Source organism: Mastigoproctus giganteus, chromosome 12 (assembly GCF_048544385.1).
Source record: "Mastigoproctus giganteus isolate SK-2022 chromosome 12, ASM4854438v1, whole genome shotgun sequence".
Classification (NCBI taxonomy): domain Eukaryota; kingdom Metazoa; phylum Arthropoda; class Arachnida; order Uropygi; family Thelyphonidae; genus Mastigoproctus; species Mastigoproctus giganteus.
Genome location: NC_143586.1, coordinates 31251260 through 31323348, shown reverse-complemented (window position 1 = coordinate 31323348; position 72089 = coordinate 31251260). Strand labels below are relative to the sequence as shown.

At 35.8% G+C, this 72089-nt stretch overlaps 1 protein-coding gene and 1 pseudogene across 3 annotated transcripts; one reads left to right on the top strand and one right to left on the bottom strand.

The window, feature by feature from the left end:
• The first annotated feature begins 18903 nt into the window (after positions 1-18903).
• Positions 18904-57540, top strand: LOC150076851 (rRNA-processing protein FCF1 homolog). Of its 2 annotated transcripts, none has more exons than XM_090386241.1 (8): positions 18904-19010; positions 25687-25751; positions 31160-31231; positions 35382-35530; positions 39648-39720; positions 44918-45005; positions 45894-45988; positions 57435-57540. In XM_090386241.1, the coding sequence occupies exons 1-8, from the start codon at positions 19008-19010 to the stop codon at positions 57481-57483; spliced, it is 594 nt and encodes a 197-aa protein (XP_090242367.1). In that variant the 5' UTR covers positions 18904-19007; the 3' UTR covers positions 57484-57540. The 2 variants fall into 2 exon arrangements, with proteins under 2 accessions (XP_090242367.1, XP_090242368.1); XM_090386242.1 differs by having other exon boundaries at positions 18965-19010; positions 31160-31235.
• A 5775-nt stretch (positions 57541-63315) lies between these two features.
• LOC150076850 (potassium channel subfamily K member 6 pseudogene) lies at positions 63316-66027 on the bottom strand (annotated as a pseudogene). Its single transcript, XR_016547670.1, has 2 exons — positions 65886-66027; positions 63316-63580 (listed from the first exon to the last, which is right to left on the bottom strand). The product of XR_016547670.1 is annotated as a potassium channel subfamily K member 6 pseudogene (transcript).
• Positions 66028-72089: the final 6062 nt, after the last annotated feature.

Genomic DNA, 72089 nt, shown 5'->3' with positions numbered 1-72089 from the left:
AGATTATAGGGTATATTCCATCAACTCCAGGAGCTTTACTGGTCTGTAGGCTCGAAAGTTTTTTCATTAAATAATCTTGCGAAATTTCAATATCATTAATTACATTTTTTTTAACTTCGCTCCCACAATTTCCCATTGCCACAAAAGGCTTTTCATTTGTAAATATCGATGCAAAATAACTGTTGAGTTCATCTGCAACGGCAGCTGGTGTATTTATTACTATCCCCTTTCCCTTACGTAAAGGTCCGATCTGGTTTGTCCTGCTCTTCTTGGCATTTATATATGTGAAGAATTCTTTATCCCCCCTCTTTGCTCTGTTTGCTAGTGATTTCTCATAAACTGCTTTGCCTGTCGAACCATTTCTGTGGCTCTGTTACACATCACCTTGTAGCTGTTATAGGCTTCAGTTCTTTTTATTGTTCTGTAACCTTTCCATGCCACCTTTTTCTGCTCAAGTAATGCGGCAACTTCACTAGTCATCCAACTTGGAACCCTCCTCGTGTTGTATTTTTTTAATGGTATATACGCATTCAAGGCATCTGTGATTAATGTTTTAAAAGCGTACCACAGTTCAATTGTATTCATTCTCTGCGCGATATCTACCCAGTTAATAGAGGCCATGTAGTACCTTAAGGCATCGTAATTTCCTTTTCTGAAATTAAAACCCATTCCTTTGCCTTTTACTTCTGCTACCTCTCTCGTCATCATCCACCGTAGAACTCCGTGATCACTTCCTGCTACTGGTTCCTCTACTGTCAGCCCTGTTATGTCATCTGATTTACTATGTTTCTGATTAATCTGATTTGTTATGTTTTACTAAACAAGAGCTTCAAACAGCTTTAAATAAAATCAGTGTCCAAAAATGTCCTGGACCTGACTTGCTGGAGAATACTGTCATTAAGAAATTCGGAGAAACTTATCCTAACATCCTGTTAAATCTCTTCAACCAAATGTCTTCTCCGTGGTACTTTCCTCCATCTCTGGAAGAATGCACTAGTCAAACTACTAAGAAAACCCAACAAGCCCCCATCAGACCCCAGAGCCTTCCGTCGCATTTCTCTCCCACCAAATTTGGGAAAACTCTATGAACGACTACTCGCTCGAAGAATCTATGATCTTTTCCAAGCTCAAGATATCTTTTCACCTCACCAGTATGGATTCGTCAAGGGCAAGTCTTGTGAAGATGCACTTCTTGCGTTAAAAACTTACATCTAGAATTCCATATCAAAATATGAAATGGCCATCTTCATAGACTTCGAAGGTGCTTTTGACTCCCTCTGGTGGGAGAGTGCCCTCGCAAGCCTTCGAAACATCTCATGCTCCTCTCAGTTGTACCAAGCTATCCAAGCCTACTTTGATCACAGATCTATACTGGTTACTTTAAAAACCTGCAGCATAACACGAGCTGTCAATAGAGGATGTCCTCGGGGCTCTGTTCTGGGGCTGCTCTAATGGAAAATTACACTAAATATGTGGCTAACCAGACAGTTCGATTTTGCTACTCCATTGACATATACTGATGACTTTGTCATTGTCTTCTCAGGCAACAAATTCAAGAAAGAGCTTCTCCGGTCTTAAAGGATCTCATTAAATGGGCAACTGTCAACAAACTTAAAATATCTCCATCCAAAACCAGGCTCATGATCTTTAAAGGTGAACTAAATATCCATCGTCCTTCTATCTTGAAAATAGCTAACAAGCAAATACCATATGTCAAGCACTTATAATAAAATCTTGGTGCGATCATTGATGATAAGCACAATTTTACTCTCCACGTAAACCACTTAATAGATAAAATTAAGAAATTTACTGTGGCTATTGTTCGGATTACGAGAACCGACTGGGGACGCAGAGTTCTTCTCTTATATTACAAGGCAGTATTCATACCTATTGCAACCTACTCTGCTCCGGTTTGGTATGACAGAATTAAGAATGTCAAACTGAAATCAAAACTACTCTCCTTGCAATGATCCGTGATTCTTAGAATGCTCTGTGACTGCAGAACTGTCTCAACTGATGCCCTGCAGGTCATAGCTGGAGTATTACCTCTGGACGTGCACATTTTACATCGTGCCCTCTGCTACTTTCAAAAACATCAGACCTCCATGGAATTCTAGGAATACAGAATGATGTCCATGTAGACACCAAAGCTGAAAAAAACCCGGATTTGGTCTACTTTAACAAAAATTTGAAAGATCGTTCGAATACATATAAATTTATACCAGATGTCTCCTTTACTGCCAACAAGAAAAATTCCCTATGGTTCTCTCCAAACCTCTACACATCATTTGTCATAACCATATCTTTTAACTCCAAACTCTTTCAGTTCAGAATAAGCAATACCGATTCTTGCCTTTGTCTCCAACTGGAAGACTGGAACCACCTGCTTTATCACTGCCCTCTTTATGCTGACCTACGGAAATCCCTACAAGACTGTATAAACACCTTCTCACCTGGCAACGAAAAACATCTAGTAGAATCTGCCTCACACCTTAGAATCAGCCTGAGCAGTGTCTTGCAAAGATAAAATATTGTCACCTTGAATAGCTCTTAGAAGATCACATAGATCCAGTTTTTTTTTTATTATTATTATTATTTTTATTTTATTATTTTTTACTTTTATCCCCTCAGGCCTAGGCAACCCGAGGATTGCTGGCACCAACTGGTATTGCACTGCGTCCAGTGGGTGCGGGATTTGTCCAACTTAGACAATTCACTTTTATTTATTTTTTATCTATTTTTTTTTTCTTTTAAATTTATTTATATATTTTTTTCTTATTTCTTTTTTTTTTTTCTTTTATTTTATTTTATTTATTTATTTTTTAATATATTTTATTTTTACTTTTGTGTAATTTTTTTTCTTTTCTATTTTCTTCAGTTATCTTATTTTATTTTATATAATTTTATTTCACCGTCATTTTCTTTATTTATTTATTTTATTAAATAGCAGTTTCTTTTTTTTACTTTGTATCTATATATATATTTTTTTTATTTTACTTTTTTTAATACTGTTTTATTTATATTCTTTTTTTATTTAATTTTTTTTTATTTATTTATTTTTCCTACTCTTCTCTATAAATTTTTTTTTTTTAATTATGATTTTATTTATTAATTTTTTTCTCTGTGCTAGTATCCTAAGTTTGGATAGCTGTGGGTACGGGATTTGCTGGCACCCACTAGTATAGCACTATCTCCAGTGGGTGCGGGACTTCGCCCTCTTCAGGGCAGATAAAGATTTTAATGGTCTATCTCCACTTGGCTAAGGACATATCTAGTTGTGGCCCACCTCCTTGTGGTGTAGACGGGCATCGGGCAGGCTTTCAGGAAATTGCCAAGATCGCCCGGTAAAGCTAACAGTACTGCATTGAAACTACATTTACTCTATGAATTTCTTTTTTGCATACAGATTTTATGGTAAAAAGAAATAATTGCTGAATTTCTATTTGTCCGATTTTAATGAAATTTCGAATGGACTTACAAATATCAAAAGGCTCAAATAAAACAATGAAAATCCATCAACTGGACATCCCTCTATTACATGCGGACGGAAGGACGCAGGGACGGACATGGCGAGGACAATCTGCACATATACACATATATATGAGAACACCCCTAAAAAGCAATATGCGTTCATCTTTGCCTGTTTTTAGGCGTGTTAATATATATGAATAATGCGCCTGCCCGACCGACCGTTCTTCTCCCAGTGGATGGATTTTCATGAAAAAACCATTTGAAATTTCATTAAAACCGGCTGATAGAAATTGAGAAGTTATTTCTATTTCTTTTTTTCATACATTTCGTATGACTACACATATACTATGATGATCGATCATCATAGTATATTTTTCTTCCAGCAAAACTGACAAATCGATCACAGATCGATTTTTCTCTGTTTTGCTAGAAGAAAAACCCCAGTTTCTTGGGGGAAAAAACCTTGCTATCTACCTGAGACCGACTAACTAAGGCACGGAGTGAAAAAACCCATTAAAGTTCCTCACGTCAACTGCCGCCGTCTGGTAGTGGGCACCGTGCACGATAATAATTGGATTTGTGTTACTTGCGTCACATGCAAAGCCTTGTTGTTGATACCACAGCATTAGCCGTCGACGATGATCAGCGGTAAGGAGAGAACATCTTTTAGATCGTCTGCTTACAGCTCAAGATTGAGAAGATTTAATACAAAGTATATAAAATGGCCAATGATGGGCAGCCTGACTCACCTCCCAGTGGTGGTGGCGGGCAACGTAGGGTCCCATTAGGGGTCCTGCGGCCAAGAAGCCAGAGAAAAAAACAGAACCCAACAGAATACTATATATTGTGTTGAGTTCCGTTTTTTGTTCAACATGCCACACACATTTCTGGCATTTACAGAGTAATGTAAACTTCACAAGCGTAGAGATGGTGCAGTTGTGGGAGACCACAGTTGGCACCTTACCCTAAACACTATGCCACTATGAATCGGAATCAGTTAAACATAACTTCCGTGATGAAATTTTAGATTCATTTAATCAGCTTAATGCCGAAGATCAAGCCTTCTATATCCAAACTGCCTTACTACGAGCAACTGAATGCTCAACTAAGAGAATAGCTCCAAAGTAATCATCTGTTCCCAGGTGGAATCCCCAGCTAACGGTTTTAAGACGTGTTCAAAGGGCAAGGAAACTGTATTAAAGACGAGGCTCTTGGCCTCCCAATGAAGTATAAAGACTCAGAAATGAATACCGAACCATAAAACATCAGTATAATCTCTAAATCTGAAAGCAAAAAATCGCTGCTTGGCAGTCTTTCGCCTCCACTGTAGACAACTCGAACCCGTGGGGACTACTCTATACACTTAGCAGAGATAAAGTGCCAACCAATGATATTTACAACTCCATAGGATGATCAGTCAACAGATCCTCCCACTCAATCCATAATAAGAACCCTCAATCTTCAATACTCATCCACTGTGGATACTGACCTGTTTAATGAACAAGAGCTTCAAACAGCTTTAAATAAAACCAATGTCCCAAAATGTCTTGGACCTGACTTGCTGGCGGCGCCTCCGTAGTCAGGTGGGCAGGAGCAGCAGTGGGTAGTAGCACACGCTTCTTGATTAGACCAGGGTTCTAGCCCGTGACCACTAAATTCGGAGAATGCGGAAAGGTCAGGGAATGGCCATCGCATATCTCTGGCCTTAGTTGTAATGCTCCTAAAAACCAAATAATGACAACAACAACAACAACAACTGACTTGCTGTAAAGTACTGTCATTAAGAAGTTCGGAGAAACTTATCTAAAAATTCTGTTAAATCTTTTCAACGAATGTCTTCTCTGTGGTACTTTTCCCCCGTCTCTGGAAGAATGCACTAGTCAAACTACTATGAAAAACCAATAAGCTCTCATCAGACCCCAGAGCCTTCCACTCCATTTTCACTTTACCAGTTTGGAGTCGTTAAGGGCAAGTTCTGTGAAGGTGCATTTCTTGCGTTAAAAAATTATATCCAGAGTTCCACATCAAAATATGAAATGGCCATCGTCATAGACTTCGAAGGTGCTTTTGACTCCCTCTGGTGGGAGAGTGCCCTCGCAAGCCTTCGGAACATCTCATGCTCCTTTCAGTGTACCAAGCTATCCGAGCCTACTTTGATCACAGATCTGTACAGGTTACTTCAAAAACGTGCAGCATAACATGAGCTGTCAATAGAGGATGTCCTCAGGGCTCTGTTCTTGGGCCGCTCTTCTGGAACGTTACACTAAATACATGGCTAACCAGACATTTTGATTTTGCCACTCCAATTGCATATGCTGATGACCTTGTCATTAGCTTCTCAGGCTACTCCAGGCAACAAATTCAAGAAAGAGCTTCTCTGGTCTTAAAGGTTCTCATTAAATGGGCAACTGCCAACAAACTTAAAATTTCTCCATCCAAAATCCGCCTCATGATCTTTAAAGGTCAAATAATAAATATCCATCGTCCTCCTATCTTGAAATTAGCTGACAAACAAATACCATATGTCAAGCACTTAAAACATCTTGGTTTGATCATTGATGATAGGCTCGATTTTTCTCTCCACGTAAACCACCTAATAGATAAAATCAAGAAATCTACTATGGTTATTGTTCGGATTACAAGAACTGACTGGGCTCTTGGATGCAGAGTTCTTCTCTTATATTACAAGGCAGTATTCATACCTGTTGCAACCTATGTTGCTCCAGTTTGGTATGACAGAATTAAGAACGTCAAACTGAAATTAAAACTACTCTCCTTGCAAAGATCCTGATTCTTACAATTCTTCTTGCCTACATGACTGTCTCAATTGATGCCCAGCAGGTCATAGCTGGAGTATTACCTCTGGACTTGCAAATTCTACATCGTGCCTTCTGCTACTTTCAAAAACATCAGACCTCCATGGAATTCTATGGAATAGAGAATGATGTCCTTGCAGACACCAAAGCGGAAAAAAAAAACCCCAATTTGGTCGGCTTTAATAAAAATTTGGCAAGGTCGTTGGGATACAACCGCTAAAGCTAGAACTACATATAAATTTATACCAGATGTCTCCTTTATTGCCAACAAGAAAAATTCCCTATGGTTCTCTACAAATCTCTACACATCACTTATTATACAGGGTGTTTCAGTTAAACGTTTCAGAACTTCTAAGAGGGGTAGGATACATCCTGACAACTCGAAATCATATAGCAATGTGGGGTCGGAAATGCTTTACTGAAGCGGTGTTGTACACAGAAGCACCATAAAGAAAAGAGACCGTAAGTGAGAAATCGTTTTAATAATACATGAAAAGAAGCAAAAGGTACATGGATTAAAGTAAGTGTTCGAAGTTTCCTCCACGGGCTACAATGCACGCCTCACATCTCCGACGCATGGACATCCGAACATTCTGGAATACTCCAGGCGAATTTCGAATTTCTTCGGCAGCTACTGCGATTCTTGCAACCAGCTCCTCAGCATTGTCAACAGGGGTGTCATAAACTAGCGATTTCATATGACCACAGAAATAAAAATCAAGACATGATAGGTCGGGTGACCGAGCAGGCCAACGCACGGGACCACCACGTCCGATCCACTGTTGAACAAATGTGACATCCAGGTAGTTACGAACATCTCCGCTATAATGGGCAGGGGCTCCATCGTGTTGGAACCACATTGTCTGTTGCATCGATGCAGAAATCTGTTCATCTCTCAAAAGTTGTGGCAATACTTCCTGCAGAAAGATCAAGTAGATAGGTCCGGTTAGACAACACGGTAATAGGTAAGGTCCGATGAGGTGATCTCCCATAATACCGGCCCATACATTGACCGAAAATCGAATCTGTGCTGCACGACGTCGTATTGCATGCGGGTTCTCGACCGCCCAGATATGGTCGTTATGCGTGTTGAAAATTCCTTCCCTTTTGAAGGATGCCTCATCGGAAAACAACACTTCAGCAGGAAAAAGGGGATTTGTAGCACATTTTCCAAGGTACCACTGTGCGAAAGCAATACGAGGTGCATAATCCTCCGGTTGCTGTGTCTGGACACGCTGCACGTGAAACGGATGGATGTCTTGTTCTCGGAGAATCCTCCAGACGGTGCAATGGGAAACCCCGACTGCGTTTGCTAGACTTCGTGTACTCGTTCTTGGATTCCCCTGTACATGCTGCAGCACATTCTGTTCGACGGCTGGAGTCCGTGCTGTTCTTACCCTGTCCCTGTCAGCTCTTTCAAATGAACCTCTCTCAGCTAACCTCTGGTGCAGTCTTGCAAAGAAATTATGATTGGGAATACGCCTCGTCGGATATCGTTCCGCGTACAAACGCTGTGCGGCTGGCCCACTACAATTTGCAGCCCCGTACGCCAAATGCATATCGGCTAACTCTGCGTTCGTGTAATCATCCATCCTACTAACTTGGCGTCTTTTTTTTTTTTTTTTTTATTATTATTATTTTTATTTTATATTTTTTTTACTTTTATCCCCTCAGGCCTTGCCAACCCGAGGATTGCTGGCAGCCACTGGTATTGCACTGCCTCCAGTGGGTGCGGGATTTGTCCAACGTAGACAATTCACTTTTATTTTTTTTCTTTTAAATTTATTTATATATTTTTTTTTTCTTTTTTCTTTTTTTTTCTCTTCTTTTTTTATTTTCTTTATTTTTTTTAATATATTTTATTTTTACTTTTGTGTAATTTTTTTCTATTTTTTTTATAAGTTATCTTATTTTATTTTATATAATTTTACTTTACCATCATTTTATTTATTTATTTATTTTATTAAATAGCAGTTTCCTTTTTTTTTCTTTCTATCTATATATATTTTTTATTTTATTTTACTTTTTTTAATACTGTTTTATTTATATTCATTTTTTTAAATTTAATTGTTAGTTAATTTATTTATTTTTCCTATTCTTCTCTATAAATGTTTATCTTAGTTGGTCCTTGAGGTTGTCACAGTCATTCTCTCAGATAGGCCAGACAAGCTGTACTAGCTACCTGGGAGTCTAAAACGCTGATGGAACTGATATTCGGGTGACACTCAAGTCGAGTGGACCCAATTTCGGCGAGGTCCGGACGGTCTGTGACAGCCAAATGCTCTGCTTGCACCTTCACGATGGTGGGACTGTTAGTAATCCTGGGTATAACCTCCATGCCCAAGTACATGGTGGGTGACCACCCAGGTGTGAACCAACGTAAGCAGGGGTCGAGGTGTGGCGCCCGCACCACATAGAGGAACGCCGCCCCTCTAGGTTACCAGTCAGTACTAGGTGGTAGATGACTCTCATCAACCGGTGAAATACCACCACTTTGCTTATTGGAGGCTTGAAGTGATGGAACCCATGTTTAGTCTCTAGAGCTAAGTTCCGGTAAACCCTTCCCTATCTCTTCCATCATGCAGTATGATTGATGACTTTTGAGGTTATGATGAACGTCATGGCGAGATCCAATATTCCTTACATTTCGAGGGTACAGCTCTAAAACGGTGTTCGCAGGCCTGTCGCTAGTTAGTACACCGGACCGAACCTATTGGTAACTCTCTAGGAGGCTTCCGGATCAGCTAGTGCATAATCTTGCTACCTCTACTCTGCCAGATAGTGACTGGAGGGAGTCCGAGTAGTGTGTATGCGGGGAGCATTGTCTAGGCCACGTTATGTCAAGGATCTGGGTATATTCTTACCACGTGTACGCCATATCCAAAAATTTCATTACTTCATACAGCATGTCCCAACCACTTTTTCTTACTGTTCAATACACCATGAATTGTCAAAGATCGAAAAGATCAAAACTTCCCAAGCATTTCCTAATTCATTTCACAAATATACGTGGTCTCAATTCTAATCTCAATGATGTCCATTTCCACTTGCAGTCTGCCAAACCCCATGTACTTTTTCTGACAGAATCTCAGTTATCGGTTGATTCAACTACTGCTCATCTCAGATGCCCAAATTATTCGCTTTATGATTCCTTTCGCCTAAAAGGTGGTACTTGTGCATATGTCCGTTCTGATATTCCCTGTCAGAGACTTGGCAATTTGGAATCTCCTCTCTTTGATCTTCTATGGCTTAAAATCTCTCTACCTCATTGTGTCAAATTCATCTGTTGTCTCTACCGTTCTCCCAACTCCACCAATCACTTGGAGCTATTTGACTTCCTCTCTTTGCAACTTGACTTTCTCCAGTCCAACTTTCCTAACAGTGAGGTAATTTTCCTTGGTGATTTTAATGTTCACAACTCCAGCTGGCTTCCGTTTTCTAGTCACACCGACCCAGCAGGTCGAGATGCTGAGGCTTTTGCAATTACTAATGACCTAGCACAGATTGTTCATATACCTACAAGAATACCGGACAATCCTAATCATACAGCCAATACGCTTGATCTTTTTCTCACAAACAACCCTTCTAAGTACACCGTCGAAATGAAAGGTCCTTTAGGCACTTCAGATCACAACTTGGTGATTGTCTCTTCTCCAATGGAGCCTTTATCTCATGGCTATTCCCAACCTCATGTTGTTTGGCATTACAACAATGCAAAATGGGATGACCTGCACGATTTCTTCTCTTCTTTTCCTTGGTCAGATTACTGTTTCAAAACTTCTGATGTCAACGTTTGCTCAGATCGTGTCAGTGAAATTATTCTTGCAGGAATGGAATCCTTTATCCCACACTCCACTTCAAAATCTCGTCCTTTATCTAAATCTGGGTTTTCCAATAAATGTTCTAAGGCTGTTCAAGAGAAGAATGTTGCATATCGTAATTGGCTTGTTTCTAATTCTTCAGTTTCATTTTCTGCCTACACTAAAGCTCGCAAAAATTGTAAAGCAGTTATTAATCAGTCCAAACTAGAGTTTGAACAGGCTAAGAGTAGAAAACTTGCTTCTTGCCGTAACGGTAGCCGAGCCATTCTGGTCTCTTGCCAATCTATTGGCCGCAACTTTTGCCCATCTCTGCTCCTACCTCTATCCAAACCAGATGGTTCTGTTGTCACTTCAGCCAAGGCTAAAGCTTACCTGCTAGCATTCCATTTTTCTTCCAGCTCATGTATTAATGATCTTGGTAAAACACCTCCCACCATTTCCAACACGCTCTATTCAATGCCTCCTGTGGTCTTCCGTCAAAAGGATATCAGAAGGATTTTGATGAATCTTGATGCTAAGAAAGCTCCAGGTCCAGATGGTATATCTCCACTTGTTCTCAAAACCTGTGCTCCTGGCCTATTCTTTGCCGCCTTTTTTCACTTTCTTATTCCAAAGTTGTTTTTCCTTCTTCTTGGAAATTTGCTCATATCCAGCCAGTTCCTAAAAAGGGTGACAAATCCTTCCCATCCAATTATCGTTCCATTGCAATTACTTCTACTCTTTCTAAAGTAATGGAGAAATCAATTAACCGCCAACTGTTAAACTACCTAGAAACCTTCCGTCTGATCAACGATCGCCAGTATGGACTCCGTCAGTGTTGATCCACTGGTGATATTCTGGCTTATGTTACCCATTTATGGACTAATTCAATGGAAAGGTTCGGTGAAACACAAGTAGTTGCTCTTGACATCTCAAAAGCTTTTGATCGTGTTTGGCATAAAGGTCTTCTAACCAAGCTTCCATCTTATGGTTTGCCAACTGTTTCTAGTAATTGGTTATCCAGTTTTCTCTCTGATCGCTCACTGAGGGTGATGGTAGATGGCTCTCTGTCTTCTAACTTCTCCACTAATGCCGGTGTCCCCCAATGTTCAGTTCTTTCCCCCAGTCTTTTCCTCTTGTATATTAATGATCTTCTTCCATTGATTGGAAATCCTATCCATAGTTTTTCCGATGATAGCACACTGCATTCCACTTTCTATTTTGAGAAACCTTGTCCTGCTCAATCAGCTTCAACTTCTCGAAAATCTGCTACCAATTCCTTAAATGCCGATCTTCAGGTAATTCTCCAGTGGGGCAATGACAACTTAGTTGATTTCAAGGCTTCTAAAACTCAGTCTTGTCTTATATCTCGCAAAAAGGATTCTTCTGCCCCTATGCTTATCTTTAGTGACTCTCCGATTTCTAGGCAAAATGATATATCTCTTTTGGGGATTATCCTGACTTCTAATCTCTCTTGGCACAAGCACATTAAAAATATTGCTTCCTCTGCATCTAAAAAACTTGGATTTCTCTTTCGCTCTCGGTGTTACTTTTCTTCGAAACAGCTGCTCACTCTGTATAAATCGCAAATCCGCGCTGTCATGGATTATTGTTCCTACATCTGGGTTGGTGCCCCCGAAACCTCTCTCAGGCTTCTTGATTCCATTCAGAAGAGGGCAGTTAGGTTAATTAATGATTCATCTCTAACAGAGTCTCTCCACTCGCTTTCTCATAGACGTACTGTTTCTGCTGCATGCCTCTTCTACAGATACTTCCATGGGCACTGTTCTTCTGAATTGGCTTCTATAATTCCCGCTCTCTCTTTCAAAACAGTCCGAACACGTGCCGCCACCAGTCAACATCAATCTACTGTCCAACTTCAAACCCACAGAACCAACTTTTCATCTTCCTCATTTATTCATTCAACTGCCGTTTTCTGGAAACAACCTTCCTTCCTACGTATTTCCTGAAAATTACGGTCTACAGAAGTTCAAGTCCAGTGTCAACAAATATCTTCTTTCGTCTTCTGAACCTCCAACCCAAGCACGGTACTAAGTACTATAGGTTCTAATACCTCTCGTGATTGGGGTTCACATAAAAAAAATAATAATAAAAAAAAAGTTTATTTATTTTACTTTTTTTTTTTTAAATAACATTTTTTTTTTTTTTTAATTATGATTTTGTTTATTATTTTTTTCCTCTATGCTGGTACCCTAAGTTTGGGTAGCTGTGGGTACGGGATTTGCTGGCACCCACTGGTATAGCACTATCTCCAGTGGGTGCGGGACTTCGCCCTCTTCAGGGCAGACAAAAATTGTAATCGTATATCTCCCCTTGCCTAAGGACATATCTAGTTGTGACCCACCTCCTCGTGGTGTAGACGGCCATTGGGCACGCTTTCCAGGAGATCGCCTGCTCAGTGGCAAAGAGGCCAGAAACAACTAAACAACACAACAACATATAATATACACAAACATAACACTACACGTTTCTGGCAGCTCTACAGAGTTTTGTATCATCACAGAGTAACAGGGCAGAGATGAACTTATATTCCTGGAGCCGCTATACAGAAGACACTATACATGTCTACATGGTGCAAGATCTTTTGTTAATTTTCATCATCTGAATCTTCTGTGGATCTCTTCTTCTCGAAGTGCTCTCCCTTGAACTTTACATGCTTTCGCCTCCGTCGTACTTACGCATTAAATGCTTCTTGCAAGCAATTTTTCGAAATACTGCGACGTGCTTCCGTTGTGGTACGACTAGCGTCGTTGTGTCGTGCTCCAAACGCTTACCTTTCACACGAGAAACATTAAATCTCACGGCGCCAAGTACGGTTAATAAGGGGGTTCGTGCCAAAACCCTTGCCACCTATCACCATGTTCATTGCCTGAACAATATTAGTCGTATGCTGGCATTTTCTTGATAGAGCATCGATTTCACACAGGAATCTGGCGAACTACCGAAACACTAATTACCATATGCACTTCATTGATCACCTTAACTGTTTCCGATGAATTTAAGCCCCATCGAACTTAATATAACTGCCGTTACGCTTGTAGCGGCAGTTATGTTAAGTTCGCGAGGTACACATAAAATCTGGAACCAGGCGAGAATTTAATGAACACCCTCGAATATAAAATGACGATCCCTGTTCCCTTCCTGTTTTCTCTTCGTGAGGGATGAGAGCTAGGAAACAGCTTATGTCTTTGATGTTTCCTGGTTACTAAGTTGTGGCCTGCCCAACAACATTTGACTGAAACATACACGCACCTGAAACATTCCACGCGCTACTTGCTTATTAAACCTTCAACATGTATCTGATCAATTTATTTCAAAGGACTTTGGGGCCAGCTTGTTTGAGAAACGTATGGAAAGGCACTCATTGAAACTTTTACAATGAGTTTGTTTCAACAATTAAAACACAAAGTTAGTATTAGATAGATTCATCTCTTGCTGCTAATTGCTGTTTCAATAATTAACAGTCATTGTGACGTCATGTTACGTCATCGATTTGCACATTATATAATGGGTATACGCCTGGTACGGGCTATCTGTACTAAATTAGGCTGCAAGCAATGTCTGAGAAAGAGCAAGGGTAGCGAGGAAATCGTTCATCGCTATTCCGCCTTGCATTCAAAACTGGAACTTTTATGCGGAAGGTACCTTCTTCTTGATACTAAGATCAGGAGTTAGGCCATAGCAGAATCACGAGGAAATCGGGAATCATGCAACCTATATGCATATGGTGATAGTAATTCATATGTTCCGATGGAACGTCGAAAAGGAATGAAGCCCGCGATGAATTCTGGAGGCGTGCGTGATGGGATAGAAAGCGGGTACAGATTTGATTTACAATGTCTAATGTATTAGACAATGCAAAGAAAGACTGTGTGGCTTGCCATGGTGTTCAGTGACACTATGAGAAGGATGTTTATCGCTATTCCACCTTGCATTCAAAACTGGAAGTTTTATGCGGGGTACAGGTACCTTTTTCTTGATACTAATATCAGGAGTTAGGCCAAAGCAGAATCACGAGTAAGTCGGGAATCTCGCAATCTATATGTATGTGATGGTAGTCATTTCATATGTTCCGATGGAACATGGAAAAGGAATGATGTGCGTGATGAATTCTGGAGCCATGGCGTGGTGGGATAGATAACGCGTACAGTTTTGATTTACAATGTCTAATGTATTAGGCAATGCAGAGAAAGACTGTGTGGCTTACCATGGTGTTCAGTGACACTATGAGAAGGATGCTTCTTTCTGTGTGACATTTGCGTACCGCAATTGCTGCGGTGCTCGCAGCCACGTGAGCCGTGCACGCAATTTTTATTATTATTATTTTTTTTTGTGTTAATTTTAAACCATTAACGTTAAAAAAAACAAAAAACACGGGGGATTTGGAGGGTGTTTTCAGGCGTTTTTTATTGGAGTTATAGTTTCAGACTCTTTGTAGACATCTTGTTTGAAACTTAAATCTGTCAGTGATGTCGCCTGAAACGGGAATAACTTTCATGGGAACTTTATTAAACTGACGATATAATCAGTGTAATTTACAAAGAAAACGTGCATTGTCTTAATTCTCCTGGTGCAGTTCAAAGAAAAGCATTTTCAATTCAGTAAGTCAACTGCTTAGCAAGCTACGTTTCTAAACGTTGCTTGCTATGCAGTTGACCCTTAAGAGACTGTTGATTCAGGACATCATAGCATTGTGATATGTTATTGGGTTAATTAATTTTGTCGAGTAGTTTATTTATATACAACTTTCTAATTTCTCTCTTTCCGTTTTGAACCTGTGCACCATGCGTGCCATATGGGCCCTGTCACTAGACGATTGTGTTGCTGATCCGCGACGAACAAGTTCAAAGGTGAGTGTATCAGTACCTTCTGATCACTGTCGCCCAGTAATTCCTTTATCTGCAAATTCTTAATACATGAATAATCACTGCTGATAATCAGATCAAGAGTGTACCTCCATCTGGTTGCCTCTCGAACACGTTGCTCTAGAAAACAGTCATCCAATAAATCCACAAAAGTCTTGCTAGTGTGCGAGCGACCAATCCACAATTTCCAGTCAATATCTGGAAAGTTAAAATTGCCCATTATAAGACATTCGGATTTACTGGCCCACTCTATTTCTCTGCACAATTGCTCATTATACTCATTATTCCTATAACACACACCTACTCTCATTTTTCCTTTCCCAGTGCTTATGTCACATGAAACAGAGTCAACATTGCATTGTCCACCAACATCAATTGGATGCATTTCCTTAGATTTTATATGTAGCATAACTCCTCCTCCCTTCCTATCCTGTCTTATCATTCCTGTACACATTGTTCTTCCCAAATTCCAGTTCTGCACTGCTGATATCTTTGTGACACAACGTCTCTGATATCGCAACAATATATGCTTTGGATGTCTTCACTAGCACTTCAAGCTCATTTATTAACAATACTCCTAGCATTGGTGTACATGCAAGTATACACGCACCTGTTCCTACTCTTAGTTAACCTAACACAGCCAATGTATTTACTTGTTCCAGTATGACTCCCAGTAGTCCTGGAAATCTTCATTACCTTGGTTTCCAGGCTGCTGATATGGTGTAAGGAGCGCTAATCTGTTGAAACCAAAAAAAAAAGGTTACGTTGCAAGTTCATGCATACCTTACGTCGCTAAGTATGCATGGACTGTTTAACGCTAACAGTACTGCATCGAAACTACATTTACTCTATGAATTTCTTTTTTACATACAAATTTTATGGTAAAAAGAAATAATTGCCGAATTTCTATTTGTCCGATTTTAATGAAATTTCGAATGGCGTTACAAATATTAAAAGGCATAAATAAAACAATGAAAAATCCATCCACTGGGCAAGGGACGGACATGGTGAGGACAATCAGCGCATATACACATACACATACTGCTTCTTACCTGCTAAGAGCCAGGTACCGGCCGATAACATAACAACAGAACACATCATAACACTTACACGTCCAACACACTACATACAATTGGCCGGTCTTGGCATAAGCTTCAACACAAGAAGTACAATAGCGGCTTATGGGAGAAACCCTGGGATCCGCCACAACAACACATGAATATCCCTGAATATCCCTGAATATACACATACACAAAATATATGTGAACACCCCTAAAAAGCAATATGTGTTGTATCATCTTTGACTGTTTTTAAGGGTGTTAATATATATGAATAATGCGCCTGCCCGTCCGTTCTTCTCCCAGTGGATGGATTTTCATGAAAAAACCATTTGAACTTTCATTAAAACCGGCTGATAGAAATTCAGAAGTTATTTATTTTTTTTCATACATTTCGTATGGCTACTCATATACTCACTACTGGGCTCCCTCACTGCCCTACCACCAATATCCGGACACCCCTTCATGGATGGGGAAATAGGTCCTATGCATGCAACACGTCACAGAACTTGCTATAAATATGCATACTGGCCTTCGAACAGACAATTGAAAAAGTGGGCATGAAAGATGACACGTTCAACAGAATTACTTCAACAGTTCAACAGAATTGATCACCTCAACAAATTAATCGACTCCTATTAACACCTTACACCATGTTAATCGACTCCGATTAACACCTTACACCTTACACCACGTTAATCGACTCCGATTAACGTGGTGTAAGGAGCGCGAATCCTAGACTGTAGAGCAGTGGAAACAGTCCTATGGATAGACGAGTCGAGGTTCGCACTCTACCAAAAAACGACTGACTAGAACAGTTCCTTTCTGATTGCATCCTCCCAACAATGAAGTGGCTCTTTTCGTAGTTTGGCTTGGGCCCATTAGTCGTTATCAACAAAACCATGAATACTGTTCAATACCAGGACAGCCTTGACAATTATGCACTTCCAACATTATGGCAATACTTCGGGGAAGGCCCATTCCTGTATTAGCAAGACAACGTGCCATGCCTCACTGCTCATAACAGCTTGGTTTGAGGACATGGGTGTGGAAAAGTTGGATAAGCCAGCCCAGAGTGCTGATCTGAACCCCACCGATCATCTTTGGGACATATCGAATCGTCTTGTACATGCACGTAGAGATCGCCCAAAGAACAATGCCTAACTAGTGGCTGCGTTAAAGGCCGAGTGGAGGGACATATCACCAGACATTTAAAAAAAACGCTGGTTGAGAGTATGCCATGAAGATTGAAGGCTATCATAAAAGCAAAAGGTTTCAGCACAAAATATTAAATGACACAATACAAGCTCTTTTTTTTTTTTTTTGTCTAAAGGCAGGTGTCCGGATATTAATGGTAGGGCAGTGTAAATACCATGTAGGTAGCCATATGAGACTTATGAAAGTATGATGTATTGTAGCTCTCGTTGGCTCTTGAAGAATCGATGAAAGCAGACGGAGCATTGTCTCAACGAATGACAGACCATGGAACAATGGAAACAGGTACGATGTGACGACGAGCCGCATTATATTGTATACAGATCAGTACAGTCGAGTGTGAGAGGGAAACGTCATCTACCAGAGGGTATTGTGACCACAATGAAGCTTGGAGACTATGTGCCATGGTGCAGGTTTCATCTCATGGTTTAGGATGGGGCATTGGTTATAGTGCCAGAAACGAAGGTCTAGGCATCTATACTTACAGCTCGGGCAATCTACTAGTATCCACACTCCGGAAGCCTTATGGAAATACAGTTTGTTCCTAACTTTCTAGCACGATAAAGCCCATCCTTTACAGCGATCAGTGTGTTTTCAAACTTTCAAACTAGCTTTAGAGCAGGTTTCAGAAATGCAGCTCGTTATGATGAATTATGTAAACATTTCATAAACGATGCATATTGGCAAAAAAAAAAAAGAAAAAAAAAAGCACAACCTTAGATAATAATAAAAAAAGTAGAATTTATTAGTTGGAGGTTAGTTGCTTTAATTTACCGCCAGGTAAACTAAGGCCACATGGAATTTGTCTTTTTTCAATAAACTGCATTTTATCTATAGTTGGTTCTTCGCTTTTCCTAATAAACAGTTTCTAATATTTATAAATCATGTTCAATCTACCGAGACCAAATAACTAGGCCACTGATTAAAAGTAATCGCATTTAAAAGAGAGATTACTTTTAATAATAATAAAAAATAAAGTGAGTCAAACATGGTTATATCTTTTCCAAATAAAGTGAGTCAAACATAGTTATATCTTTTCCAAAAATACCTTTCGCTAAATTTGTTGATGACAGCCATTTTCAGAAAAAGGAAGCACTATCTTTTTTGAAACAAGTGACTGATCTTGAGAGAAGTATAAAGCGTGAATTTTTATAAGGAACTAATTGAATACGAATAACCCTAATACACATCGCAATTTAGTAAGTGATGTGATTTGTGGGAGTTTTAGCTTATTTATAATAAACCGTAGACCGTGGTACATAATAAACTTTATTTTAGAATAATTTTTTTTTCTCTCGGAAATTGGGGTTTTTCATCCAGCAAACGGAAAATTAGCATTAGTTGAAGCATATGATGCATCCAGTCACTCCAAACCTTTGTCTAGTTCTACCTTAAATTTATTTAAGCTACCAACTTCCACAACAACAACAACTCGATCACAAAACACACCCAATTTACATACAGTACATGCAGAGCAATAATGGCCTCAGTCGCGGATGCTCTTAAAACACTGTATCAAAAACTATAACACTTGTGATTTTATTAATACAGTACTACATTATTCAACTTCACATCAATTTTATTTTGTGATTTATTTTGCTGTAGGTGGCGCTTTTAGAGATTAGTGGATGTGCTTGTTTTTGCTGTGTTGCGATACGTTTCAGTTTATGATCAAATTATTTTAGGCAAACAGTATTTAGAAATTACAGAGTTTCTGTATATATATATATGAGGAAAGCATATTAAAACTCATTTTAAAAAATGGTAAGAATTTTCTGAATATTTTGTTTCTAGTGCGTAGGATCGTTTATTTTCCATGTATGTATATCACACGAAGCTTTTTGAATAATGTGCTGTGGATATTAACTTAAATTAGTGCATTATAATGTAGAGGAAGTTATCATAGTTAATGGGGATAAATCAGGAAGTAAGGTTTTCAATTTAATTTTCGAAAGCTAGTGAGATGCAGAAAGGGAATTGCGTTGTTAACCAGAGACATGTAGTATATTTCTTAATATAATATAGGCAATGGTCAGGCCATGTCTTGAGTACTGCATACAGGTCTGGAGGCCTCATAGGAAGGATATAGAGCTACTGGAACGGGTACAGAGAAGGGCAGCGAGATTGGTGAGAAGGAACAAAGGGGTACTCTTACCAAGAAAGGATTCATTTCTGCAAATTGCATCATGTGAGGCAGCTGTGAGGTGATCTGATTGAGATGTTTAAGGCTTTGAATGGATTGAGCAAGCCCAGTGCTAATGTAATTATCATACTGTATTATTACTATTATAATTATATTGGGATTCTTCCCATTGCCCAGACTATGCTCATGAGGGGGAATTAATTCAATTTGAGGGAAGAATGGCAGTGGAATAGAGAAGTTTGCCTTCAGCCAGTGGGTGGTTGCTTGCTGGAACAACCTTCCATCTGTTGTTGTTGTGTAAGTGGATAGTTTGAATAAATTCAAGGAACAACTGGACAAACTATTGGAGGGGATGGATAGGTGAATCGGGATTTTTTTTTCTTTTTTGGTTGATGCTGTATAAGCTTTCTTTCATCATTTGCCACTATTAATACTAATCATGACCATTTATTCAAACGTGATGACAGTTTTGAAACCCCATTGCTGGAATGTGTCATGATACTGTTGTTGCATTGCTGATGTAATCTCATTAAGAAATTATTTAACCACAAGATGTTGCTTTAAAGTGAGGAATCATGGAAATTTTAAGGTGATAAATCAAGCTGTATGAGTTGTAAAGTGTTTCACCCAATCTCTTGCAAAAAATGTATTATCAGTTGTATAATATGGGTGTTCATTCATATTAAGGATGATGACTCCATTATCAAGAAGTTGAGGCATAATGAGTCCCTTTGATGATTTTCAATGAAATGTTACTTCTTCCTTCCTTAACCTTCCATCACTAGCATCATTAGTTGTAACAAGGACACTCCTTTGGCATCTGCATGATCTTATTTTTTGTTTTAACTATAAAAAAATTATTTTTAACTTTTTTACTTAATTGAATACAGTAAACTAATAATTTTGATTTGTTAAATCAAATTAAAAATATTGAACGAAAATAAATGAGAGGAACCAATGATATTTTAAAACATGAATATCTGTATTTTTGTCAGCTGTTTACATCTAGCTGGAAAAAACAAAACATTATGGCAAGACATCACTAGTATCCCACAGATGCAGTGTTGAAATGGAAGTTGCATTGAAGAAAGGTGGATAAAAAATAACAGAAAAAGAACAACAGTAGCATGTGTCAGATGCCATGCTAGCAGAGGAAGATTGAGTCACTAGCATTTAATGAACATTTTTTGCAGTTATTGTTGCATCATTATACACAGCAGTATATAATTTGTGACTTTCAGTTAGCTTCTTGCATTTAGTTCATAATAAATGAACTACTCTTTTGCACTTCCTTTGTGTGCCTGTCAATGTGATTGGCCATTTTTAATATATCACTGTGAGTCAAATCTGTAAAGAAGCCATTTGGATTAGTTTGTCTGTTTTGTCACGTAATATACAACAAACTAGATATAAACTAATATAATTTTTTTAAAATTAAATCATTACAGGCACATCATTATATTTGAAGCATTATAATTACAGTATTACAGATTTTAATGTGTTTATAACAATAAACCCAGTATATATATATAATGCATTTTTGAACAACTTATTTGTTCTGTTGACCAAAAATGCCCTTGTTTGGATTTCGTGAAAACTGAGGAGAGTTATTTAAAATTTCTCTAAAATTTACTTAGAATTTATAAATATAATTATGGTTACTGTTTCCATCCTGCAACTGTGTTATGTGTTGGTTCATAGCCATTGTTTTTGCAGTAGTATGCAATTTGCATACATTTTTATTGATATTTTGATAGATAGCAGGCCCAACAACTATGCAGCTACTTTTGGCTCTCAGTTTTAGGAAAATATTGATATTTATACTTATTAATTGTAGTTTATATTTTTGCAGAAATAATATAATTAGGCAATGATCCCAAAGTTTTAGGAGTGGAAATACATTTGAATTAGTCATCCAGAACAGGAATTATAATTAACAGATTAATATTAACAGAATATTAATAATTAACAAATTGTACTGTGAGTTCTCATTAGTCAAAACTGATTTCAACAAACCAGAGTTCAAACTCAAAATCTTCAAGTGGAATTCTTGTTGTCATATGTATATGTAAACTTGGAGAACATTTTGAACCTTGGTGATGTGAAATTAAACCCCTTTGCAAGTTAGCACCAGCAAGATACCACCAATATGAATAGGGAGCATGGGGGGAAGGGTCTTGTGAAGAGAAGATGAAAAGCGAAAAGCCCATGGATCTGAGATGAATTCTATGCTGTTACAGAAGGATTTTGCTGGTTTAGGCAGTTTACTTCTTCAATATCCCACTCCTATACAGGAATCAACAGGAATTTTATACCAGAACATTGCATTGCTCAACATTTTATATTATGAGACATTTTGGGGCTGTGTTCATCATCAGCCATTTTCAATCCACTGCAGGGTGAAGGCCTCTCCAGCAACTTTCCAGTTCCTTCTCTTTTGTGCAATGGCCATCCATTTACTACCCACAAACTCATGAATTTCATCTATCCATCTCCACCATTGTCTTCCAGGTTTTCTTCCAAACTTTAACCCTTATATTTACCATTATAATCTTTAGCTCTTGGGTACCATTCTATTATTTTCTTAGTCCAGCTGTCTTCATGTCTTCCAGCTCTGTGTCCTGCCCAAGACCATTTTAGTTCTTTAGTTTTGATAAGAATGTCCTTTACTTGAGTTTGCTGCTTAATCCATGTGTTTCTCTTCTTATCTAACAGTCTGATTCCCAATATAATTCTTTCCATTCTTTGCTGTGTAGTTCTCAGCTTCTCTTCCATTCTTTTGGTGAGTGCCCAAGTTTCACTTCTATAAGTCATGGTGGGGAGTATACATTAGTTCATTATTTTACGTTTCAGACAAACTGGGATATTGTTCCTCAGTGAGTGACTATATTTCCTGAATGCTATCCATCCAAAATTTATTCTTCTCTTGACTTCCAGCCATTTATCATTATTACAGCTAATAACTTGTCCCAGATAAGTATATGACTCTACCTGTTCAATTACTGCTCCTTCAATCATTATGTCCCTTTCTCTTTTGCGTACTTGTTCATCATTACTTTTGTTTTAGCCATATTCATCTTTAGTCCAAAATCCTTACTAACTGTGCATAACTGATTAAGATTTTAATCTAATTCTTTGGGATCATGGCTTATGACCACAATGTCATCTGCAAATCGTAAATGGTTTAGGTACTCTCCATTCACATTGATTCTTTTCTGTGACCAGCCTAATCTTCTGAAAGCTTCCTCAAGGGCAGCAGTAAACAACTTTGGAGATATTGTCTCTCCTTGTCAAACTCCTTTCTCAATTTTAAATTTACTACTGTCTTTGTTTAGTCTAATAAAGGAGGTAGTGTTCTCATATATTTTCTTCAAAATCATAATATATGGGGTATCTATGCCTTGTCTTTCCAGTGCCTGAAACATTGCCTTATGCTGTTTGGAGTCAAATGCCTTTTCATAATCCACAAATGCCAGGCATAATGGTGTTTTATATTCATTTGCTTTCTCCATTAGCTGTGATATTATGTGAAGGTGATCCATAGTTGAGAATCCTGTCTAAAGCCAGCTTGCTCTTTCGGTTGATTCTCATCACGTATTCTTTCTAATCTGTTAGTAATGACCCTTGTGAACAACTTGTAGATGTGGGATAACAAGCCAATTGGTCTATAATTTCCAATTTCTGATTTATCTTCTTTCTTATGCAGCAAAATTATGATTGCATTATTCCACTGCTTAGGCGTCACGCCTTTTCTAATGCACTTTGTGAAGAGCCTTTCCAGTTTTTGTGTTATGTCTCTTCCTCCCAATTTTAACAACTCTACAGTAACTTCATCTTCCCCTGGGGCTTTCTGATTCTTCATTTTCTTCAGTGCATGTTTTACCTCATCAGGAAGAATATTGGGTATGTCGTATGTGTTGCTAATTTGAGATCTATCTTTCCCACTGCTGGCATCATTCTCTCGCTCCTTGTATAATTCTCTATAGTAGTCTTCTGCTATTTGAATCATGCCTTCTCTGGTATTTATAAGTACACTATCGCTATTCTTCAGTTTCAGTATCATTTGTCTTTCTGTATTACTATTCATGGCTGCTGATTTTAAGTCCTTTGTTTTCCCTTAATGCCAGTTCTACTTTGATTGTATTAAATCTTCTTATGTCCTCTCTGAGTCTCTTTCTAATGGCTTTGCATAACTCAGTATACACTGTACTCAATTTTCTCCTTGTCAGTGTTTGTCGTCTTCAGTTCATCATGACACGTGTATCTTGATTAATTTTTTCTTCTTTGGATTTCTTTTTACCCATAGGTTTCTTGGGCTTTATCACTTTCAGAAAGTTGTAATATTCCTCGTTGATATCTTGGTCCGGAGCAGTCTTCAGAAGCTCAAACTTGTTTTTAAGTTCCAGTACATACTGCTTTTTCTCCTTTTCTGTTATCTCAAAGACCGTATTATTTACTCGAGTCAGTTTTTTCCTTTCTTTTCCTACATCTATATCAAGTGTGCATCTTACCATTCTGTGATCACTTCCAACATTTACCTTATTCAGGATCGTAATATCAATCACGATATATCTTCTGTTAGTGAGGATGAAGTCGATTTCATTAGTTGTTAATCCATTTGAACTCTTCCATGTCCACTTTCTGTTCACTCTTTTCTTGAAAAAAGTGTTCATTACTGACATTCCTTGAGATTCTGCAAATTGCACAAGTCTTTCACCAATTCCAAAATTTCCTGTAGTTCCCCTTTCTGTGCTGTTTTGTCTTTTTTCAACCTTAGCATTGAAGTTCCCCATAATGATAGTGTAGTGAGTTTTCTGCTCATCTAGAAGACTCTCAATTTCAGTGTACATTTCTTCAACCTCTTCATCATCATGGCTCGATGTTGGTGCATAAATCATTATAACCTTTAGCTTGTACCTCTTAGGGGGCTATGTTAAAGCACTTAAACATGACTGTTATTCTGGAAAGTGCAGCACACAGAATCAGATCACATTATTTTTGTTTACTTATTATTACATGTTTTATATTGTGACATAGTAACTCCAGAAATGTGTACTGTGCTATGTTAACAGAACAGAAAAAAAATTAAATTATGTATGGACTAAATACATCTTTATTTTTCTTTAATTTGCTGTAAGATATTCTTGCAGAAATTCTCACTCTGACACTAGAGCTTTCCTTGTATCTGCTGGGTCTCAATGTTTGCTAACACTGGATGCTCCGTTACTAACATAGTAATTCCTACTAATCCTCATAGAAGTGCGATGCCAAAGAAGTAAACTGGCAAACTTGTTCCTGTGTCAATATATATATATAGGATTAATCTTCTCAGATCCAGGTGCCTCCGTAGCCAGGTGGGCAGAAGCAGCAGTGCATAGCACATGCTTCTTGATTAGACCGGGGTTCGAGCCCGTGACCACCAAATACGGAGGATGGGAAAGGTCAGGGAATGACCACCGCATATCCCCAGTGCCATATGGCCTTAGTTGCTAATGCTCCTAAAGACCAAATAACAACAAACATTCTCAGATCCATGGGTTTCTCTTCACAGGACCTTCTTTGTTGACCCTTGCACTGAAGGATATCTTGTTGGTGCTAAAAGGCCTCCCATCAGTGTGGGATCCACTGTTTAGGTGGTCTAAGAAGAATACTATTCTCTGTTGATAGACAACCTCTGCTGGCCTTTGACTTTGTAGGAATGGGATAACACTCAGTTTACTGTCTCCTTTTTAACTCTTTTGCTAACACCCTTTGGGGATTGCCTCTTTTATCCTCCTTAGTACTATTTCTTTCTCTCCCCCCCCCAAACTCTGGGTCTTCACACCCCATTGATATTTTCAAGGCCCCCCCATGATTGACTAGATTGTGGGTAACCCCATCAAAAGTAATACAGTAGTCTCCCATCTATTTGTAGTTAGAGACAGGAACCAAGGAGACTTCCTTCTCTTGCCTTTCTCTGGTTGCTTAATGGAATCAGACAATGCAAACACAGCACACTATACAGGTTACTCAACACAATACAACATGACTGGCTTTGCTGATTAGGCTTTTCCTAGTGAAGTAATACAGATGTGGGGAGCCCCAGACAATAATAATAAAAAAATAAATACATATATTTGCAAAGATATTAATTTATAAATTGGATACTTTTAAAAGTTTAATGTCGATCATTAGGTTATGCAACACCTTAAGAATAGTTACCATAAAAAATTCTCAAACATTTAAAAATTAATAAAACAAATTATAAAAAATAAAAAAAGTTTAATATATTTGATATAAATAAATTTTTATTTGCAGCCTAAAGTAAAGAAAATGAAAGCTGGGCAGATGAAGCGAATGATCAGTTTACGAGATGCAAGAATGTGAGTAATAAGTTTTCTGTATTTGTCAACTGTATGCATTCATCAAAAGATCATATATGAATTCTATTTTTGTATATTGAATACTGAAGTAAAGTAAAATATTTAAGTGAATCCATAATGTGCTTTTTTTTATGTAGGATCTAGTTAGCTGGCAAAAGAAGAGTTCACTGTGTTGGATGAGATACATTTACTAGATATAAATTAAATTTTATCCTTTTAAATATAAAGTTACATGTTAATTATATATCATTCCATTAAATGTCTTATTCAGTGCATTAAAGTATTCTTTTGCCAACTAATTAATTTAATACATGGAAACTTTATCCCACCCAAATAGTAATGTCACCAGGATATATAATTAGAAATAGTAGTAAGAAAAGTAGTATATAAAAATATAGTCATAAAAGTCAATCAGTTTTAAAAGAATTACTGATTGGTAGTGGAACTATTCTCTCCCCATCTGAGCAGCAGCATTTCTGAATGGTGCACAGGTTGGAAAATTAATTAGCAGATTAGTAATTAGTCTTACCCAATTGACATCTTCAGGATTAAAACTACCAAATTAGGCATGATCTGCCTAATCTGGTAGTTTGGGAGCGAAACTTGGCCAACCAGCAAATACTGGATCAGACTGATCCAGTATGATGTCCAGTAGTAGTAGTAGTGGCATGTGGGATGCAAGAAAGCAAGTGTATGAGCTTATGCAGCATCAGCCAAAAAAGAAAAAAAAAATTACAAAACAATCTCCTCTAATTGTTTGTCCAGTTCCTCCTTAAATTTATTTAACCTATCAACTTCCACAACGACAGATGGAAGTTTGTTCCAGCAATTAACCACCTGCTGGCTAAAGGCAAATTTCTGCACATCTATTCTACCTCTGTCCTTCCTCAATTTCAGTTTATGCCCCCTTAGGTTTGTAATCTGAACAAGTGGAAGAATCCCATCGCAATTCAACGTGCTCAACCCATTCAAGGCCTTATAACCTCAATCAGATCACCTCGCAAGTGCCTAATCTCCAGCTGCTACAATTTGCAGAACTTAAGCCTCTCCTGGTAAGAGAATCCCTTCATTCCCCTCACCAATCATGTTGCCCTTCTCTGTACACGCTCAAACAAATCTACATCCTTCCTAAAATGAGGCCTCCAGACCTGTACTCAAGGCATGGCCTGACCATTGCCTTATACAGAGGGACAATCACCTCCTTTTCCCTGCTAGCAAAATTCCTGTATATCATTGACAACACCCCATGACCTGCCCTGGCAGCCTGTCTGCATTGCTCAGAAAACTTCATATCTGACTGCACAATTACTCCCAGGTCTTTTTCATTTTCTATCACCTTAAGTGTAATACCACACAGTTGGTTGTTTTCTCTCGGGTTACTTCTACCCATATGCAGTACTTTGCATTTTTCAATGTTAAACTTCAGTTGCGACTTGTCAGCCCATCTGCCCAAATTTTCTAGATCCTGTTGCAGTAACACACTGCCATTACTGTCATTATCAACCCTACCAACCTTTGTATCATCTGCAAACTTCGATACTAAGCCTGATATACCTTCATCAATATCATTGATAAATATACAAAACAACAGTGGATCCAACACCGAACTCTGTGGGACTCCACTAATAACATTAATCCACGAAGAGCAGCAGCACCCATTGATTACCACCCTCTGTCTTCTCCCACTCAACCATCCTTTTATCCATTGTAGCAACTTACCCTTAATACCATTCTGCTCCAATTTGTACAGTAGTCTTCCATGCGCAACAGTGTCAAAAGCTTTCCTGAAATCCAAGTATATGATATCAAAATTATATTTAGCACCCAGTTCCTTTTGTAAGCACATAATAATAACCAATCAATTTTGTCAGACAAGACTTTCCCTTAACAAACCCATGCTGTGTCTGAATTATTGCTGCAGTCTTGTCTAGATGATCTAGCAATGCATCTTTAACCAATGACTCCATTATTTTACCTGGAACAGAAGTTAAACTGACTGGTCTGTAATTACTCGTGTCACCCTTCGATCCCCCTGTGTGAACTGGGAACACATTTGCAAATCTCCAGTCCATGGGGACCTCCCCTGAGTCCAAGGATGCTCTCATAATTATGGCTAAGGGTTTGCTTACTTCCTTTGCCACCTCCTTTAATATAACTGGATAGATCCCATCCACCCCAGGTGCCTTTCTTATGTTTAACTTCAACAATTTCTCCTCCACCTTGCTCTCAGTTATTACAAAATCATTAAGCACCCTGTTACAATTTGATAACCTTGTGGTATTTTCAAACATTAACTGCTCATGTGTGACTGTAGATGTAAAATACTCATTTAGTTTGTTTGCTATCTGAGCAGGATCATCAACAGTTGAACCATCGATATCAAGTAGACCAATCAGATTCATCCCCTTCCTTTTCGAGTTTATATAAGTGAAGAAATCCTTGCTGTTTTTCTTAGCATCCTTTGCCAAAGATTTCTCGTAATCTGCCTTCACCTGCCTAACCTCCTTTGTGACTTGATTACAGACTAGCTTATATATATTTGCTCTTAGTTTTTTTGTTGAACTGAAATGTAACCCTGAAAAGGGGTTCAGTGCACACACAGAGGTCCCTGTGGTCCTTCCAGTGACAGACTGAATTATGAGAAGTTAAGTTCTCTAGTTGTTTTTGTAGTCTTATTTTGACAGTCACTTCTCTCACTCTATGCCCGTGGTTATAGTTTTGCTGTTAATTCTGGTGAATACAACTTGATATCTCTAAGGAATATTTTAAAACATTAAGATAAAAAAATTTCTTGCCTTTAAAATAATGAAATGATTGTTTTTCTCTTTCTTTGGTGCGCAGTTTTCACTCTCTTCTCATGTGTTGCTGTCTTTACAAGTGTTTGGGTATTACTTTACAGCTATATCATATCTCCCACCATAAAGTCAGATGTGCTCTGCTGTTAAAAATTTTTTTTCCTCCATTTTTGTGAAAATTAAATTTTGATAACTGACTCTAATTTAATTGGAAAGTTTTGAGATCGTTAAAGTATTATAGATCTATTTAGATTTGTTTAGCGTAACATCTAAAGTTGTGTTTAGATGTTACTCTAAACAAAGTTTAAATTTAACTGAAAAGTCAATTAACTGAGACTGAGAGAGCTTTCCTTCAAATTACAGCCCAATTAGAATTTAGTGAACGATTTTAAAAGAATTGGGGAAATAAAAAACATAATACATATTGTTTATTCATAAAACATCACATGATTATAATGACATTACTATGATAGATGCAATTAAAATAAAAGAAGTCCCAGACCATAAAAATTAAACAGAGAACGATTGATTTAACCTGTAAGTTTGATGTAACTCCTGTATACAGGGTGTCTCAAAAATATTGGTACAAACGTTTAGGGGAGGTAGGTAACATCTAAAGGAATGTGAATCGCATAGGAACCCATAACCAGAAACGTCACTGTAAGTTGGTAGACGGCACTGTTCATCAGTTCGCGCGAGAGAAAATTTCTGGTTTACTCATTCAAGCAGTAGTTGCCGCATGAAGAGCATGCATTGATATACAAACTGTGTGCTGGCAGACATGCACCTAGTGTATGGATTAGCAGAGGGCAATGGACGAGCTGCTCAATGAATTTATGGAGAATGCTTCCCAGACAGACATGTACCGGACCACTGTTTATTTGCGCGTGTGCATCAAAATTGTGCGATTATGGGTCATTTAGAGGTAACAGGAGTAATGCAGGCAGACCACGTTCGACGTGAACTCCCGCCATGGAAGAAAGTGTTTTGAATGCCATCCAGAATAATCCTACTACCAGCACACGTGCCGTTGCCTCTGCCTTAGGAGTGTCTTGTTGCAGTGTGCAGCATGTCTGGCACAATTCCTTACACTCCTTTCATCTCCAAAGGGTTCAGTTACTGCTCCCCAAGATCATCCTGCACGTGTGGTTTTTGCGCAGTGGTTTCTCCAAGAAAGTGTTCAAGACTCGAATTTTCCAGCCTATGTTTTGTTCACGGATTAGGCTTATTTCACTCGGGAAGGCTTATTCAATCAGCACAATGCTCATGTGTGGGCACACAACAACCCACACGGTGTGTGCCCCCATGTGGCACAACATCGCTTCGCAATAAATGTGTGGGCAGGTATGGTCGGTGACTGCTTAGTCGGCCTATACCTGTTACCATCCCGCATGAACTCCGCTAAATATCGGATCTTTCTTGAACAAGTTCAACCAGGGTTACTTGACGATGTTCCAGCAAATGTGAGACGCAACATTTGGTTTCAACATGACGGGGTGTCTGCCCATTATGGAAGGTGTGTTCGTGACCATTTGAACAGGTGTTTTGGGAGTCGATAGATTGGCCGTGGTGGACCTGTTGCCTGGCCCCCACGCTCACCTGATTTATCTAGCCTTGATTTCTTTCTGTTGGGGGCCCTTAAATCTATCGTGTATGAATTGCCTGTGGAGACTGAAATGGATCTCGTGGTGAGACTCATCTGCGCTGCTGCTATCGTCAAAGAAACGCTAGGTGTGTTCGACCGTGTCCGCCAATCCATGCTGCGTCGGTGTCGCGCATACATCGCGTCTCATGGTGGAACCTTCGAGCATCTGTTGTAACATCATGAAATGCATCCATCTCGTACTCCATTGTTAATATTATGTCAAATAAATGTTTGCCACTAATTACTGTCTTGTGTCATTTCTGCTTCTTGTGCCCCTGCTACTACTTTCCCATGACGTTTCCGGTTATGGGTTCCTATACGATTCGCATTCCTTTAGACGTTACCTACCTCCCCTAAACGTTTGTACCAATATTTTTGAGACACCCTGTATATTTTTTAATTATTTATTAAAATGTATTTATTATTTTACATACAAAAAATCAATTATTCTTTTAACTTGCAAAATTAAATCTGGTTTCCTTTATTTTTTGATAGTATCATAAAGTGGATAGTAATAAAATATTTTTAATAATTTTAAATGATAACAGTGAGAGATAAGAAATAAATTTCTTGGGGTCACTGTAAGTGCCACCCTCCCCCCAAGTTGCACCACTGATTGCATCAAATCTAGATGACTAGCCAAGTAGTGTGTGGAAGTTAAAATTCCTATTAAAAATGTATCTTTATATTCCCAGACAGTAAAGACAAAAAAACATAAAAGCAGAGCAGTGTTCTTCTCTCAAACTATTTAGATGTCCATGTTGAAATGGTACCACACGTCTTTACTAATATTATGCATTATTATTTCAGAAGAAGGCTGACTTTTGACAATATATTTTGTTGGCATTGAGAGATCACATAGGCTGTTCTTTTCCTTTCAAATATTTGAATGCAATTTTCTTTGAAAAGTTTAAATATATCTCTTTAAAACAGTTGTATTTAGATGTTACACTTCTGATTTTTTTTAGAAATGAGAAAGAAAGAAAACCACCCAAGGATTCAAAGAAACCGGATCCATCTGAAGTTAAAATTCATGAGGTGTAAGTAAGTTGCTTATAGACTATTAATATTCATTGTATTAAAGAATAAGATGTTCTGTTTATCTTAAGGTTACATTAATATTGAATTATACAAAACCAGTTTGTTATAACTGAACAAACCTTTTACTTGGTGAACTCATGCAGATTCACTTGAAAAAAATTCCTTTTAGGTATTTTCCTTTTTATTTTATTCACTCATGATGCTGAGCTAACAGATTATTACAGAAGGCTATGCTATATACAGTCGAACTTGGTTATAACGAGTACGGAAATAATGAGATCACGGCTGTAACGAGCAAAAAGCCATAATGATTTTAATTTGCACATATTCCCATACAATCACTCACTGTTATAAAGAGTGTACTACACGGATATACCATACAAATTTTGGTAACTTTGTAAGCATTCTTAATTGCTCGGATAGTTGAAAAAACCCTTGGAATAGACAAAAATGAAAAGGGCGACTGGAAAAGAACATAACCGGGGGAAAAAAAAAATTTAGAAAGTGCAAGGTTACAAACACTGATGAAGCATTGCTTCAATGGTTCACTACACAAATAAGTGCTGGATTTTCAATAGACGGTCTGATCTTGAAGGCTCAAGGGAAAAAATTTGCTAAACAATTTGGATGCTACGATTTTGTATCCAGCAGTTGGCTGGATCGATTTAAAAACCGAATATAAGCATATTAATAAAAATAATATGTAGGTATATACTAATATTATTTTTTTCTCTCTAATATTTCTTTTGTTTTTTGAATCGATCTTTTTTATCAAGTTAATGAGAATTAAAAAAAAAAATAGGAGGTAGATTTAATTCATTACTGATATAGTGAGTAATGGTTATAATGAGGAAATTTTGTCGGTCCTTTGATGCTCGTTATAACCAAGTTCAGTATATATATTGGAATCTTGTGAATGCACTTAATAATGCTGTTTTTCTGTTGGTTTTTTTGGGTCACAGATTGGAAGTAACCCAAAACTTCTTGCATAAAGGTTGTGACAAGCAAAAAAAAAAAAGTGTAGTTGACACTGAAGTCAATGTATTAGTCACCTAATATGAGTGTGTTAAAGGACATTTTTAATGCTGACTTTCTGTGTGGAATGGAAATGCTACATTGTATTCTGAGGTAGTGAAATTTATTTAGAATATGGATAAAATTTAGAAACTAAATACTAAGCTATACTTTACACTTTTTACAGGACTTATATCAGTCCCTTCCTCAGTAATTTTAAGGAATTATTAAGGATCTTGACATTTTTTTTTTTTTTTCTCATGTTAAGAAAAAACATTAAGTATTGTCAGACTGAATTGTTGAAATAATTAAGTATTGTAGGATATTTTCCAACACTGGGTTGTTCGGGTCTTCTCATTGCCTACCTGCCCATTGATGAAACCCCCGATAGGATCTAAATGAGTAGCCAAGTAGTGTGCAGAAGTAAAAATTCCTATTAAGAATGTATCTTTGTTCCCAAACAGTAAAGACAAAAAAACAAAGTCTGGATAGTGGCAAACGTTAAATAAAACAGCAGTATACTTCTCCACTGGAGCAGTTCATTTTATTTAGAGTAGTGAATACCAAAGCAACTCCTGGTGGAGTGCCTCCACAATCAATGCACTAAGTAGTAAACTTAGTTTTCTCGGTCCTACATATAGAATGAGGCCAGGCCTGTAATGTACAGTGAAGTGTTGTTTAGTTTTTTAACTTAATTATTTGTTATCATTAAAGCTACTGAGGATGGGACTGAAGTAAGTTCTGTGTTATGTAGCTGAGTATTTAGCTATTAAATTTTTTAACTACTAAAGAAAAAGTAGTATTTACTATGCCAAAAATGAGTGTATATTTGTATATATTTCTGATTGTGTATTTGCATTATGCTTGTAGTTGCACATGCTTGTCTTTGGTAGAAATTAAAAGGCAAAAAAAAAAAAAGTCATGTTAGGGTTACTCAAGAACAGTGTCATCCATCCATATATATTGTGCCCATACATTTTATGTTCTCTGGTTGGTCTGCCTGTTTTTCTGGATGAAAAACTGAAGTTTCTGCAAGAAAAACCTTGCTGTCTTCACCTGAGACCAGTTAATTAGGGTGTGCTTCATAAAAAACCCATAAGTTCCTCGCTTTTATGGGTTTTCCACCTGGTATGTGGAGGATTGATTATATCCTCTGTGCTATCTGCAAGGACTAATTAAAAGGCAAATAAAATTGACTTTGTTTACAAGGGAGTGATGCAGTTGTAAAGTCAAAGTGAAGTAATGTGAGTAAGTTAGTCTGGCAGTTTAGTCAAAGTGTAGAAGTCAGCAGTATTAGAAAGTCTGACTGTAAAGTTCATTGATCATGCAGCATTTTTTGCAGAGATTGTTCAGGAGTTTGTTGTAGCCAAAGCTTGATATTGTCTATATGCCCTGCAGTTATTTACAAGAGGTAATCCTAGGAGAGCATTATTCAAATACTTGTATCCACAGGAAGGTATAAAGATAGGAGAAAATCTACAAAACCTATAGAAGCGGCCAGAGGAGGCACGCTGTAATTTTATAGAAACTTTTCCTGCATAGTAAGAAGAATATCTCACTTGAAATGGAAGGTACCTGTTGTTATTTTCTGCATTATTAAAGCCCTTTTATTCTTTGTTTAATATTGCATGAAGAATACTTCATGTCTGAAGTTACTATTTAAACTGCTAAAGAAAATTGCAGGTCTGAAATTACTGTTTAAGTGTTGCATATTGCTGTAGAATAGAATTAGCTGAGTTAGTATTTACAGGAAGGCTGGATATTGTCTTGTGGTGTTAACATATGAAAATTTCATGTGTGTAGTGGAAACTACATTTATCAAAATGTGTGTATGAATAATGTGCTTATGTGAAAGTTGAGTCAAGCTAAACTGTAATTAGAAATTAGGATGACCAAAAGTTCTAATTGAGATGATCCTGCTTTTACTGTATGTACTAAGTTCCAGTTCAAGTTTTATTGTGTGAAGATGTAAAGTCTTCCTTTTGTTAGTAATATCAATTATTGTGTGAATAATTTATCTTTCTTTGGTTTCTTTCAGTTAGATAAGGAACCCAGTGAATAAAGCTTTTGAAATTTATGCTGATGTGAGCTTACAATATTGCCAAACATAGAATAAGCTGGTACAAAAAAATTATCCTAATTTATCTGTGTGTACTGAATTCTGATTTGAGCCCTGTTATATGAAGATAGAAAGTCCTGCTGACATCTATACTGTTAATATGATTAATCTATTTTTCTTTGACTTATTGAATGAGGAAACAACCCCTTAAAGCTTTGTTTTCTTGAGCATTAGTATTAAATATTCCAAAGTGGTCAATTAGGAAAGATTATTCTTACAGTATCAATAACTGAATAACTCTGGAAATTAAAATTTAATCTTCTTCATTACCCATTATTAGACTATTCAAAACTGATTACAGAATGCTGTGTTCAATCCTCTTTGTATACCAAGTGTGGTCAGAACTGACCACCGAAAAACTTTTTTTGCTTGTTGTATTTTGTTTTTTATTTCTTAGTTATAAAATTAGAATGAAGCCAGGATGAGATTTAACACCACTTGTTAATACTAACTCTGCTAATTGCACAGCAGTCTATGAGGCTTAAACAGTAACTTCAGACCTGCCATATTCTTCAGGAGTTTAAAGTACTTACTGGATTATAAATTCGGTGAACAGTAACAGCCTGTATGATGCACTGAATAGAAAATTTCAAATGTCCTAGATCAGGTCTGGCAAACATATTGCATGAATGCCCAAGATGTCACTCAAGCAATTTTGGTGCATGCTCTCAAAAAGGTTTGCTGCCTCTGTCCTAGATACTGTACCTATAAAATTGGGGGTCACGTGTGGTCCATTTTGATGTCACTCAAGCAATTTTGGTGCATGCTCTCAAAAAGGTTTGCTGCCTCTGTCCTAGATACTGTACCTATAAAATTGGGGGTCACGTGTGGTCCATTTGGTATACATGTTCCCAAAAGAGATTTTGTATTCAGAAAGTTCAGCTTATATCAGTTTTTTTTTTTTTTTTGTTTAGCAAAACATTAATTTAATAATAATAATAATAATGACAGTAATAATTAACTATATATTTTAGCCTATTACAAGGAAATGACTAATTTTTTCTTCTTCATTGTAGGCCGCAGTATTCTTCAGCACTTTTCTTTAAGTATAATACACAGCTGGGACCACCATTTCATGTGCTAATGGACACTAATTTTATAAATTTTTCTATAAAGAATAAATTAGATGTTATACAGTCCATGATGGATTGCCTCTATGCTAAATGTAAGTTTTGTCATATTTCTATAGTTTATTAAAACTGCATATTTAAAATTTCATATTTCTTTTAAATACAATATTTTATTATCAGGTTGGAAAATAAATAATGCTAGATTTTATACTATACTTTATTTAGAAACAGCAAGGGCATTTGGGTAACGTCATTTAAAAATATAGTTCCTTGTTCTGTATTAGTGTAGTCTCTGGTGAAAAGACAAGACTAATAATTTGCACAGTAACATTTGACACTTTTCGAGGCAGTCAGTTTTGGCTCCATCAGTATGCTGCTAACTTTTTCTGCTTTCTTTGGAAGAGTTTCAAAAATTGTGTGTTGATTGATTTTAAAGAAAGCTTGCTTTTCTTGTATGGATTTCAATGATTTTTGATTGAAATAAAATTTTAGTCAATAAAATAATTGACCAAAATAAATATAGTTGGGGAAGTACATTATGGCAATCTTCCATAGAATTATACTTATAATGGTGATCACTCTTATACCACATGAATGTTAAGGTAGTTTATCCAGTTAATAACTAAATTCCTATACATTATGATTATGTTTCGGGTACCTGGCTGGTACTCATCATCAGACCATATATTGGCTGCTGTTAAAGGGCAAAAAAACAAATTGATATTACTGATTTGTGGGCTAAATTACAAAACTTCATATATAACTGTTACTTGTTATACTTTATATTATACATTATTATTAATTTATAATACAGGTAAGAATTATCTATACAAATGGGAAGTAAAAGGTATCAGGTTCAAATTTTTTACAATTAAATTTACAATTAAGCATATAATTATGGTTAACCAGAATTATAACATAGCCTTATCTGTTGACAGCTTCATGTCTCAATCGAATGTCTCATCACTGCTGTGCTTTCTGGAAAGAGGTGCTGTCAACAATTTATTTAAATTAGAGTATTTCAATCAGTTGTCCGATAGTAGAGTGCTAGGTAGGTTATTCTGGGTCCAGTGATTCTTGTTGGATTATAGCCTCGTTCTCAGATCTTTGGGGTTGTTTGGCTGGCTAATTTCCGGAGGGGGGTTGGTAAATTGGCTGTTCTGTTTCTTGGATATTTCTTTCCTGTTTTTTGAGGTCTTCTTCTACTGTCTTTTTAAATAAGTTGAAGTATTGTGTATTAAATTCAATTTCTTGTTTTCTGTTAACATATACCTTCATACAGTTTTATGTAGAATACTTTCTTGGATTTTCTCCTGTTGTATTGTTGGTCGGAGGAAAGAACTCTGGTATTGTTGAATTGCCATATATCCCACATTGGAATGCATGTAAGGTGGTGTCAGATTTTTCTGTTCTTGTGTATTGTACATCTTTTTTGGGTTCCTCTATTCTGGAATTGAGTCTTCTGTATGACTCTCCTATGTATGTGCTGCCTCCACACCCAAAGTCTATATGATAAATAGGGCCTCTGGGATTGTTGGGGCTGTTGGATTGATGTTTTAGAATCTGTTTTACAGAGGCTGAACCATACATACTACCATACATACCAATGCCGGGTATGTATGGTAGCAGATTGTTGGTTTCTTGATATTGCTGGGTTGTTTGAAGGTCTTAGATCTGTCAGCTATTATTTTCTGTACAGTGTGTAGAGGGAATCCATTGTTTAAAACTAAATTGGTTATATCTTCTTAATTTTTTTTGGAGGTATTCTTTCTTGCAGATTCAGTGTGCTCTTGGATGAAGCATTTTAGTACTTGGATGAAGCATTTTTGTTGAATGAAGGTGGCAAAATTTGTATTTAAGGATGATCCCTCTATCTGAAGGCTTCTTGTACACTTTTTATCTATAATTCTGTAGGTTTATTAACAGAAAGAAAACAGTAGGAAAAAAAGTAGTTAAAAAGATAGTAGAAGACCCCAAAAAAACCCAAAAAACAGAACAGCCAATTTACCAACCCCCTCTGGAACTAGCCAGCCAAACTATCCCCAAAGGTCTGAGAATGAGGCCAGGCCATCCACCTCAAGACTATAATTCAAAAAGAATCACTGGATCCAGAATAACCTACCTGGCACACTACTGTTGGACAAATAATTGAAATACTCTCATTTAAATAAATTGTTGACAGCACCTCTTTCCAGAAAGCACAGCATTGAGTGAGACATTTGATTGAGACAAGGGGCTGACAACAGGTATTTTTGGTTAACCTTAATTATATGTTTAATTGTAACTTTAATTGTAAAAAAATTTAACCTGGTACTTTTTTCTTCCCATTTGTATAGATAATTCTTACCTGTATTATAAATTAATAATAATGTATAATATAAAGTATAAGTAAAAGCTATATATGAAATTTTATAATTTAGTCCACAAATATATAATATCAATTTGTTTTCATGCCCTTTACCAGCCAGTATATGGTCTGATAATGGGTACCAGCAAGGTTCCTGAAATGTCACCTTAATGTATAGGAATTTAGTTATTAACTGAATAAACTATCTTAATATTCACGTGGTATAAGAGTGGTCATTACTGTAATTATAATTCTATGACCAAAATAAAATTTTAGTTGTCTAGACATGAAGTACATTAGAAACAAGCTGTCATTAATTAATTATTTATATAATGTATTGTTCTTTTTCTTGTATTAATAAACTAGTTTTTGCTTTTAATGTTTAACTTTATTTTTCATGCATTAAATGTGAAATTCAATTTTAATACCATCTAAAATGTGTGATTTTATATTGCATTAAATTTGAATAAGATTACTGATTCAAAAGCCCTTTCACTGAATGGAGACATTTGTGGGAATGCTTTTAAAGAAAAGTAAGTTCAAATCTTGAAATCATGGAGCATTATCATAATCTGCTATGATAATAAAAAAAAAAAAAAATACTACTCTAATGAAAGAAACAAGAAAAATGCTGTTTTATGGTATTCCTTTGTATAGAAGTCTCTATCGACATTTCTGAAAAACTGCCCATTTTTAAACAGTGACTGCATATTTATTAAGAAATGTATACTACTTCCTGTTAATATGCATTCATCATGTGATATAGTACTGTGAGTACAGTAGCAGTAGGTTTGCTTTTTCAGCTGCTTGTGTGCATTTGTTCAAGTACTTCTGGTCATATTGTGTATATCCAAGTGACCAACATGGCTTGCCCCCCTTAAAAAAAGAAAAGAACATTATTGCCCCCAGTTTTCTCTGACTTAAAGGAATGTCCTCCATGGTAAGTATGATGCATAATGTATCATGATTAGTCAGCACGAAACATTACTATCTGCAACTCTCTTGGATGGGTCTGGATTTGATTTCCTTTGATTGGAGGAATTTCTAAAGTCCTCTTCTGATGAGGCTGTAATTAGCTGATTTTAGGCAGAGGAAGTAGGGTTCACCATGGGTTATTCTGGACCTGCACAACATGCAAATTGGTTCATAAACACCTACTTCTACAAACAAATAATACAGATACAAATACATGGTACAGATTTGAGTAAAAATTACCTGGTGCTTAAAATAATAATTGGAATTTGAACTCTTTGGTTTAAAGGGATTATTTACTACCTAAAATATCAATCAAATATCAATCACAAATCTGATGCTGGAATTAAAAGCTGCAATTCAGAAGAAAGAAAGAGAAAAGTAGACTTGTGGTGGCTTGTCACTTTATGAGAACTCTCCTGTTCACAAAGCTTGCATTACATGGCTAAAATTTAGGAGTGGGTTTTAACAATTAAACCATCATCATCATAGATTTTTTCTGGTTTTGTAACTATTTTTTTTTTTGTTTAGCAACCGTATGGATTGCCTGTGAAGAATTCATTTTTAAGGATGACAAGGACTTGAAAATAGCTGTGGAGACATTGTGCAAGACTAGTCTGGGGGAAAAAAAAAAAAAGAAGAGTTCTCGGTAACTTTAATTGCTTACAGATTAAGCAATTAAAAATGCATTGAAGTTTGCAGGGAAGAAGAGGTAGCAATTACACTATTATTCTCAAAACTGTTTAACCACACATGTGCATGCTTCCTCCCGACCGACCACACACACGCGCGCACACACAACACAGGTTACTGTTTTTTATCTTATGAATTACAAAAGATATAATTGCTAGCAAACTGTTAAGAGAAATATATGCTATTCTTTTTCTTTGAAGGTATTCCATATGTTACGGATTGTGTTCTTGGTGAACTTGAGAAGCTAGGTAGTAAATATCGAGTGGCTTTAAAGTAAGTGTTCTCTTAGAATATTGAGATGAGTGCACATTGAAATTACCATATTACTTTTGAAAGCTTAAATGAATAGGTATTTGTGAGTCACCATTATTGTTTAATTTTTGATATAATGGCATAATTATTATATAAAAAATGAAAAAAAAAAAAAAAATTTAAATAAATTCTTATATATTAGCAGAAGTAACATGATTTTAATTGTACTGGCAATCAACGTAACAGTTATTGTGAATTAAGTTTTTGATCTATGCCAGTTTGATTGGATTTATCTTATTTTTTTTGCCAGCTTAATTGAATTTATCATTTTTATTGTTGCCAGATTGAATGAATTTATCTTTTTATATTGCCATATTCTTAGCTCTCATAATGGGAGCTTTCCTGGACTTGAGAAAAATCTCCACGACTGGAGATGTGCAAGCTTTTCGCCAAGTTTCATTGGTAATTTCAGTGGTGAAATGGATTACTACAGACTTGTGAGTTTCACTTTGGTGTCACAGAAAATTATGGCAGCTGTGGTTAAGGATATTACAGAATCAACTGAAATCATTGTGGAAACACCACATGGTTTCATTAAATATAAATCACATTTAACCATTCTGATAAAGTGTTTGAAGTTATCTTAGGCGAACTGGATTCAAAGATTAATTTTTTATTTTGATATCTAACGAAACATTTGTACATCATTGGTTTCACTTTTATTTTGGCAAACTTGTAGAATCTTTTAAGGCCTTTGATATAGTTTCACATGAATATTTTTTGTATAAATTGGGGCAGTATGCTCTTAGTGAGAAGTCATTACAGTTGATAAAAAGATAGTTAAATGGCAAGAGATTTTGATAATAGTTATTGCTCTGATTTTAAGTGTGTCACAAGTGGGGTTAGCATTACTATTGTAATATTAGTATTGACTAAGTGACTCAATGAAGCAAGCTTTTTTAGTATCATCTGTAAAAAAAAACAGGGAGGAGGGTTGATTCAATACCTGGTGCTTTATTATTTATAATATTCATTAATGGCATTGAAGAAGGTATTACACCCTCGATATCTGATGATACAAAGATAGATAGGGTAGTCAACACCAATAACCAAGGTATGTTATAGACTTTTAAGCAAAAAGAAAACTGAGAAATGAAAACATTATATTTATTAAATCAGTTAAGCCCCATAATAAAATTATATAAGAATTAAGAGTAAAATATACCCAATAATATGTAGAATTATATTGAGAGAGAGAGAAAGGAGGGAAAAAAAACAGCCCAAGCCTAGCACTTATTCTGAAAACAAAAGAAAAGTCTTGCCTATGTATAGATAATAGACAATATATAACTCAGATATGCAAATAATAAGAAAAGTTTTACCTACAATATAAAAGAATATTGCTAAAAATAATGTAATGCCAAAATATAAGAATTCTAAGCTTAATAATAATAGCCATATTTTTTATATGTAGAAAAAAAATAATTTAACAATAAAAAATAAAAGCAAAATAAAGTATACTGATCAGGCCAGAACAGGAATTAAAGCAAATGAACCAATTAATAACACATATATATATTTATATATATACAGTAGAACCCAGATAAGGAATTCCCGCATAAGAAGTTTTCCCCTGTACTAGGTTTGGTTTCTTAAGTTCCAATTTCAACTCTTTATGTTGTAACGTATTGTTTCCTGCATAAAAAGTTCATGATAAAGAATACATGGTGTATTATTATAATGATGTTTTCCCCTTAATACATTTTTTAAATATAGAAAGTCTTTATTTTTAATATTAAACATATTAAAAATAGCATTGTTTTTTACATGAATGACTTCACAATGAGTTGCCCTGATATTGCACTACTTCCAATAAGCAACTCTTTGCCAATGGAGAAGGCTAGTGTTTCTAATTCTCAGCGGATATCAACACCCAGGGGTGGTGGGTGATGGTATCCGCCGAGAAGCTATTGGTGAAGTGTTGCCTATTCGAGAATCCATTGTCGAAGCATTGTTTATTCAAGGCAGTTCAATATCAGGGCAACTCATGGTGAAGGCAATACAATAAGAGATATCACAAAAACAATGCCACCTACTTCGGTGATTTTCTACAAACTAAAATGATATACAGGAATTTTTCTAGCAGGGATAAGGAGGTGATTATCCCCTTGTATGAGGCAGTGGTCAGGCCACACCTTCAGTACTGTACACAGGTCTGGAGGCCTCATTTTAAGAAAGATGTATAGCTGCTGGAATGGGTACAGAGAAGGGCAACAAGATTAGTGAATGGAACGGGTGGTCTTATGAAGAAAGGCTTAAGTTTTGCAAATTACAGTGTCTGGAGGCTAGGCACCTACGAGATAATCTGATTGAGGTGTATAAAGCCTTGAATGGTTTGAGCATGCTCAATGCTGATGGGATTCTTCCTCTTGCTCAGAATAATCGCCTGAGAGGGCATAAATTCAAATTGAGGAAAGACAGTTGTAGGATAGATGTGCAGAAATTTGCCTTTGGCCAGCGGGTGGTTGATTGCTGGAACAAACTTTCATCTGTCATAGAAGTTGATAGCTTAAACAAATTCCAAGCAGAACTGGACAAACATTTGGAGCGAGTGAATGGGTGAAATGAGAAGGGGGTGTGTGTTTTTTTTTTTTTTTTTTTTTGGTTGATGCTATATAAGCTTGCTTTCTTGCATCATGTGCCCTTGCTAATGCTAATTTACAAAAAACTCGTGGTGAAGGCAATACAATATGAGATATCACAAAAACGATGCCACCTACTTCGGTGATTTACTACGAACTAAAATGTTGCTACCCACTAACTTGTTCGATTAGTCAATTTTTCGTAGTCTGATGCTTTCAGCCTTAAAACCTTTTTAGTATAAAAATTTTGATGTAATGGAAGTGACATATGCAATTGTCTTCATCGATATCCATAATTGGATAGTTTCGACCCCAAGAAGCACAGTGAAGCATTTGCCGTTAAGTTCTGATGGTTATGAACAGTTCTGAATTACTTAGTGGATTGTTGCTCTGTCTTATTGTAATTGTGACCTTTTAAACTATGTTGAAACTCCAAAGGAGCTCATCCTTCCAACTTGGTAATGAGTTTAATGAACAGAATGTTAAGCAATTAGAAATCCCCAGTTTAAAAATGTTTCCCATAGGCAGAGTAAAATATTTATATACTACTTTGAAATAGTACTTAAAAATGATCTTTAACTTATGTATGTTTATCTTTTCATTTTTATTTGTGTAGTTAATATTTCATACCCTTAGATCATTTTCCCTTCTAAGAAGTTTTCCCACGTAAGAAGCTCTAAACCTCTAGTTCCTTGGAAAACCTCTTATCCGGATTCTACTGTATATACTTATACAATAATATACCTAAAGTTCTTCATATAAAAATTGTATGATGTTTGCATTTTATAGATGCATCTATAAAAAAAAATAGATGCTTATTTTTGCTTTCTTATGTTTAATGTTTTCATATCTCATTTTTCTTTTTACTTAAAAATTTTCTATATTTTACCATTAGTTGGTCTTAATTGATTCTTTGCATTTTCAAGTATTGCTCTATGCCTTACTGAAATACCAGGACCCCACTTCATGGGTTGAGCAGTTATGCTCCCAGTATGTCTGTATGCTATCATATTCTAAAGTTTTATGCCCCATGAATTCGAGGGGGGTTGGGGTACTGTTTCTATCTCATTTCTTCCCTCACTTTGCCTTGGCATATATTTTACTTATTTCTTATCCTCTGTTAGCCCTCCACCCCTTCATCTATCTGTTGGGTTAGTGCTGTTATTCTGCCAGTATGCTTTTAAATTTTGAAAAATTATTACCTTTTTAATTATATTCTCCTAACTCAGGCTTTTTGGCATATTTTTAAGTCCTATTACTGACAGTAGCAATCAGAAACCGATACCTCTTGCCAATTAATATTTCAATGTATTGAAGGGGGTTAGCCCTTATTAATGTACCATTCAATGTATCCTTATATGATAACTAGCTATAATAATTTTAGTAACATTTGATACTTATTTGTTTATTTTTGAGTCTTCTCTTTTGTTTATTAGTTATACGAGGGGGATCAAAAAGTTTGTACTGTTACCTAGAAATAATAGCAGTAGAAAAGCAAAACTTCACAGGAACTTTAAACCTTTTCTATGTACTCTCCATGTATAGTAACACATTTCTGCCATCTATGGATCAGTTGTTTAATGCCTTGATCATAGAAGTCTGCACTTTTTGCCTGAAACCACGATTCCACTTCATTGATGACTTCCTGAGATGAATCAAAGCAGCGTCCATGCAATGGTTTCTTCATTGTACACCCAGCATTCATCATTTGTCACCAACCGATCAAAATAGTTCTCAACATCTGCATTACATAAATCCAACAGTTAGTTAGAACATTGCATTCGACATTGCTTCTGCAAACATATCAGTAATCTTGGAATCCATCATGCAGAGATCTTAGACCTGTGCAGATGGCCATGTAAAGTGCTGTGGGCAGACCCATAACTAATTCCCACTGCATTTGCGATGAAATGAATTGTCACACTTCTGTCACTCAGCACCAGCTGCTCAACCTTTGCAACTGTCTGTGGATGTTGATGGCCTTCTTTTGGCTCATCAAAGACACTTGTAAGACTGCACTGGAACTTCCATTTCCTATTTTTACAGTGTCATAGGATGGACAATTCTGCCTATACACAGCTTTTATTTCTTTGTCAATTTCCCGAGCTTTCTTGCCCTGCAAATGCAGGAACTTGATTACTGCTCGATACTCCACTTTGCCAACCCAGATTCCGGGCTCCACCTCTAGTGTACAATCACCTATGGGAATTTCACATGTTAGTTATTGAATATGTAGACAACTTATATTAAAAACGGCATCTTCCTACTGATATTTTATCTAGGTCAGGGTACAAACTTTTTGATACCCCCCTCATACATACTTTTTCTCTCGGTGTTCACTAGCCTGTTTTCATATTTCTACATTTTCTATATTCTGTAATGTCACAGCCTGATCTAATTTTTAGCCATTTATATGATGACAATCAGTTCTGTTAAGTTTAAATTTACTTTACGCATTATCATTCTTCATTTATGTCATTGCTCTATTTCTCGAACTGTTGGTTCAACATTTGTTGCAATTATATATATATGTATACATATCTTAGAATTTTTATTTCTGCTATTATTATTTTTAGAATAGTTAAAGATCCTCGATTTGAAAGAATTCCATGCCTTCACAAAGGAACCTATGCTGATGACTGTATTGTACAAAGGGTTACCCAGGTATTCTGTTCCTTTCTTTATATTATAAGTGAATGACAGAGATATAAAACTAAATCTTGACTTATTGACTTTATTAATCTTTTAAAGTGATCTGTTTAGACTCTGTTCTAAAACAGAGTAAATTAAATATGAGAAAATGGAAATAAAATTCTAGAAATGTTATGTACAGTAGATATTTGAAAAACACTTTGTACCTTTTATTCAGAACCATTGATTATATAATACTTATATATAAAACCGTTGAATTCTCATTGAGTATTGATGTTAATTTTCCTTATAGTGTTATCGCATTACTTCAGATTTGTAACCTACTGAAAGTAGCTTACAAACTTGAAGGACCAGTCTTCTTTTTTGACAATATAGGCTTGACATTTTAATATATATCACATCTGAGTACCAGTAATATATCCCTTTTGTGGGATTCACTGGGACCAAACTGTTTTTGGTATTAATCCATATTTAGTTATAGTAAATGTATCAAAAATTGCAGTAACAGGTACATTTTGCTCTGTGATATTTCCTATTGGGGGAAACTACCAAATTGCCAGTGAAAAAGTATTAAATGAGAATTACTGTACTAAGCCACAATATAGTAAAACATTTCTCAATTAGAAAGTCCCACTGTAATTTGGCAGATAAGTAAATTAATAGATTTGTTCAGCTTATACACTAATTGATAAAATTACTGAAACACATCTCTTAGTATGATTCAGCCACTGATTGCTTAATATATATAAAACTAGTGAATTCTCACTTTGTTTGATGTTCATTTTTCTTATAACCAGTGAAAATCTTAATTTTTAATTTATTTTAACTTAAAATTAACTGAAATTTTTAACCGAGTGAATATATTCGATGATTAAAAAAAAAGAAAATTTTACATTGCAGCATAAATGTTATATTGTTGCCACATGTGATAAAGATCTGAAGAGGAGGATTAGAAAGATTCCTGGTGTTCCAATTATGTATATATATCAACACAGGTAAGCAATTTTCTTTTTGAATACATTAACTACTTTGAAGTCTACACGGTGCCTAAAAAAGAATCATACTTTACAAATAAATATTCTAAATTTACTAATGTTTGTAGTTTTCAGTTTTCTTAGAGTGAAGAGGAAAAATCATGCATTACTTATTTATGTGTTAAGATTCTAGTTGTTCCGAAACAGATACTGACACTTATAGTATATAATAAGCACTACTCTCACGCTGATAGTATATAATATATATGAGAATTGGTTGTAATCTTGCCTGAAGGCATATAATGTCTAACGAGTAGGGTGTGTTGGTGTGTGATATGTAAAAAATAGGGCATACATTCACCTTTTGGTGTGATATATAAAGAGTATGGTTCACACTAAAACAGCTCAGTATATGAATAAGCTGAAAGCGAGCCATGACCACCCCATTTGGATTTGGAAATAATTGCCCTACAAAAATGTATCTATACCTTCTGTGTGTGAAAAAATGTGGAGGTCCTAAAGTCTCAACTTTATTAGACAGTTGGACTGACAACTTGAATAGTCGAGACCCGCTAATTTTCGTAAAATCAGACAAATGGTAATAATTTATTGTAAATTTTTCCTTGTAGAGGATCTGTGATCTCATTATGGATTTAAAATAAACTTTGTGGATTTTTTGAAAAGGGTAGTATAGGCTATTTTTGGAAATTTTAAAGGAATATTAAATTTTAGGAATATTATATACAGTGGTACCTTGGTTTGCGAGCATAATTCGTTCCGGAAACGTGCTCGTAATCCAAAGCACTCGTATATCAAAGCGAATTTCCCCATAAGAAATAATGGAAACCCAGATGATTTGTTCCAAAACTCAAAAATATTCATATACTGTAAAAATGATTAATTCAAAATACATACCTTTTTATATTTTTAATATTTAAATTTAATATATATAAAGCAATCGAATTTATTAATTATTGGGTAGGACGACTTTCACTGTCTCTAACGGAATCACTGCTATCTGTTGATTTTTTCTTTTTGTGCGACTTTAACAAGGAATCTTTCCAATGACACTTGCTTTTGCCTCCTTTTGAGGATTTCACGGAAATCAGATTCATCGCTCGCACTATTACAAAACGAGGAGGCACGCTTGATACACATAAACAAAGCTGCACGTGTGTAGCCCGGTGGGCCGGAGGCCGGTGTGATTTTGGCCATAAACCGTAGTATGAGGCCACTATAAATTTTCCCGGGTAAGAATTTTTGACCCAGTCCGCCTCTGTTTATCGATATTGCTTTTTTTTTTTTTTTCTCTCTCTGAATCTGCAGTGTCTTCGCCAGGATGCTTCCTTTTCACACCTTTTAATTATTTTACTCATTTTTAGGGAATAAAGCACAATTACAAAACGAGGAGGCAGGCTTGATACACATAAACAAAGCTGCGCGCGTGTAGCAACTGAATAAACAACACCGTAAAGGCAGAGACAACTCTATTAACACCTCACATTTTACTAAAGCACATTTCTAGGGGTTACTACCATAAAACAATAAAAACAATTTCCAGTTGCGTTCTGCGAGTGAATCTGTTATAAACTGGTAGTAAACTCGATCTAATTGCTTTTGCGATTATACCGATAGCTGGAATTGTGTTGGTTTTTACGTTATTATGGTGAAATGTGTTTCCCCTTCACTGATATAAAAAACCATAAATACATTTTCAAAATCTTCTCTTCATTCCTATCGGGTTGCGTTCGGTTGGGGTGATTCTGCGTTCGACTGCCATTTCTTGTAAACACAAAGGCTAATTGTGCATAAGCGAATTCGGTTCGTGTTATATAAGATATCGTTCCCCTATTTATAAATCGTGTATGATCGAATTCGTGTAGCGTAAACACGTGTTATACGAGGCCTGACTGTACAGTACTCGTATTGCAAGACCTCGCTCGTTTATCAAGTTAAAATTTATTAAAAATTTTTGCTCGTCTTGCAAAACACTCGCATACCAAGTTACTCGTAATCCAAGGTACCACTGTATTTTATTTTAAGGCAGAAGAATACTGCTGCATCCGGGTGAGGTGTAATTCAGAAGGTGTTAAAATTGCAATTATATGGAAGGAGGACAGAGGAAAAGCCAGCTTTTGTCCTAAATCCTTGCATGGGGAGTAATTGTAGGCATAAAAGGAGATGATGTCCTGAAGCCTGATGGGGGCTTTTCGTTAATACTGTCTTCAAAGGAGGGTGAATATGTGTCGAGGCCGTCTTTTATAAGCCGGGCACATTCCATTGCCATATTTCAAAAGCGCGGTGGGGGGTTAAGTAGTCAAAAAAGGGCAAAGTAGGGTGGAGGGGAAAAATTTCCCACCTCACCGTATTACACTTATAATTTGGGAATTTGGAAATTATAGATGTTTTTTTTGGCGGAAAAAAAAAAGAAAGGGGTTTCACTCGGAAATCCGGGTGTGTGACTACCCGTCCCTGTTAGTAAAGGTCCTGGATTTGGGAGGGGGGGGGAAGTGTTATGTTCTGTTGTTAAAGTTGAACTTATGGGATATTTGTTTTAGGTCACATTCTTCAGGGATTGTTATTGGTCTATGTATGTTTGTTGATCTCATTGCTAGTGTCTCACTGGTTCCTAACTTAAATTTTGTGTCTTGTTTGTCAATTATTATTGCATTTTTGAAGGAGGGGTAATGTCCTGTGTCTAAGTGGTGAGCTACCAATTTGGAACTATTATTTTTTTCTGTTCGGTCTGTTTTTTCTTTGTTATTTGTAGCTACTTTTAAACTGCTTTTATGTTTTTGGATTCTTGTATGTAGCGATGTTCTCATGCTGCCTATATATATGCAATCACAATCCAGTTCGTTTGCTATTTGAAATCTATTTTTTTTTTTTTTGTTGATAGCTGAGCTTTTTAGGTATGTCCATAGTTTCTTGGAGCTGTCAAAGGCTAGATTTACTCTGGAATCTTTGAAGATTTTTTTTCAATGGTTGTTGGTATGTTTCAATGTATAGGAGCCCTATCCATTGTTTTCTTGGCACTTCTCATTTTGGTTTTTCTTGCCAGTATTTAAGGTGCCGTTTATAGCCATTTTGGGTAACCGCAGTTGGAAAATCTGTTAAGCGTTTTGATCTCCTGTTTGCGTTCATCCTCTGTAGATGAATACCTGAAAGCATTGTTGAACTGGGCTATTAGGGTTGATTTTTTTTGAGAGAGAGAGGGGGCTGTAGCTATCAAAATGTAAATAATTCCCCTTATTTGTAGGTTTGTGGTATATTTTTATGTTTATTTTGATGACATTCCTTGTTAATGTTAAATTTAGGAAGTTGATCCTGTTGTTTTCTTCATTTTCAATTGTGAATTGTAGCCGATCATCTACATTATTCAACTCATGGAAGATGGTATTTATTGTGTCTGGTTTGCCTATAAGCAGACAATCATCTATATACCTTCCATAAAATTTAAGGGATGGGGAGGAGTACTTGGAAATGATGTGGTTTTCTATTTCCAGGTGGTAAAATTCAGAGATGTCCACTTATTTCCATAAGTACCCCATACTTATATAACTACTCATTTCCATAAGTAGCCCATTGGTACCCCATATACTTGTTGATTAAAATCTCTTTTATGGGTGAAATAACTCTCTGATAACAGTATATTTAGTAAGATTGTTATATTCGAAATATCTAATTTTGTTCTGTTTCTAAGTGTTGGATCATTACGTAACGTCTTGGCCTTCACAGCTTTTTGAGGGTGTACGTTTGTGTATAGTGATTTTATATTGAAGGAAAATAATTTGTCATCAGGTTCTAATTTTATATTTTTGATTGACGAAAATAGGTGTTCTGTATTTTTTATGCGATATTTGGAATAATTCATTAGGGGTTTTAGTATGTCAACCATAAATTTTGCTGTTGATGCATCTTTGAAGCTTACTATGGGCCTCAATGGTTTGTCTGGTTTATGCAACTTGGTGACTCCAAATATGTAGGGTGAACGTGTGGTATGGGCTAGGAGGTCTGTGTGCAAATTGTTGGTAATCTTTTCTTCGGAGCATTGGCTAAATTCAGATGGGGTAGTAGGATTTTATCCCTGTGAGTTATTCCAGGGTTTTTTTGCCTTCACAATGTGCAAATTGTCCCATGAACACACACTTCTAATATATTCTGTGGATGATGAGCTCTAGTGCTGTTAAAATAATTAGATATGAATTTTGTGCCATACTGTGTGCAAAAGGCCTGGATTGATTTCTGTCACTGACTAAAGTTGAGAAATACTTCTGGTTGGGATGGAAATCCTTTTATGGTATTTTTCATGGCCAATCTCAGAGATGACACCTTACAAAAGATTGTAAGGTCTCTTCCCTCCTAGAAGCTTCTGTTTTTCAATCTGAAAATAGGCAGATTGTTGCATAGAATATAAGCAATTTGCAGACATATATACTGATGCTCCATGGTCTTAGGTGAGCTGTTATTTATATATTTTTCAAGAAACCAAAGATATATGTAGTATAGTCAAAGTTCCTGGACTGGCTGCACAGCACTGCAGTCAATAAATGCAGCATAATTGCAGTTATCAGATTGCAAGTTTCAACGTATACTATGTATGCCACGTACACAGAAATTTGTTAAACATTTGAAGTACATGTCTCATTGCCATGTGCATTTACTTAACCATGACTTGTGAGGGTAAAAAATGTCAAATTTGGAATATTATACAAACATAAAATTTTGCCAATGTTTAAGGGAATCTGCTTCTGAAACATTGGAAATGATTTGTCAAATTTAGGGAGAGAATTCTCTGTTTCATGCTACTGTGTTGAATGGTATTATAGATTCAGAGAGGGAAGAGAAACTTGAGAAGACAGTGCTGAAGGGCCTTTTAACTGCTCATATGCCAAAAAAAAAATGTGAACAGCCAGACAACTTGGGTGTCAGAACTATTGGTGACTGTTAAAAATTTGCAGAAGCTTTAAATATTTCACACGGAAGCTTTCCTGGAATTTTAAGTGATTTGAAAATGCATCAAGTTGTTCACCACGTGGTGTCTTCGGTGCCTGCCGATATCAGTGCAGCGAGCAGATGACAATTTGGCAATCCCATCTGATAATAATCCACAAACAAAGCAAGAATCATTGACTTTGAAATTGCCTCATTTGCAATGATCAAAAAATTTTCACCAACACAGGTTTATAAGAATAGTGATGATAGAAATTTTTTTTGCTGCACTGGCTGTGACAGACAATTTGGCAAAAGAAATCAGAACATTTGGCAGCAAAAGATTGGAAGTTGTTGAATGATAATGCTCCTGCACACCACTTATTTCTCATCCAACAAGAGCTCACTAATTTACAGCCAGAACAGTTCTGGCTGGAAATTGATCATTGCATCTTAATTTGCAGTTTTTTGATCATTGCAAATGAGGCAATTTCAAAGTCAATGATCTGAGTTATACTACTACTACTAGCAGTTGTACCAGTGGGAAAGGTGCCTCCGTAGCCAGGTGGGCAGGAGCAGCAGGGCGTAGCACATGCTTCTTGATTAGACCTTGGTTCGAGCCCATGAGCCACCAAATACGGAGGATGCGCAAAGGTCAGGGAATAACCACCATATATCCCTGGAGTAATATGGCCTTAGTTGCTAATGCTCTTAAAAACCAAATAACAACAACCAGTGGGAAAAGTGCATTATCCTCAAGGGAGAGTACATTAAGAGTGAATGTGTCTAGGTTTTGTTATGTTTAATATGCAAGTATAGAAAGTTTTTCACTGTACCACTCATTATAATCACACACATGAAGTTCTGGGTTGTAGGAAGAACATTTGTATACCTCCACATACTTGAATATCCAGATGTTGTTCACTGTTGCTTATAGTGTTCTGGAATTATGCAATATCATTCGGCCCCGGGTACCAAGCATATTTCGAGACCAGGCGATATTCTTGTGAATCATAAAGTGCTCTTGATAAGCGATTGAAATTACATTTTTAAGTTCTACATTTCTTTCAGCAATCTTACTTTAAAAAACAGTTCTATACTTGAAAAGTCGCAAGTTAGAACACAGAAAGGAAATACACCTATATTTATATTTTTACTAATTAACTAACACTTCAACTGCTTGGCCTCTGAGCGGCACTTCTCCTCCCTCCCTGTAGCGGGGCCAGTAGCCTGGGGGAAAAGTTATCCTCCAGGGCGAAAAGGAGTAACCATGGATATAAAGGATTATTCATCTCTAGAACCTTCAAATTCAAGGCCAGACAAACCAAATGATGATGACTTGAACCAACCAAAAAGGCTCTGAAGAGGTGTAGTGCAATGAGATGCCAAACTTCCTGGTGATACACTCGCTCTCCAACCAGCCTGTCGGCATATTATCACCATTTGACCATTTGTCATCCAAAGATTTTTGGAATCCATTGCTGGAACACCAAAAATGATTAAACGACTGCAATCTGGAGACCTCCTAATCGAAACAGCCTCCTGAAAACATTCAGAGTGGCTGCTTAAAACAACATTTGCTGGGCTACCGATATCTATCACTCCCCATAATACGTTAAAATTCATCCAAAGGTGTCATCACAGAGTGGGACCTTATTACAGTATCTGAAGAGGAATTAGTGCAGGAACTGGGTAACCAAAAAGTATTGTGCAAAACGTATAAAGACCAAAAAAGGTGGAAATCTTGTTCCAACTCGATCCATAATTTTAACATTCAGCACCCCAGATTTGCCATCCTCAGTAAAACCTGCTACTTAAACTGCCAAATTTGGCCTTATATCCCTAATCCCATACATTGCTTTAAATGCCAAAAATATGGACACTCCCAACAAGCATGTAGAGGTGATGCCATTTGTCCAATTTGTGGTTCCAAGGAGCATACACAAGCAGACTGTTCAGCCTCAAGTCCCATTTGCCCCAACTGCAAAGAAAGTCACCCAGCCTTTTCCAAATCTTGTGAAATGTGGAAAACAGGGAAGAAAATCCAAAAATATAAAATAGAGCACACAAAGTCACACCGTACCCTGAGGCACGCATACAGGTTATGTCGACCGTGCCCAGTCGAAGCTTTCATTCAACAGCAGCTTAAACAGATGTATCAATACCTCCCAGCACACCTCTAGCTAACTGGGTTAAAAACACATTATCAAACTCTGGAAAAGACACACATCAAACTAAAATCAGTGAATCGACCAACACTCCAATCAGTATTCCAACTGAGACTCGGACAATCCTGCATGACAAAGAAAAACTAAAACTACTAAAGACAACAATAAACCTGAATCATCCACCAATAGTATGGAAGTAGATGTAAACTCAGATCATGAGGAACCCATACTAGAACTTCACGCAAACGACACTATGGATACCATACGTCCCACGTTCCCGAAAAAAATTCTCCTCAAACAAAAAACAAGTCAGATGAATCGTCCTCAACTAAACCTAAATGAACCACAGCATCTTACAATGGAATTGCAGAGGCTTTTGTTCCAACACAGACAATATTCAATACCTAATTAACCAATATTCTCCGGTTGCCTTTTGTTTACAGGAAACTTACCTAACCATCAACTTTCTTCTTTGATAAAGAACTATTGCCTTTATTGAAGAGATTAAAATACTGCTAATGCTGCCCATGGTGGTGTGGCAATTCTAGTAAATTCGAAGATACCAACGAAACATATCCCACTTCAAACTGAAATAGAAGCTGTTGCTATTCGTATAAATCTCCATAGTGCAATAACACTTGTCTCAATCTACCTACCGCCAAACTGTACTTACTGTTTAAAAGATCTTGAAGACCTCTTTATACAGATACCTCCACCTCTCTGTATATTAGGGGACTTTAACGGGCACCACCCCTTATGTGGCTCACTTAAATTGGATAGTTTTTTTTTTTTTTTTTTGTTATTTGGTTTTTAGGAGCATTAGCAACTAAGGCCATATTGCTCCGGGATATGCGGTGGTCATTCCCTGACCTTTCCGCATCCTCCGTATTTGGTGGTGACGGGCTCGAACCCCGGTCTAATCAAGAAGCGTGTGTTACGCTAAATTGGATAGACGGAGCCGACTAATTGAAAGCTTTTTAGAGGCACTAAATCCCACCATACTCAATACTGGTGCACCGACACACATACAGCTCCCAACTGGACACACCTCAGCAATAGATCTCTCAATTTGTTCACCAGTACTGACCGTAGAGTGGTATGTAATAAATGACCCCATGAGCAGTGACCACTTCCCAATATTATGCAACTTTTTGGTAGCACAGACTCCTTCAATTCAACCCTGCAGAAAATGGAAATTTCTCCGAGCAAACTTTAATTACTGTTGATGAGGAAAAAATTTGCCTCCAGTATATTGATAATGTGACAGATTACATGTCACAACTTCTAAATTCAGCTAAAGACACAATACCACTATCAAATCCCCTGGGCTGAAAGCATTATAATTACTGGTGAAATGAGGAATGCACCAAAAAAAAGAGAGCAAAAAATAAAGCCTAGAATTTGTTTAGGCAATGTCCGAGCACAGCCAATCTCATTAATTATAAGAAATTAAGGGCAAAAGATGCTTCATACAAAAGCAAACCAAGAAAGAATCCTGGACCCGTTTTGCATCCAGCATTCACAGAAACACTAATCCCAAAATAATATGGAAAAAAAATTAGGCAGCTGTCTGCCTAATCCCTTGTTAAATTTAGATAAATTCCAGCTACTAGAAGAGCAGACATCAGTTTATTCTACACGAATTACAGTTTATTTTATTTTAACAAGAGCTATCATTATGACTATTTATCTCTTTGTTGAATTATTTAAAATGTAACACTTGCTTTATTTAATGTATGGTTACTAGGAATAGAAATTTTTTAGCATTACTCTCTTTGAGAAATTTTATTCTCTATTTCATAGCCATAGATGAAGCACAGTACTCACTATTGCATGGGTACACTTGACAAACATTCATGCGCACATAGGCAAAAATAAAATGCAAATAATTATAAAATTGTATTTATTTTTTTAATCTTAAGTTGCTGAAGGAGAGTTCTTCAGTGTAAAGTGAAATTAACTGTGCACAGTAATCTTTGTTTGATGCCTTTGGCTGATCCACTTGTAAGTTTTCCTAGCTGGTGTTAATGTGAGTTTTTAATTCTTCTTCGTTATGATGTCCAATTGCATTCTGTGCTGAATACATCCATTTAGAAAGTGTATATTTTGTACATGGCTAATTTAACTTACTTTCTGTAGAAGTCCCCAAGATAGTCATTATAACATAGTATTTCAACCTTTAAAGTGCTAAATTACTGTTTAAATATTCATCCTATGCAATTATGATTATTTTCATTAGTTTTAATTAGTTATTTAATATTATTTTGATATTAATTTAGACAAATTGACAAAATCCTTGTTTGTATATGTAGATAAAAGCAAACTAAGTTGGTTTTTGGCCGTATATTTAAGCGAAGCTTCTGTCAACTCATGTATTTGAAGAATTTTACCAAGGAGTAGTCTAATTGGGTAGATTTTAAGCTGACTTGAAGCTTTGGTGACCAGAACGAGAACAGCTCCAGCATGCTCTCTTAGCCAACCAATTTAAACTCTGTATAATCGAAATTGCTTCCTCACAACATCGTGTAAAAAAATTTAAAAATGGTACTTTAAAAACCTCTGACCACGTAAATATCCATTAGTGTATATTAAATTCCAGATTATATTTTAATGCAGCATAGCACAAAATTCTTGAGATTTTTATCCTTGCATTTAATACGTCAGTAACTTTATTTTAGCTGCTCATGCATGCCTCTGAAGCCTTTACCCCAATTAAAAGTAATATTAAATTATATTTAATGGGAAAGTTTGTTCAAGAAGTTTTTATCTTCAGAATCTGATTTCATTATAAGATTTAAATATAATAAACTCTGGCTAATGATGGGGAGAGGCAGAGATAATTGCAGATAATTGAAAAATGCAGATAATCCAAAATTATTTTGTTTTGAACTAGCATAAGTTGGTTTAGTTCTGAATTATTTTATTTTTAACTAGCATGTATTGGTTTAGTTTTGGCAAAACGTGCATAAGAGCAACCTCCAATTGTAACTTTGTCCAACTATAACATCAATCAAGTATACATGAATAAGTCCTAATTATTAAATTTCACTAGATAAAATTATAATTAATAAAACTAGACAAATTAGATTTGCATTCTAATGGCATAGTTTCTTTGACTTGTTGCATATTTTCCCCTATTGTTGATTTTATGCATAAATCATGTTGTCATACTATACCTTTGCCAAATGGAATTCTTAAGATCAATTGCAGATTATTATTTTGATAGCAACTGATTGAGTGATTGAGAAAATGAATTTCCCTCCATTATAAATAAATATTCTGTTTGTACTCTGGGGATGGCCAGAGGGTATACAAGATTGACGACAAGATAATTATATTTTATAGCGTTGCACTGATTTGAACTGTGACATGGATAACACTTTACTGACACACTGGCCACTTGGCTATGCTCAATATGGGGAAAAAACCCATAAAACTAGACTGTTTTAAACTTAGCAGGGTGGTAGAGAAATCACAAGAACTTATGACAGTATGCTATATCAGAAACCTTCAATTGGACAAGTAAAGAATAATTTTTAAAAAAGTAAGAACCTCAGGAAATCTATTATCCTCTTTTAGCATTAGTAGAAGCATATGAATCAAGAAAGCAAGCTTATACAGCATCAACAAAAAAAAAAAAAAAAAACCCCTTCCCATTTCACCTATTCATTCACTCCAAAAGCTTGTCCAGTTCTTCCTTGAATTTATTTCAGCTATCAATTTCCACAATGACAGATGGAAGTTTGTTCCAGTAATCAACCACCTGCTGCCTGAAGGCAAATTTCCACACATCTATTCTGCAAATGTCTTTCCTCAGTTTGAATTTATGCCTCCTCAAGTGCATAACTTGAGCAAGAAGAAGAATCCCATCAGCATTGAGCTTGCTCAAACAATACACCTCAATCAGATCACCTTGCAAGTGCCTAGTCTCCAGACGCTGCAATTTGCAGAACTTATGCCTTTCTTCGTAAGAGCAACCCTTTGTTTTCCTCATCAATCTTGTTGCCCTTCTCTGTGCTCGTTCCAGTAACTCTACATCCTCCTCTTATCATATCTACATCCAGCTTTATCCTCCATGGAAGGAAAATTATACTTTTGGAAGCACATGAGAGAGAAATGAAGGCTTAGTGTAGTGTACAGATACACTGTTTCATAGGTTTCCAGTAAATGAAAATTAAAAAGGAATTCAAAAAAACTGAATTTTATTGTTAATCTACAAACTGGATAAACTACACACGAATAATCAGGAGTTTACCGCGTAAATATACATTATAGATATGGTGTAATGTTTACATTCTTGAGTTGCATTTTTAATGTGCTAATTTTACAATTTACAGTTTAACATGTCATTTTATGTATTTTTATAGGTATTCCATAGAGAGGATGCCAGATGCATATGGTGCTCCCAAATTGTAATATACTGATTTATGTGTACAGCTATTTTTAATATTTCATGTAAATGTAATATTGTACGTAAATATATAGCTGGTATCACAAATAAAATAAAATAAAAAATGTATGTTGTACATACACTTTACACTACTTGCACAGAAACATTTATCTTAAGAAGTAATGTTAAACTTTTCTTAAAATAAAGGGATTTTTTAGTATTTTAATGTTTTATACATTTTTAACATCCACAGTTTTGATTATTTGCATATAGTTTCTCTGCAATCCTAAGTTGTTTCCAGCACGTACGAGGGGTGATCATTTAATTTGCAGACTGGTGCAAGATCTTATCTTAATTGTCATTGTCTGAATCTTCTGTGGACTTCTCCTTCTCGAAATACTCTCCCTTAAAATTTACACACTTTCACCACCGTCGTAGCTACGCATTAAATGCTTTTTGCAAGTCATTTTTCGAAAGACTGTGAAGTGCTTCCATTGGGGCTAGCCAGGTGGGTAAAGTGCCTGCCTGGCAACCCAAAGGTCGCAGGTTTGAATCCCGCCTCAGGCTTGGATATCACGATGGTGCTGCACTGTCCGGTTGGATCTCACAGCCACGATACACAAAGGAAGCAGGAAAAAACTGGTTCCTTCGTGTAAAAAAAAAAAAAAAAAAAATTGTGGCCCTGTGAACATTGTTGTGTCGGATGCAAAACACTAACCTTTCACAACTTTTTTGAGACATGGTAACAGGAATAAATCACAAGGGGCTAAATCTGGCGAATAAGGGGAATGTGGCAGAATCTCAGCACCTATCGCAGTGATCACTGCCTGCACAATATTAGCCATATGGGGCCTGGCATTGTCTTGATGGATAAACCACTTCATACTGGAAAGTTAGGTCACACCGGAATATGGCCATCTACCAAGACACTCATTACCACATGCTTCATTCATCTCTTTAACTATTTCCAATGCATTTAAGCCTTGTCTGACAGAATAACGAATCACGTATTACCATTCGGTCTGTATGTCCGACACGATATTTGCTTCAAAACGATCATCGGTGACACGCAACTAAAAAAACTCTCTTCACGCAACACTAGCTCAACAAGTACTGGTATGTACACACAGAGTCTGCTCAGTAGTGATCAGGGAGAGTGACTCCAGTGGCAGGAAAGTTTGCACAGTAAACATAAAATGTCAATGTGATTGCTGGAAAAAGTACATCATTGATAGTATATAAACTATAAAGGAATCTCTAGATAAAATCAAATCGTTAACTTGGTGTGCTGGAAGAAACTTGTCTGATGTGGTGAAAGGAATCTCATTCGTAGGAAAAGAGCTGCAGTGGATTTTAACTTTGGCACATCGTGTGAGAGGAGATGGTTTGATGATTTTAAAGAATGAAAAGTGAAAGTAGTAAGGAAGAAGAGTGATGTGATTCAAAAGCCTCTGCTGTCATTTAAGTTACTGGCAGATATTTTAGATGTGTCCAAGCTTTGTCTAAAAAAGGGTATAAAATGGACCTTTTGATGGATTGTAGTCTAAAATTTAAAAGAGAATTGGAGGTTATTTTAAATTTTAGAATCTTATGGCCTCCTACAGAGATCTATTGGTATTTGCAACAAAAGATGAAGCATACTTCCATAATGAATTTTTTAAAAAATAGTGAGTGGACACTTTTAAGTCACCTTCCTTCAAAAATAAATATAAATCTGAAGAAAAATCTTCAGGTTTATATTTAATTTTGTTATAATAAGCATAGTTATTACATAAATGCTAATTCTTTTTGATCACATATGTTCACTATGACTTCCATACCCAACTTCATTTGTTCTGTAAGGTCTTAATATTTGCACAGTTTTGATATTCGTGGTGATTTCCAGGACTATTCTCTGCAAATATTGAGGATTTACCATATGCAAAACTTCAATAAATGAGTACTTTAAGTACTCATTTATTGAAGTTTAAAACTGCAGTAACGGTGTAATTTCTTTTTTCTGTATGATTTTGCAAGTACACAGTTAAGTAATTTTGATGTTTTTTGATACTTTTTTTTTTTTTTTTTTTATATATCAGCCATTATGTTTTCATTCTTTAGTTATGGAAACAGGTCTCAGATTGAAAAGATATTTGTGCCGTGGGGAAAAAATTAATAAGCATGATTTTCCTTTCTGGCTGATCATAATTTCAATGAAATACACCAACCGTATATGATTCAAACTCTATTAACATAAATTAAAATGGAATAAAGAATATATAAAATAATAAATAAGACAAGATAAAATTTTGATGTAAAAATAAAATACGCTGGCAACTGTAAAGTTAATAGCAATAAAATTATAGATAGAATTAAAATATATGAAATATTTCAAATTAAAAGTGATAAAACAATACTGTAACTTTCAGAGGTGACCACGTCCTTTATCAACAGTGAAACTTGAATGTCACTGCACATCCTTAAATAACATCAGTAGGATCATGGCACGTATTATTGTAGGAGCATGAGAATTGTCCTCCACATGTACATGAAAACAGAGATGGCTCGGGAGCATGCCAGGTGGAACTTTTGTTGTGTCCAAAAATTACAGTTTCAACGAGCAGATGAATATGGACTTCCCTATCTCTTTTGATGGTATGTTCTAAAGAACAAATCTGCAAGCTCTGGAGCCAATTTCTGTACCTATGCAAATGATCAATGATGATGATGACATCACCTGGAGAAATTTGGTGGCGATAAAGACTGCAGACTATAGGAAATTTACTATGGCCGAACACTCCTGGGAGGAGAACCACCAAATTTCTCCAGGTAATGCCATCATCATTGATCGTTCATGTAGGTATTGGAACCAGAAATGGCTCAAGAGCTTGCAGATTTATTCTTCAGAACATAATACCATCAATAGAGATAGGAGTATCTGTAATTTATCCACTCCCCTCTTTGAAACTGTAATTCTTGGATGGGATGAACCGTTCTGCCTGACATGCCCCCAAGCCATTTATGGTCTTCATGCATGTGTGGAGGACAATTCCTATGCACCTATAGTAACATGTGCCATGAGCCATCATCCTGCTAATGTTATTTAAGGATGTGCCATGACATTCAAGTTTCACTGTTGATAGAGGAGGTGGTTGCTTTTGAAAGCTACAGTGTTGTTTTATCGCTTTTAATTTGTAATATTTTGTATATTTTAATTCTATCTATCATTTTATCGCTATTAACTTTACAGTTGTCAGTGTATTTTATTGTTTTATTTTATTATTTTATATATTTTTTTTATACTATTTTAATTTGTGTTAATAAAGTTTGAACCAGAACAATCCCAACCCCAGAAGCCTATTTGAAGGGTTGCCTTTCTGTTTACACTTTTTCAGGTCAGTGGCCAACGTTTGTAATTGCAGCTAGTTTGTTGCTCAGCAAATTGTGCAATTGGAAAAGTAATACTCGATAAAATTCTGTCAGAGTTATAATATTTAATACAGTAAAATCCTGTTACAACAAATACTGCTTTAATGAATGAAAATATTTTTATGTCCTGGCTGGCTTTTCCTTATTTTTATTTGACTTAAAACAGTTTTGGCGAAAAAAAAAAAAAAAAAAAATTCAGTGTAATGAATTATTTTCAAATCCACCACTCATGTGCAGAATGTATTGGGTTAGAACAGCATTTCCCAAACTGGGGTCTGTAGACCAGTTCCAGGGTACCGCGAAACAGTGGTCTACCATATCTATATGCATATGTTATATGTAGTGGTCCACAAACCTTTTTTTTTTTTTTTTTTTTCGATATTTGAAGGGGTCCATGAACTTTTTTGATTTTTGAAAAGGTCCATAGATCTCAATAGTTTGGGAACCACGGGATTAGAACAAAAAAACTTAATGCAAATTAATGAATGCCACTGTGTGGTGCTGTATGGCATACTGGCATCATTTCAAAAAAAGGAAAAGAAAAGATGATGAATGATGACAGTTTTGTGAACTGGTAATTACTTTTTTCTTTTCTTTCTTGTAAAAGGAATTTTAAAAAAATGTTCAGATCAAAGAAAATATTCAGAGGAGACACATGGGACTATAATGAAAATGGCCTTGAGTTTTCATGATTTCAAATTCTTTTCCACTAGAAATATTCCAGTAAGTAATTCACTTTGAAAGAGTGTCAAAATTAGAATCAAATTCTACTTAGTGCAGTCTATACCCACCATTTTTCCATTGCACTAAACTTTGATTTTTGTACTAATGTAGGGAAAAAGTTTTAAATATTAAAAACAAAAATTGACGTATTAATATACAGAAGGCAATGATAAGTTGTATCTGCTGTACTGCATTTCTTTATAAATAAAATATGCTTTCAGAATGATACTCACTGAGCAAAATATTTTAACTCTTCCAGTATACATATATAATCACTTTATTTATTTATTATTGATTTTAAAGTTTATATTTAATTAAAATAAATTGGAAATTACTACTTCTATATATGTTAGAAAAGTGCAGCAGAAATCATTTGAACAAATAATGGTTCTTTATCCAATTTCTGACAATCTTCATTAGAACGAAATTTTGGTATAATAAAATGATTTCTGTGGACTCCCATTAATAAAATCCCATTACAACAAACTTTTCAGGGAGAAAAGTTTGTTGTAATGGGATTTTATTATATAGGAAAAACTATTTGATCTATTTAATATACAAAGCACTTGGACCGTTCACATGTTTTTGCAAGTAGAAAATTTTAAGCTGCATTGAAAAACTTATCTCATGAGGGGCCAGTAAGTTCTGAAACAGGCTGTTGTAGTAGTTGGATCTTTTTAAATAAATAGCAAACTAGCTTTTTGATGATGCTATTTTCTTGAAAGTAGTGCAGTATTTTTGTATGGGAGTTTGCTTTATTGTGAGAACTAAAACCATTACAATATTTGTTGATGTTTAAAATCTGCTGGCTGCAAAAACACAAGTGGAGAGAATATTCTAAGTACATTTCCATCTGTAAAAAGTACTTTTTGTGGGGGGAAGATATGTAAGGTACATTTTGAAATAACACGTATTAATTATTTATAATTAATAAATTAATATTTAAAAGCATTTATATACAAAGTGTGTGTTTTTATAGAACTTAAACTCTGCAACATTTCAAGGAGCCATTCACCATTCGTAACCCATGCATATTGAGAAAACTCCAACTTGCTTGAAAAACAAAATTTTAAAATTAACGGCACCTCTAACTGTCATATTTTTTGGCTTTGTGTTACTGAAGTGTCTGACCAGCATCCAGTTTTTGAATAATGTGGTTTTTTGATTTACATTTTGCTTACCATAGTGAAGACCTCCAGAGGAGGTTTTAATATTAAAAACATAATTAAAAAATGTTTTCAATATAAAAAATGAATTTTTCACAGTTGTCTTCATAATAGATTGAAAATAAAGGTAGCATCAAAAAGTGAACGATACGGAATTATTTTTTGCTGATTTTTAAGCTTATAAATGGGGTCAGTTTTTCTAAGTGTGCATGTGATTCTCAACAAACCTTGGTGCCTGTGTCTACTACTTAATGCTGTATTGCAAAACAAACTTTGTAAAATTTGTATGTGATGTGTACTTGATAGTGAATTTTAACTGTCAAATAATATGTTGGAAAGAATAGCTGACAATTATATGTGGTCACCGAATGTGTAGGATATCTGTAAAATGAATACCAGAATTATGGTATTTATTTACAAAATTTTCTTAGTCACATATCAAGTGTACAGATTAACCTGTCATGGATAGGCTTTATTACGTTAGCCTTTAGCCAATCACTTAATTTATGCATAGCAAGATTATATCACAGGTATCAAGAAAGATTCTTTGGGCAGGGAATGAAAAACAGATCTATTGCAAAGGGCTAATTGTATAATTATCCACTTTCTTCTGTGCGAAGAAGAGGATAATGCGAAGCTACACTAGTTAGAGGTTCTGTATACTTCATCTTATTTCCATCTCCTGGTAACTGGAGGCGAACCTTTTCTGGATCTCTCGTAACTTCATCGCTAGTTAACAGGCAAAACAAGCCAAAGTTGAACTGATGGATATTGGAAACCAGAGCCAAGAAGAACATCATGAAAGTCAGGCCAATGAGAAGGTAACCTAGAAAATTACACAAAATAATAAAATAGTTTTAGTATAGCATTATAGTTGGCTTGTGTATTCTCTCGCAGTACAATTAATTTTCAGTTCATATAAAATGTATGTTATGCATTTATTTGAGCTCTTTAGACTGTGAGTCTGATATATATTTTAATCCTTTGCAGTCGAGCATTATTTCTGCTCTCTTTCCATCCCAGTCCAACTCGAAAATCAAAAAAATGAATATGAGCTCTTAAAAAATTATTTGAAAAACATTGAAAATTGTAAAATGAAGGATCACATAACTGGAGGTACAGTGTATATATAAAGCTAGTAATGAGACCTGAATAACTAGTTGTTTTCACAGGTAATAGTAGTAGTAGCAGCAGCAGCATAAAATAATTTTCTACTTCATGAGTTGCAAATATTTAGATATTTAAGCCTAGTGAACATTCTGATTATACCACTTATATTGTTCATATGATATTTACAAGCTAAAGACCAAAAATACATGCATCGGTACTTGTGTGAAAATTATCACACTGAACTTTGGTAAATGATTTAGAATTTGCAGTACCCATGATATTCACATAAAGCTTTTTAAAGCAGCTAAGAATTAATGGTAATTCTTGAATACAACAAACCCAGTATATTTATTCTGAGAAACAAATCACATCTCATTTGTTCATCAAAAAAATTAATTATTCAATTCAAACTGCCTATTTTTTTTTACTGTTTTTACAAATTTTCAATATGGTCACCAAATGTGTAGGATTTTCACAAATTTTCAATAACCTTCAACTCTTGTTTATATTTCAGTTAAATTTTAGTTTTCTTCATTCATGCATGAAGGATTGTGAAGTAAAATCAATTTTAGTCTTTCACACATAACCAAAATGATTTCCATTTTCACACTTTCTAAAAAAAATTTAGTTACTTTTATATGCATAATTTAGCATAAAATTGTGCTAAATTACATTCTCCTGATATAATTTAGCATAAAATTATGCTAAATTACATTCTCCTGATATAATTTAGCATGATAAATATCGCTATAATGTTAAAATATGATTTTAAACACCACACACCTTTATAGGGTTTCCTATAAAGATGTGTTTTTTTTTCGTGCACACTTTTATATGTAAATTGGGTTGCTTGCAAAAAGTACATCTCATTTCTAATTCAGTGTAGTACAGAGAGCATCTGTTCTCTTTCTGTGGGAAGCAATCTTGATTTATGGCATCCTGTCATCTGTATTCCTTTCTTGGTAAGAGCAACCCTTTGTTCCCCTTACCAATCTCATTGCCCTTCTCCATACAGTACTCATTTCAGCAGCTCTACATCCTTCCTAAAATGAGGCCTCCAGACCTGTATGCAGTACTCAAGATGTGGCCTGACCATTTTCTTATACAAAGGGATAATCACTTCCTTATCCCTGCTAGCAAAATTCCTGTATATCATTGACAAGACTCTGTCAACTGCTCTGGCAGCCTGTCTGCACTGCTCAGAAAACTTCATATCTGACTGCACAATTACTCCCAGGTCTTTTTCATTCTCCACTACCTTTAATGTAGTACCACACAGTTGGTACATTACTCTGGGGTTACTGCTACCCATATACAATACTCTGCATTTGTCAATGTTAAACTTCAGTTGACACCTCTCAGCCCATCTGTCCAACTTTTCTAGATCCTGTTGCAGTAGCATAATGTCATTAATAACCCTGCCAACCACTGTATCGTCTGCAAACTTAGACATTAAGCCTCATATACCTTCATCAGTATCATTGATAAATGTAGAAGACAACAATGGGTGCACCACCAAACCCTGGATATATAGTTATCCTTTATAGTTAGACCTGTTGATAAGATTCCGCAGAGAATCTGGAAATGTCATAAAGTTAAGTAAGGCCTTTGTGTTGGTGTTAGGGATGCTTGCATATACCATATTATAATTTCTGTAACTAAATATAATTATATATAGCATAGTAAATTCTACTTCAGAGTAATTCACATGGTTCATTAGTGTTTATTTAATTTACAATTTTTTTTATTATTATTTTTTAATTTAGATTTATATCTTTTTAAATAGTGAACGTGACATGGTATTGCGTAAATGAAACTATAATAATCAATATTTATTTTTTAAAGCAAAAATCATTACTACTGATTACAACTGGATATACCGAACAAATATTATTTATTACACAACTATTAAAAATTACTTTCCTTTTAAAACTGACATTACCTCACATTTTTAAACTAGTGTTGCTTGTGATCTGCAAAAACTAATCAAACAGTTCAATCTATTACTATCTCCAACTTACCTATAAGGCAAATCTTGTATAATGATCGATATTTCTGAACGGGTGCTTCACCTGGCACATAATCCCCCAAGCCAATAGAAGTTAGAGAAACAAAGCAGTAGTATAAGGAATCAAGGTAACTCCAATCAGGTTCCAGATACATAAATACCCACGCAGGTAGGAAGAAGAAACACAAGAGTATTGAAGCCTATACATATGCACACCCACACATACAAATTAGAAAAGATTAATAAAACTGTCAAGTTTGAATATACGAATAATTAACTTTGCTTTTAAACAAAAAAAAATATGGATAATTTTGAAATAATATTTGCCGAATCTGGGGTAGGAAAAAAGTAGAGGCGTGGCAGAGTTAGTACAATATACTGCAATTAGGAAATTGTAAGAATATACAATAGAAACCAAGAATTTAATTAAATAAAAATCTTAAAATATAGTTTTATAATTTTTATAGCTGTATGCACAACAATTATAAATAAAATAAATAATTTAATAAAAAAGTAAGAATTTAACATTAATTGCATATCTTTTTAACTGCATTATTTTTTGCACCGAAAGAAACCTTTATTATGAATTGATGTTAATTTGTAAAGCAGAATAGCAAAATTTGTATTTATGCCTGTTTTTACCTGATATATTACCATATTTCTAATTGTAATGAACTCATAAAAAACTCCTTTTTGTGACATTTCATTAGTTCTGGTAAGATTCTACACATTTATAAAGCCATGCCACCAATCAATAGCAAAGTTTCTCTGCAAATAAAACTCCAAAAAATCAGACACTTTAATGCGTATCACTCCAATGCATATCATTCCAATTTGACTTCGTTAAAGCATATAAAATGATCAACTTTTTTTTGCTATCTGTGTTCAGATAACTTTATTGAAATTAACCTGAAATTCATAAGGGATGTTATAGGGTTTTAGGTGCATCAGCAATTTATGCTGTATTGCACCATATATAATATGTCTATGTTCGCTGATCAATCTGCTATTTGCTGGATAAAAAACCCAAGTTTCCTTGAGAAAAACCACGCTTCCTATCTCAGCCATATTGTGAAAGAGGCCCACCAAAAATGCCTCATGTTGATGGGGTTTGAACTGAATCCTTTTCGACCCGATTTGAAGAGGAAAGTGGTTATACTAAATGTGCTACCCATGAGGACGGATTCACACGGGAATGTGAATTCCTTAACTGTATGCAGGTTAGGGTGGGGAGCTGTGTTTGACAACTATTGAAATACACCTGGAATTCAAATGGGATGTAGAGTTTTAGGTGCATCAGTAACTTAGTCTGTATTGCACTTTACATAATATGTCTGTAAAATGATCGATCTGCTGGATGAAAATCCCAAGTTTTTGGTAGAAAAACTGCACATCCCCCCGCCTGAGACCAACTAATTCAGAAACGTAAAGGCCCACAAAAATTCCTCATTTTCTTGATGGGATTTGAACTCAATCCTTTACCACCCAATGTTGGGAGGACAGTGATTACACCAACTGTACTACCCATAAGGGCGAATTCACATGGGATTGTGAATTCCTTAACTGTATGTAGGTTGGGGATGGGAAGGTGGAACATTACCTGGTACGGTACATTCCAAAATTTTAAGCTCGCAAAATTTTCATTTTGTGAACTTAAAATGAATGTTGAAATACCATACTGCTCAAATTATTTAGTCCAATAAAGAAAACTGCACTATAACATGAATGTGTTAAGAACCAAAACTAATACCACCGCAATGCATCAATAAATAGGCATTCAAAAGTGTTGCAATTTTTCTTGCCGATGCTGTAAATGCAAAAAAACAAGTGCAACCCCCCCCCCCCCCCCAGGTTACTGCCTGAGGTAATTTAACCAGTACTGGTTAAATTTAACCCTACTGATAACATTATAACATAATCAGTAGGGGTCATCTCTACAAGAATGTAAACAGTATCAAGGGGAAAAAAATTGCTTATTTTATATTTATTTTATACTTATTTTTAAATATTTTTAGAATTATAGTTTCATTTAATTTGCAATTTTTCTTGACGATTTTTCTGATAATAATCAATAAAACTGTTATGTTTTACCGTTGTGTTTAATCTTTTATCTTCTCTCCTATTACTATAATAATAGCAATGATACGGGGTGTCGAAAATAGCGTTCACTTCGAGCCCGCGCTGAATGTAAACCGGAAATAAATTTAAAATGTTCTTGTTTATACTCCGGCACGACCACCAGGTAAATCAATATAGTAAATATTGAACTTTATAGTAAATCAATCAGTACAAATTGTTAATCGTATTTAGCAGTCACCGGCTTGAACCCTGGTATACTCAAAGAGTACTCATTTCCAAGTTACTCGTAATGGCACGTCTGAGCAGTTTTTCCCTATCTCTAATGAAAGGGATTAAAATCGCCATGAGCGAACAACGATAATGTATTCTAGCACACGAACAGATATATCGATATTTCCGTGAGATTGGACTGCATATAAAAATTATCTTCGGACATTTTTTTAATACATTTATATAGTAGTAAATAATATACGATTGAAGACTTATGATGGTGCGCACGCCATAAAGTAAATTTTTTTGTTGAGCTCCCGCACCAATGAAAATATGTTAGAATCGCCACCAGTTGGATATGTGCATAAGCGCCTACTGTACTCACTATGTCTGTCTGCCCGTACACATATAACAACTCTACTTCCCGTGGACGAAGTATTCCATAAAGTTATAATGTCAGTAATTAAATGATAAGAAAGCAAATATATTTACTTTTCACTTCAGTTAATAACAGAAAAATAAACAAAAATCAATTAATTTTAAGAAAAAAAAAAAATAGAATGCGCCTGAAATGTAACGCACTGCGTACATTACCTACATTAATTGATGTTATTGGATGTTTAAGACATTAAGATCAGCCATGGCCTTTCCTTTCTACCCACTCCTGACCTCAGAAATCAATTCATATAATGAAAGTACATTTCGCGTATTGTTCTAAAACGGAAAGTCGAATCGAGGCCAAATTGTCAGTCTATGTTCTGTTGGTCCTGGGAAAATTTTCAGATCCAGTTACTATTTCACAGCCCTCGTTCCCTCCTCCTCCTACAAAAATGTTGGCCCAGGGATGGTTCTAAATTCAATTCCGATTTTATAGCATTCCCTCCCCAGTTCCCCTACAAAAATTTTACTATAAATTTGTAACTGAAACTGAGCGATTTAAAAATTTTAATGCTTACTTTGAATATATTCGGAATCGTACCAAATTTTCATGTCGATGGATTGACTAATTTAGGATTAGCAATAGCAATGGCAAATGATGGAAGAAAGCAAGCTTATACAGCATCAGCCAATAAAACATGACACCCCCCATTTCAACTATTCGTTCCCTCCAATAGTTGTCTAGTTCTTCCTTGAATTTATTTAAATATTCAACCACCCATTGGTTAAAGGCAAACTTCCACACAATCTGTTCTGCAACTGTCTTTAATCAAATTGAATTTGTGCCCCGTCAAGTATGTAGTCTAAGCAAGAGAAAGAATCCCATCAGCATTGAGCTTGTTCAATCTATTGAAAGCCTTAAACACTTCAATCGTATCACCTCGCAGGTGCCTAGTCGCCAGACGCTGTAATTTGCAGAACTGAAGTCTTTCTTGGTAAGAGACCACTTCGTTCCGCTCACCAATCTCGTTACCCTTCTCTGCACGTTCCAGCAGCTGCACATCCTTCTCAAATGTGGCCTCCAGACCTGTACACAGTATTCCAGATTTCTCAGCCCATCTGCCCAACTTTTCCAGATCCTGTTGCAGCAATATACTGTCATTAATCACCCTGCCAACCTTTGTATCGTCTGCAAAATTGGATATTAAGCCTGATATGCCTTCATCAATAATTCATGATTTTGTTATAAATCACGAGTTATTTGCTAATGCGCCTGAAATATAACGCTTTTATACTTCAATGTGTATGTTTTTAAATATAAAAACGGATATTTTCAAAATGTATGTTTAAAAGACAGTCATGACAAACTAAATGTTTAATGCGAGATTGTCAATCGTCTGGTTCTAAAACGTCTGGTTGTTAACTAGAATATTGTATTAACACTGCGAACGTTTCTGATATTACGCAACTACAATAAGATTAAGCTTATCTACTCTGTCCCACTGATAAACTCCAAAGTGCATTCTAAACGTCACTGAAATTTGGCCAAATTGCACTCTTATTTAGAAAATTGAGTAATATGCACGAGATGAATAATTTACATATTCTATAATTTGATATGTTTACACAGCATGCAATGAAATGTTACCGTTATCAAAAACACTGAAATATCGCTAAAAGAATATTGAATGATATCCATAGGCGTGGTAGGCCATATGCACACTGTTTATTAAAATGTACCTTATTTCTACAGGTTACTTAAGGCTGAAACAAAAATAGAGTTACATGAAATATTCAATCAAATATTAGAGGTGAAGTCTCATATTTATAAATATAATTTTATTTGAGCTAATTTTATCTTTTTTATGTTAAAATATTTATTTGGATTCTAATATTCATTATAAACTTACATGTATAGGTCAGGATTTCATTATATACATAATAATTTTATATTTGAATACAAGTAAATTTTGATTATTCAAATTAAAATATCACATCAGGAAGGCAGATTAACGAACTATTTAAATAATCTACATAAATGCGTAAATAGAGTATTACTTCAAAAAACAACATAAAATGTTTAGGAATAAGTTGAGGAGGCCATTCAACGCCCCCTGGAGTGTTTCTTTTGCGTACAAAGAACAAAGAAAATTATTGAATAATTCTATAATTATAAAAAATAATAAAATTCTAGTGGAAGAAAAAAAATGTAATTCACTGCATTTACTGACCTGCTCGTTGCTGATTAAATTGCTTCTATCTGCAAAAGACAACTTAAAAATTCCTATCCGATGTATGGTGATCTAAGATGAACATTAAGGTGGTATCGGATGAAAACTTACCGTAATTACGGCCAGGTGAATGACTTGGACCACAAGAGGATGGCAGAAGTGGCTCATGTGAGAGCTGAGGAACTTGCGGAAGATGGTAGCAGGCACCATGAGTCGCTCAACATAGGCAGTCAGCAACATCAATGTAACAGGGATCCCTATGGTGGCGTATATAATGCAGAACAGCTTTCCCTCCCTGGTGAGGGGAGTCACGTTACCGTATCCTACAAGGAGTTAGGAGACTTGTAAAAACATTCCTTCCCAGCCAAATTAACTACGCTACATACTTAAAGAATACGTATTTCCTTTGGACGTCACAGAAGCTTCGGTTGTAATGCGTTCCCTTCCCCTTCCCTAACCATCCCCTGCCCTGTGAATCCTAACAGTGTGTTGTGAACAAGGTTCTGACACAGGAGAAGTCTCGAAGTGATACAGACAAATCTTACCTATTGTAGTGACCACGGTAGCAGCGAAGAAAACTGCCTGAGCATAACTCCAGTTGGGATCCTTTGTAGCATTTCTGACAGCCGATATTCCCATGTTCTGAGCGTCTACAACTTTGGCAATCACCCTTTCGAGAGCTTCTTCTAAAAACAGCATAAAGAAAAGTACGGAAAAAATTTTACAAAGCATACTTTTAGCAGAAGAGGATAAGAGGTGTCAGATTATATTGCAAATAAGGGTTAAAAATGTTACTCTTTCAAATGACGTTTATTTTCATTTAAACAAGTTTTTGAAAACAGCAAATAGGATCCTTCTTTTATTCGTATTTGTTCAGCAAATAAACAAATATGACACTGATATATTGTATTACCTGCAAATAATAATGTTTGCATGTGTCCTATATGGCAGTAATATCGGGGCGGTTTCGCATATTGTTTGTTTCTTCTGTATTTCCTGAATCACACTGACAATTTCTGCTACGTATGTGGATGGCTTACAACAAAAACTCAAAGAGGAAAATCTACGGTATTACTAAATCACCAATCTTGGTTGCAAGATTGGTGATTAGGACAAAACTTCAGCTCTACATATGTGCTATATTACCAGCACCACAAATCTAAGGATGTGACTAACTAGGAAAATTAAAAGTATGCGCTTTACTGTTCCTATAGATTGCGCGAAAACCGCGCAATCACACTGGAGATTGCTATTTCCGCATAAAAAAAATATGAGGGATGTCCACAAAAAGCAAGCAGAGTATCAAATAACTTAACGCA

Bases quoted from the DNA above. Each gene is read 5' to 3' on its own strand.
- LOC150076851 (XM_090386241.1), top strand. The intron at 35,531-39,647 runs GTAAGTTTTGTC...TTTTCTTTGAAG, and splicing joins GGATTGCCTCTATGCTAAAT to GTATTCCATATGTTACGGAT. The intron at 39,721-44,917 runs GTAAGTGTTCTC...TATTATTTTTAG, and splicing joins AAATATCGAGTGGCTTTAAA to AATAGTTAAAGATCCTCGAT.